This window comes from Paramisgurnus dabryanus, chromosome 9, assembly GCF_030506205.2.
Source record: "Paramisgurnus dabryanus chromosome 9, PD_genome_1.1, whole genome shotgun sequence".
NCBI lineage: Eukaryota > Metazoa > Chordata > Actinopteri > Cypriniformes > Cobitidae > Paramisgurnus > Paramisgurnus dabryanus.
In genome coordinates, this window is record NC_133345.1 from 18,254,323 (window position 1) to 18,326,411 (window position 72,089).

The 72,089-nt window shown below is 39.2% G+C and overlaps 3 protein-coding genes across 4 annotated transcripts; 1 reads left to right on the forward strand and 2 right to left on the reverse strand.

The window, feature by feature from the left end:
- Positions 1 to 1,320: 1,320 nt before the first annotated feature.
- On the reverse strand, positions 1,321 to 26,532 carry chrna5 (cholinergic receptor, nicotinic, alpha 5). 2 transcript variants are annotated; one of them, XM_065265091.2, is made up of 9 exons: positions 26,413 to 26,532; positions 25,994 to 26,101; positions 10,706 to 10,857; positions 10,546 to 10,590; positions 10,092 to 10,201; positions 8,034 to 8,211; positions 7,591 to 7,923; positions 6,737 to 7,108; positions 1,321 to 3,133 (listed from the first exon to the last, which is right to left on the reverse strand). In XM_065265091.2, exons 2-9 carry the CDS (start codon positions 26,064 to 26,066, stop codon positions 2,975 to 2,977), a joined length of 1,422 nt encoding a protein of 473 aa, XP_065121163.1. In that variant the 5' UTR covers positions 26,067 to 26,101; positions 26,413 to 26,532; the 3' UTR covers positions 1,321 to 2,974. The 2 variants fall into 2 exon arrangements, with proteins under 2 accessions (XP_065121163.1, XP_065121164.1); XM_065265092.2 differs by lacking the exon at positions 10,092 to 10,201 and having other exon boundaries at positions 8,034 to 8,078.
- A 384-nt stretch (positions 26,533 to 26,916) lies between these two features.
- Positions 26,917 to 38,566, reverse strand: LOC135746411 (uncharacterized). Its single transcript, XM_065265076.2, has 12 exons — positions 38,438 to 38,566; positions 38,011 to 38,062; positions 37,892 to 37,924; positions 37,500 to 37,799; positions 37,005 to 37,319; positions 36,413 to 36,526; positions 36,301 to 36,325; positions 35,888 to 35,940; positions 29,496 to 29,538; positions 29,188 to 29,222; positions 28,962 to 28,987; positions 26,917 to 28,760 (listed from the first exon to the last, which is right to left on the reverse strand). Exons 2-12 carry the CDS (start codon positions 38,033 to 38,035, stop codon positions 28,680 to 28,682), a joined length of 1,050 nt encoding a protein of 349 aa, XP_065121148.1. The 5' UTR covers positions 38,036 to 38,062; positions 38,438 to 38,566; the 3' UTR covers positions 26,917 to 28,679.
- A 4,287-nt stretch (positions 38,567 to 42,853) lies between these two features.
- On the forward strand, positions 42,854 to 58,970 carry vwa7 (von Willebrand factor A domain containing 7). Its single transcript, XM_065265067.2, has 17 exons — positions 42,854 to 43,327; positions 44,031 to 44,307; positions 45,866 to 46,102; positions 46,456 to 46,552; positions 46,659 to 46,787; positions 47,115 to 47,310; positions 47,582 to 47,757; positions 47,923 to 48,035; positions 49,665 to 49,781; positions 51,302 to 51,508; positions 52,552 to 52,678; positions 53,744 to 53,896; positions 54,149 to 54,241; positions 54,323 to 54,600; positions 54,681 to 54,817; positions 55,647 to 55,812; positions 56,588 to 58,970. The coding sequence occupies exons 2-17, from the start codon at positions 44,080 to 44,082 to the stop codon at positions 57,176 to 57,178; spliced, it is 3,045 nt and encodes a 1,014-aa protein (XP_065121139.1). The 5' UTR covers positions 42,854 to 43,327; positions 44,031 to 44,079; the 3' UTR covers positions 57,179 to 58,970.
- Positions 58,971 to 72,089: the final 13,119 nt, after the last annotated feature.

A 72,089-nucleotide genomic window follows, 5' to 3' on the forward strand; every position in this document is an offset into this window, starting at 1 on the left:
GTCTTTTCGCTTCACCCACAGCCACTGGCTTCCCCTTTCCTCAGCCGCGGAGAAGTTTTTGACTGTCTGCCGGTGGGCAATTCCTCACAGTCCCATCTCCCTGAGTAGCCTGGATGTTGAGGTGGCTATGAACCCTCTGCAACATACTTCCACTGGGCGTACCTTCACTTGCCAGCCTTGTTGTTGCGCATCACAGGTTGGTGGCTGCAATTTCAGCTGGGAAGCAGAGTTACTTGTTCAAGTCTGACAACAGCTTCCAGTCCCGTGCTCTGCCCAGCTGATCAGAGTCTGATCTTATGGTGGTAAGGTTGGCTTGACCCTCACCCTCCCAAACAAATGGTGTTGGCTGCCACTGGGATGATGGGGGAGGAAGGGCATTCACACTTGTTCTTCGACTTTCCAACACTGCAGCAAGACACTTCAGCACATGGTTGTGAGCCAGGTTTAATGGCCCTGGGTAAGGCTGATCTTGCATCCCACTAAGATGTGCTTCAGTGTTGCTAGATATGGGCATAGAGGGCACGTGGGGTCCTCGGCATACCATTGGCTTAGGTTTGTGGGAGATGGCAGGACATTGTTGGCAGCACTGACGGTAAACAGCTTGCCTCCATCTCCCACAGCTCTTTTCAGGAGATCTTCCTCTTCTCCACTCCTTCCCATGCCATCCACTGCACTTGCTTTTCCTGTGCCAAAGCTTAGGCGCACCTTCTTGCTTCCTCCTCCCCACGTACCCCCTGGACAACCATCTTGAGTCTCTGAGATGGAGAGGCCTTGCTCCACACTGGTGTACTGGCCCCTGCACAGTTGCAGCCAACGGGGTCCACTTCCTTCCGGTGGCCAAGATGGGGGCAACAAATGGATCGCTCAAATCGAGTAGCATCATCTCCAATCTGACTTTGGCAGAGCTTATGCTCCTGCGGGTGATCTAATGCCTGATGAGCTTGAGTTCAGCTCCACCGACATCTCAGCTGAAAATTTGGGGTGAAATCTCAACTAATGAAGCCATAGTACACTGAAAAGAATCGGAAGACAAACAAAATGAAGGGTTACAAGACACCTGCTATTGTGTGACTTATCCTAGTGACTCCTCTTTTATTTCCTCCAGCAAATAAAAAATAACATGGCTTGGCAAACAATATTTTTGAATAATATGGTCCTCAGACATTCCAAATAAACTGTTACCTGTACATGTTAAAAATCCTTTGCCTTGTACCAAGCGCTTTCTGATCTATCCCTTATCAGTAACAATTGCAGCCCATTTTAAGCTCAAAATAACATGCTTTTTTGTCATTGAATAATGGCTCAAATACCAGTAATATCCAACCTGATCTCACGAATTTCCGTGGCATAGTCACGGAATTTTGTGCTCATTTTTCCGTGGCATTCTCACGGATCTCCGCATTTTTCCGTGGCCCTGCTACGGACTGTCTTTTTCCGTGGCATTCTCACGGATTGGTTACTCAACTGTTTTGTCCTATTTTCTTACCATTTTCGCTTCGGTTTAGGGTTAGATTTACATGAAATGACATCCCTACCCAAACCCAACTCTAACCCCAACGCCAGGCGACAATTGTTTAAAGTTTAGAAAATATAAAAGAATAAATCAGAAAAAATTATATAAACCAATAGTTAAAGTGACATACTAATGCAAACACCAAATCTAACCCTAAACCGAAGCGAAAATGGTTTGAAAATAGGAAAAAGCAGTTGAGTAACCAATCCGTGAGAATGCCACGGAAAAAGACAGTCCGTAGCAGGGCCACGGAAAAATGCGGAGATCCGTGAGAATGCCACGGAAAAATGAGCACAAAATTCCGTGACTATCCCACGGAACTTTGTGAGATCATGTTGGTAATATCACACGTGCAAACATTAGTAGATCATGTCACAGGTCGGAGCGGACCCAGATGCTGTTGAGTCACGCCCCTTCCTAGTTTCCACCTCGAGGAGGTTCCCAAAGCCACCCCAATGACCAGACACACAAGGTACAAGTAAAATTAAAATAAGCTTTATTTAAATTAGTTAATGGTATTTAGGGAAGGGGATTTAAAAACAGGGGTTCCTTCTAGCCTCCAGGCAGAGGGGACAGGACTCTGGACTGTCCTTCTTGAACCCGTGGCGCCCTCCGCTTCTCCTAGAGGCAGATTTTTTTTGTGTGTTTCACAGGTCTATTTATATTGCCCATCTTCATTACCTCTTCTAATCACAACCTGCCACATTAACTTGCCACACCTGTTGCTCGTCAATATACAATCTGTGTTGTCAGGGAGACCAGGAAGTCAAGGAGTTTGAAAATTTTAGTCCGGGGTGAAAACCGTCTCCGGGCGGAACCAATCTTCTCCACTTTAGTTCCGCCCTATATAGTCACCCTGTGACAATCACATTGCGTGAATTCTCACCATCAGACTTCTCTCATTTGCCTTTCGCAGGGTATCTTTTCTTCTGTCGCTAACCTTGGGGTGCAGCCAGCTACAGACCCCATCAGCACTATCTAGTACCGCCGAGGAGTTTGAAAAGGAACGAACGAATCTGGCTCAAGATCAGGTTTTTTTTTTTAAATAATTGGATGTGTGGCGTAAGTGTGTGTGAAAACAGCCAAAACAGTGTGTCACATGATGAAAGCGTGAGAGTTGGCAGCTCTGGTTTTAAGTGAATAAAAAGTTGGTGATCTTGTATCAGTATATCGTATCCGTGCATAAAAATGACAGTAACCTACCTGCTGTTGTCTGTGATAATAATGGTAATGAAACAAAACAAAAACACAATGAAGCAATTACTCACTCTTGGCGGAAGAGCATTTCAATGGCCTACTTTAATAAAAATGTGTGTATAATTAATTGATACATAAAGTGTGCATTACAGTACATTGAGTTGAAGATTATTGGCATATCGGATAACGTCAAAATCCAAAATTTTTACTCATTTACCCTATTAAAAATCCTAAAATATCATAAATTGTATACATTTATGTGTTTTAACTAGTACTTCCAACATAGTTGGGGACAATAATGTTGGCCCATTTATAGATAACTGGAATGAAAAGCAGAGCAGAACCAAGCACAGAAACCAGGAGGAATGCCCACAGGAAAACACGGTCCAGAACTTGGGCCACAAACTTCCAGTCTTGCACAACCTAAAGAAAGACACATAGATTTTATTAGGACTATATTGTAATCACGTCACGATAATCACAGTTAAGCTTGTCATGTAAATAGTGTTTTAATTGGCCATGCAACATAAATAACCAACCTGGGGCCAGATTTATTAACAACCATTTGACATTAAAAACTACTGTCAAGATTTTACTACGGTTTGTGTCTTAGTTTACTGGTTTTTGTGCCATTATGTAAAACATTAAAAAGCATTTCTTAAACCCTGCACTATTTTGTGCTGTTCTTGGTAGATTGTGTTGGTCGTTATGGAAATTATATTTTTAGTGCCTTCTGTTATTTAACATGCGCCTTGTCAGTAAATCACTTGCAGAATTTTCTACTCCCACCCAATCTAGCCTAATATCTCAGAAAAAGATGTGTTTTTTTTCACGGTGGTGATTTTTAATAAAAGTTTATTTTTAGATTTTACTAATTCATGCAAATTAGCCACCTTGTTAAATAGTTAAGAATTACCATGAGATTGTGTTAAAACTACAGTACTCTAATTTGATTCAATATAAGGATGAATACATACAGTAATTACATATATGAATAGATAATATTCCACATAATAACTGCATTCCACTCCACTCTATTATATTCCACTCCTCTCTGCTCTACTCCATTCCACTCTATTGTGTTCCACTTCTGTTTACTCTACTCCATTCCACACTCTCCACTGTGTTATGTTCCACACCACTTTGCTCTACTTCACTTCACTCTATTGTATTCCACTCTTCTCCACTCTACTCCACTCCTTTCCACTGTACTCCACTGTATAAGTCTACTCTCCTCTCCTCTACTCCACTCTATTATATTCCACTCCAATCTGCTGTACTCTACTCCACTCCATTGTATTCCACCCCGCTCTATAATATTCCATTCCTCTCTACTCTACTCCATTCCAGTCCACTCCACTCTGCTCTACTCCACTTCACTCTGCTCTGCTCTACTTCCCTTAACTTCACTCTGCTCCACTCCACTCTACTCTACTCCAGTGTATTCCTCCACTCTGCTCCACTCCACTGTATCCCTCTACTCTACTCTCCTCTCCTCTACTCCACTTTATTATATTCCACTCCAATCTGCTGTACTCTACTCCACTCCATTGTATTCCACCCCGCTCTATAATATTCCATTCCAGTCTACTCCATTCCAGTCTACTCAACTCCACTCTGCTCTACTCCACTTCACTCAGCTCTGCTCTACTCCACTCTGCTCCACTCCACTCTACTCCAGTGTATTCCTCCACTCTGCTCCACTCCACTGTATCCCTCTACTCTCCTCTCCTCTACTTCACTCTATTGTATTCCACACTACTCTATAATATTCTATTCCTCTCTACTCTACTCCATTCCCCTCTACTCTTTTGTATTCCACTCCACTCTATACACAGGTTTCCTGTTTACAAACATTACAGGGTGCATCCTGGGGGCAGAAAGCCAGATTGGTGAGCTGGTCTGCTACTGCAACAACCTTAAGTATTGAAGCTTTCTTTATTGTTTGTATATAAATAAAACTTGATTTAAGTCGGATCAGTTTTTTTGTCTTTCATTTGCAGTGTAACTGTGATACATGTATGAATTATCATGATAGGTTAGTAACGTAATAGCCACATCTACTAGTATGTTAAACATCAGCACCCAGCACTGGCTCTGTTGGTACAATTAACCACACAACTACTTTTTGGCATCTTGACTTACAGACACTGCAGAGTATTGTAGAGCAGAGTGGAAATGAGTGGAGTAGAGAGGAGTGGAATACAATACATGGATTTCTCTGCGACGTCATCACTGCTTGTGCACGCAACCAAGAGGCAGAAAGAACAGACTCCACTCTGCTATGTTCCACTTCACTCTATTATGTTCCACTCTATTATATTTCACTAATTTCTAGTCTATCCAATTCCATTCCACTCCTCTCTACTGCACTCCACTTTACTCCACTCCTCTCTATATTCCACTACACTCTACATTCTATTCCATTCCACCCTATCTACTCTACTCCAATCAACTCTACTGTATTCCACCCACTCTATTATATTCCACTCCAATCTGCTCTACTTCATTCTAGTTTATGCCACTCCACTCCACTGTAGTATATTCAACCCCACTATATTGTATTCCACTTTACTATACTTTATTCCACTCCACTCTGTTATATTCCATTCCACTCCTCTCTACTATATTCCTCTCAACTCCACTCCACTCTGTTCCCCTCCTGTCTATTATATTCCACAATTTATTAAATTACACTCTACTCCACTACACCCTATTATGTTCCACTCCACTCTATTATATTCCACTCCACCCTATTATATTCCACTCTGCTCCGCTCCGCTTCACTCTGTTATGTTCCACTCTGCTCTACTCCACTCTAGTATGGTGCTTTCCCATTGCATAGTACCCCACAGGTCAGGTCAGCTCACCTTACTCTGGCTTGGTTAGCTTTTCCATCGAGTTTAGTGCGACTTAAAATTGGGAGGAATTATAGGCTGTGCAGCCTACTGCTGTGAAATCATTCAAAAAGCCGGGGCGAGCCATCGTTGGAATGCACTGTTTCCCATACATACATTTATTTGTCAGTCCGCCACAAAGTCAAAATTGACCACCACAAATAGATGTTTGCACATTGCATTTATCACTACCTCTGTCTCACATGACAATTTCTGTACAAACACCCATGGCATCAGTCAATGCTCTCTGCTGAGCCTCATTTAATAAGTTGCAAAAATGCCATGCATACATGGACATGTGCTTAGTGGATGTGCCACCACAAACTGCAAGGAAAACATTGGCATTGGGGTTCTTAGCCTGTGGGTGATTTTCACAGCTAAAAGAGAGTTTGGGAACTAACAACAACACATCGATGACAACAGGTTTGCTCGACACAGCGCAAGCGAGAAGGTAAAGCTAATCTTGCGTTTAGCATGATGCTGATAGTGATGATTCTCTCAGACCAATCAGTGATCTACAGTGTAAATCTACTCCACTCTGTTACTCTCCACTCTGTTATGTTCCACTCCATTCTGCTATGTTCCACTCCACTCTCTTATGTTCCACTCCACTCTGCTATGTTCCTCTTCACTCTATTATGTTCCACTCTGTTATATTCCACTAATTTCTACTCTACTCAATTCCATTCCACTCCTCTTTACTTTACTTTCTGCATTTCACTTTACTCCACTCCTCTCTATTATATTTCACTACACTCTATTCCATTCCACCCTCTCTACTCTATTCCTCTCTACTCCACTCTACTTTACCCCACTCATATCTATTACATTTCACTACCCTCTACTCCATTCCACCCTCTCTACTATACTCCACTTCACTCCACTATTTACTTCCACTTCACTCCACTCTGCTCTACTCCATTACATTTCACTCCACTCTGTTTCATTCCTTTCTACTTAATTCCACTCCCCTCCACACTACTACACAATACTCCACTCCTTTCCACTGCACTCCAGTCTACTTTTTCTCTTTCTCTACTATTACATGTGACATATGCTTTTGTAATTTACAGTGCATGTAAGCTATACATTTCCATATTATGTGTTCCCTTGGAAACATCATTTTTACCTCTCTGACTTCATTTTCCTTCACAACATGAAGAGTAATGTAACGTATAGATTCCAGGGCTGCCCGCAAACTGTGTTCTGCATTAAGAAGAGGGGTTGTTTCATGGCCCAAACCCTTTCCATAACCCAGTCCTTCTCTTTCAGTGCTTTCTGCTCTTAGGCTCCCCACAGCACTGGCATAACGGTCCACATGGCTGCGCATGCAGAGAAGTTTAGGCAGGTGGTGCAAAAAGATCCGGCGGACCCAGGGTGCCATGTTGTGATGAGTAGATGAGGAACGATGGTGGATGTTGATAGCAAAGACAGTAATGACTATGGAAAGTGTCACAAAAATCATGGTAAAGACCAAATACTCTCCAATGAGAGGAATCACCTATGAACAAAAAAGAGAAAATGGTTGAAATGTTTTTATAATATATATATATATATATATATATATATATATATATTCCCTTATAATCCAACCAAACTTAACCTGGAGGACAGCAAATACTGTTTCATACAACAGTTTACACAATACCTAAAAGCTTTTGTTTATCACAGTTATGATGAATACATTTATAGTGTGTGACCACCTATACATTCAAGTACAGGTCATGATTTAAAAAGTTAAAACTAGTCATTGGTTAAAACTGCAGGACGTGGTGATAATCTTGATATGAAGTCGACTAGATCATGAAAAGTAGTATCTGTATGGAATTTGGTTACAAGACAAGGGTTAAAAATACCATGCTCTGTGACAAGTTAACAAGGTACGTTTAAAGATTCAGAATATGTATTTTAAATGTGTTTAAATTATTCTACATTTTTAATTAATGTTGAAATCACAAGCAGTCCTAACTCACACAGTCTCACCTTTGAGGAAGAAGGGATGATTTCCTCTATCACCAGCAAGAAGACAGTAAGTGAGACAAGGACAGATGTACAGAGGGAGATTTTCTCTCCCCCGTTGGATGGAAGATAAAACACCAACACTGTCAAGAAAGACAGGCCAATGCAGGGAATAATAAGGAAGAGTGTGTAGAAGAGAGGAAGTCGTCGGATGATAAAGGAGTAGGTAATGGATGGGTAGAAAAATGTCCCATCGGTTCTCAAGCGTCGGCTGCCGGTGGCCTTCACAATTTCCCACTCGCCATTGTCGAAATAGTCCCGTTTGTCAACGTGCACATCCTCAAGAAGAATGTCCACCTTATAAATCATAATACTCGCAATTAGTGCAGAAATATCTACACACATATGTAATGTTTAGACAGCAAGTGAGCTTCATGTTTCTAATGTGTGAAAATGCCTTACTGTACCTGTGAACCATCATAAGTCCAGGACCCAAACTTCATGGAGCAGTTCTGAAGATCAAAGGGAAAGAAGGTCACATCTATCGTGCAGGCTGATTTGTAGTTGGCTGGAGGAGTCCAGGAGATTCTTCCATCATAACGCACAACTGCTTTTGTCACAGTGGCCTCAAAATTACCATCTGCACTGCGAGTTACAATTATGGTCATTAAGCTGAGATACAGATCTACATCTGTATTTTATATTCCCTGTTTACATCTAGTGTTAACAACCATCTTGGTTGGTCAGACAAGACAAATCATGGTTTACACCTGGTTTACAGTAACAGGCATCTTAAACTTTACTCCTGTGACTACTTTGGATTTGGAGGGACGCGGATTTTAATGTGGTGCTGATAAAGCATAGCCTGGGTGCCAGCCGATCTTAGCCCCGCCCACAACATTTTGAGGACGGGAAGATCGGTCTGGAGTTTCTCCGTTGAGGAGCTACTATGCGAGACCCAAAGCTGGTCGACCAATCAAATTGTCAGGGTGGGCTTTATACGATGATGGACAGATGATCAACACTAACGTAATCAACCACGTCACCAAAGAGCGCATGTGTTGAATCTATTTACAACGAAATGGCTGCCGCTGTAGAATTCAGATGTGTGGATTCTGACATTGAGTCTGTTCTAAAAGATATCGACAGGGCATTGATTTTAAAAGAGGAACAGAGAAACGCGAGCAAGGCATTTGTTGACCGAAAAGATGTTTTTGCCGTCATTTAGCAAATGTTGGTCGTACTTATGGAGGACCAAGTTAAAGAAGCAACTGGAAAGGGTATCACGGCGATGCAACTCGGCGTGCACAACGAGACACAACGACATGCTAGGCTCTGATATTTTTCAAGCAAACATAATGGGTATCGTCTTGGATGAACTTCACCTAAAGTACAAATGGTAAGAGATAGTCTTACTGTATGACTTAGTAAATACTTAATGTTGTGATATAAATGAAATGTTGTAAACATAGGTATTAATGTACGTTCACTAGTATAATCACAACGTTAGTGTCATTGTAGCGAAATAACTAGCAGTTTGGTCAGGCTGCAAAAGACGTAATTTCAACATACGTCACACACTCCGTTACTCTGATTGGTCATAGGTCTATACAATTGAGTGCAGAGGCATTTTTCAGTTGATACACGCCTCATAATCATAGCCCAATGGAGCGGTATCAGACTCAAATTCTGACTAGAATTGCGTATGACAACGTCAGGCTAGATAAAGCACACAAAAACTCTTATTGTTGCTTCTAAATATCATTTGAATTTTAATCTCACTCAGGGTAAGAGCTTTTAAGTTGGGGGTACTGTGTGTATTGTCGTAACCAGCTATGATGTCACTGAGGTCCGAACCACTGTAAATCTTTAATACCCTCCCTAAATTATAATTTGTTTAAACTCTTATAATTCACTTTAGACAGTTTGCTAAATGGTTTAGCGTCTATTGTACGTGAAACACACATGATCTCTCAATACGCAGAACACATATTTTAAAAAAAGGAACCACACACATGATGGGCTACATACATGTTGTGACGAACTTTGCATTGAGCGCTCTCAAAAAAAAGTCACCGGCTGCCACTGTATATTATTAATAACAGGTGTAAATGGGGGTGTAGAAATGAATAAATCCAATGGAATAAGAGATTTTGGACGTTTAAAGATGCCTTCTGTGAAATTTTAATATCAGTTGCTTTTAGTTTTGCCTCATTTAAAGGAACAGTATGTAAGAAATTTATATCAATTAATCATAAAATGGCCCTGATATATCACTAGACATTAAGAAATGATTTTAATTTCAAATACTTATATCACTGACAACAGTGGTCTGGCCAGGATATTGTCATTTAAAAAGTGGAGTTGCAGCCCTCAACTGATGTTTATGTTGTCATTTTGTGTATTGACCACTAGTTGTGTGATTGCAGTACCAGTTTTAGCCACAAGTTTTGTGATTGCAATACCAGTTTTGGCCACAATCCTACATACTGTTCCTTTAACTGCGATTGAAAAGCATTACATACTTGTCATAAAGCACAATGTCAGGAATCCAAATGGAGTCTGAGGGAATTCTGATGGATTTGATTCCTAGGTAATGGTCCGGATTCCACCTAAGCTTCATGTCTGTCCACTCCTGAGTTCAGACAGAAAGATATTTCTCAGCTGAACTGAGTGCCACTCAAATGTATCTATCTACAAGACTGTCTGGAATTCTTAGATCTAAAAGCTTACTGTAATTCTGACCTCATCCCGATACTGTGACACATGCAATTTAATATATAATAACATATATGACATTTTATTTTTAACCTGAGAGGATTTATTTGTGGCTGTGCGTCATCCCTTATTGTAAATAATCACTGCACATTCATGGATTTAGTGAGATTTGACCAGTCACCAGTGTATTTCTTTACTGACTGAGTATTACAGAGAGCCATATAATAAATGTTATTATTAGAATATAATATTTTGCTTTACCTGCTTAATCCACACATTGGTGGTCATCAGCTGGTTCTTCTCATCCTAACAAATGAAACCACAAATGTTATTGATGTGCATCAACATGTCTTGCTACGACTGACCTTACATTCATTTTGGTAAAGGGTCTCAAGAGACCCATATGGTCACTGGTGCTCACCACATCCACCAACTGGGAGATAGCCAGCCCAAATTTAACCTGTACCGTTCCGTTCAGATCCTCCACTGGTCTTACCCATTTCTGGTAGTTGCTGAAGAGTTTTTTAAAAAGTCTGTCCTCTGTCTTGGCATAGGACGACAGCGCAGGTGGCCCTATAACAAAACAAGTAGGTTCAATCAGGAAAAGACTGGACATCAAAATATTACTAATAGTAAGTAGAGAATGCTCATGACTGTAAAGACCTACACAAAGTGTGACACTTCAGATAACAGTTTGTGAGTGTATTGATCCCAAAGTGAAAATCTCAGGCTTAGTCCACACGGACACGGGTATATTTATAACCAGAGTTTTCCCTAAAAAAAATCCCGTCCACACATGCTCGGTTTAAATTAAATATCCATCCACACGATAAAGCAAAAGCACGCTATCAAGCACTGTCAAGAGCATGCCACACCAGCAGGCGGGGATATAACCCAAATTGTGTTCCGCAATATAGTGAGATAACTGAGCATCTATCTGTAAACATGTTAGAAGCCCTGTTAGCACAGTTATTATTAGCAAGATACGTCCGCCATTGCACAGAATCATCAACAAAGCAGTCAGCGGCGCACAATCTTGACGTCAAACACAGTGGATAACGGCGCACACTCTGACGTCGCAAGGCAAAACTCCCGGTTTTACTCTCTACACGACGTGTCCGTGTGGACTAGGCCTCAGTGCCCATGCTCATGCCTCATTTAAAGGATTTTGAGCAACAGAATGAATGGTGTCACTCTTATTCTTTTATGCCATGGGGCTGTTGAATGCTTTATTCTGAGGGGCAATTTACGCTAAAAATACACTATTTTGAATTTAGCTTCTTGGCAAGCATGCTTGATAGTAGAGTGGTGCTGTCACACGGTTTCAGACATGAAATATGAATCGCCCCTATCCTTTGAACTATTTAAAAATTCACATTTTGGACCTTGGGAGTGCATTATTTTCGAATAATTCAACAGCCCTTCATTAATTATTCATTACTTAAAGGTATAGCGGAAGATTTTCCCGAATTATTTAAAAGAACCGCCCCTCGATATTTTTTAAAAAATGCTCCCGAGAGCGAACGCCTGTTAAACGCGTGCACGAGACAGAGAGAGAGCATGCAGGAGCTCAGTTCTTCTCTTCGCTCTGTTTACAAGTTTCTGTCGGCATGTTTACCGTGTCTGTGTGCTTCGTGACTTGTGCCAGGGCTAGCATCGCAAATCATAGCTTACATCAACTTTTACTAGCAGTGATTTTAAATGGATTTCTCCAAATAGCATGACAAAATGTACCTTTCCAGTAGAAACTTCGCGTGGGAAGCCCAACCTGTCCTTTTAGCTCACGCCAGCGTGTGAAATAGTCTCCCATAAACATCTGGTCTTGTTTCTTTATTTATAGTCCTTTCTCTTCTTGTCATACAATTCGTAGCCACTTTTTCTCTTGCGACCCTCAGACATTTTGAAAAAAACAGTGAGAACGCGACCTTCAATGAATAGTTGAAACCGTAGCACAACACACATACACATGAAAGTGCGCATGTGCAGAAAGCGAACGTAGAGGCGAGCACGTACGACGGTTATACGTCAACATATAATCAGAATGATTGACATCTGGGATGACCAATAACAGTGGTGATCCACCCGGAAAACGAAAATCTTCCGCTATACCTTTAATTCATGGTGTTTAGGAATAAAAGCATGTGATTTTCTTGCTTCCTAATGCTCTGTTCACATTACAAGCAACACACAGCGACAATCCCATTCATTTGAATGTAGAGCTATGGATTTCCAATGACAAGACTATTGGCAACCAGATAGGACGTGTCCTGAGACTCAAGGTGAGTTAGCACCATTTTGGCGATTTTAGGGAGCCACTACCAATGGGAGTGAAACGCAAAGTTCACGTCATCCATTTCGTCAGTTACTGCAGTGGATGGTTACTCATTTGTTTACTAAGACAAGAAGAATTAGAAACGCCTCCTAGCAACCTTGAAAGAGACATGCGACACACAGCGTCAATGTTGCTGCAACGTGACTGGGCGGGCCATGTTTGTGATTGATGTATTAAAAAAATAACAATAAAACATTTTGATAAATACTAAAAAAAAATCTAAGATATACAGTATATTTTCATTGTACAATCATTTAGCTTAAAATGTCCTTATATGATGCAAGCCAGATGGTAACCAGGCAACGAAATACTGCCTTTCAAACCTGCCTTATAAATTATTTCTTAATTAATGTAATGTCTACTTGATGAACTCTTATGGAGCCCATTTGACCTTGTATGATTGGATCTTACAAAGCTGTTTATTATTCTGACATCCTATGTGATTAGATTTGCGTCTCTGGACCTCACTAAGAAAAACTCAACATGATTTGCAGGACACATGTTCCATTTCTGCACTGGCAGATGGAGTAACCAGTGGAGATTTATGCATCTCTGGCTGTGAAATTGGCTTAGCATCGCTGGTCGAAGGGATGTTCTTTAAAGTGAAATGTAAGACATTCATGTCAGGAGGGAATCTTTGATTTCTATATAGAGTGTACTGTAGGTTTTTAATATAGGGCCTAAATCTTTGCAGCTTCACGTTATCACCAGTTATTTGCAAACTAATCACTGTTTAAAAGATCATGTTAAAAATGCCAATTTAGGCAGCACATATGCCAGTAAATAAACTGAATGATCCTGTAATTACAGATCCTATCAGCTACTAAATTGTGTTTTTTCAGCATAGGCAATTGTAATTATACAGGCAATGTCCCTACTTATCACAGCTTGCATAAGGGCATACGTTTTTAAGATTAGCCTATCCACATGTTTCTCGAACACGAAAGTAAGTGATGTGACATATTTCCTCTCCGGTCCGAGACGTCCGTTTTAATTGTCAGCCTGTAGAAGGGCGTAGTGGGAGCACATATAAAACATGATATAAACAGTTAATATTTGAGGAGTGAGGAGTGAGGAGAGGAGAGGACGCTGGCGCTGTCTGTTCGCCGCTTCTCCACCTCCGATATTTTAGTGCATTTTAGCGTATTTTAAGTGTATTTTAAGAAATTGTCTTTAGGACTATTTCATGCCTTTTGCAAGTTTTCCTCGGTATACTGCAACAACTTTCTGGCGGGGTGCTTTACCAACGTACCTGCTGCCGCTGCTCCTTGCTGTTACGCTATCAATGTCCGGCGTGATGTTGAAATATACAATTTCCCAACTGCTGAGTCTCAATCGGAACATCGCTCCATCCTGCACCACAGCCTTAAGACAGCTTGGACTTCTGCGCCGACCCCGGTACTGCCACAGAAGTGCTCGAAAAAACTTTGTTTACCTCCTGCATGCTAGATCGACAATCCCCTCCATCTGGTCCTCAGCGGCGCGTGTCGCGCTCCAACTACGTCATCAGAACACTGCCGAGTTTGGACTATATGGCAATCCTACACCGTTTCCTAGCGGTGGGAGAAATACAAAACGTGGAGTGGATCATAGCGTACTGCGGAGCTTACAGAGACTTTCACCATCAGCTCTGTCTACTGCAACTATGGAATTATTTAACACACAATCTCTCACAAATAAATCATTGCTTATCCATGATCATATTCTGGATAGAGGATTAGACTTTATGTGCCTAGTGGAAACTTGGCACAAAACAGGGGATCACTCATCACTAAATGAAGCCTGCCCCCAGGGTTATGTCTATATGGAAAAAGCACGCAGATCTGGACGTGGGGGTGGTTTGGTTGTCATCCATCGGGATGAATTGAAACTCTCTCCTCTGCCATTGCCTGATTTTACCTCAATGGAATGTATGGCCTTCAAATGTAAACCTCCATACTCCATGACAGTGCTTCTTATATACCGTCCCCCCAAACCACACTCCTCATTTCTCCCTGAAATACATGATTTACTCACATCACTCTGTTCCATATCAACCAGAATTGTTATTCTTGGTGATTTCAATATCCATATTGACAAACCCACCTGTCAACTTGCAACAGAGTTCATGAGTCTTCTTGATTGTCTTGGTCTTCAGCAACATGTGACGGTTCCTACACACACCAAGGGCCATATCTTAGATCTTGTCATTACTGATACGGCCCATATGAACAGCCTGGAGGTAAAAGATCTGGGTGTATCCGACCACAAGTTGATCTCTATGGCCCTTACATTTTCACTGCCCATCATCAGACCCAAGCGCCAAATATCTTTTCGGAACTGGAAACAACTAAACCCAATTTCCATCATGGGAGATCTCCAACCTCATATAAATTACCCAGTCAGTGAAACGGTGGAAGGACTAGTGGAACATTACAATACATCTCTGAGTAGTGTTTTTGACCTCCATGCCCCTGTCCGGACACGGGAAGTCAACTTTGAACGCTCTGCCCCATGGTTTACACAGGAACTGCGGCAAATGAAAACTAAGGGACGTATCCTGGAACGCCGCAGTAAACAGACTGGTCTAATTGTGCATAATCTTGCTTTCCGCGACCATCAAAAGGCTTATCTTAAGTCCTTAAAGGATGCACGCTCAATATTTTACTCCAACCTCATCAATAAGAACACTGGAAATTCTAAGCATCTTTTTTCTACAGTAAACAATCTCCTGAAGCCAAAATCATCTTTACCCACTGAAACCACAGTGGAGCGATGCAACAGCTTCATTGATTATTTTAGATCTAAAGTTAATAGCATTCGTTCTTCAATATCTGGCTCCTCCTCATTGTCTCCACCGTCTTTCAACCCACTGTTCGGTGGATTGACAATTCTATCACACTTTACTGAGGTTCAACAGAACCATGTTGAGGAAATCATTAAAAAAATGAAGCCGTCCACCAGCACCTTGGATCCTATCCCGACTGCTTTGCTCAAGTCACTCATTCCCAGTGTCAGCCCTATCATTACAGAGTTTATGAATCTCTCACTCAAGAATGGCGTTGTCCCTCTGGCCCTTAAATCTGCTGTCATCCGTCCAATACTTAAAAAACCATCCCTAGACCCAGAAGTTTTGGGAAATTATAGGCCAATCTCCAACCTTACATTTCTGTCAAAGGTTCTAGAGAAGGAAGTGGCCACTCAGCTTCATAACCATCTAGAACACAATAACTTATATGAGATATTTCAATCAGGCTTTCGCTCGGCTCACAGCACCGAAACAGCACTGCTCAGGGTGACAAATGACCTTCTTATGGCAGCTGATTCCGGATCACCTTCATTGCTCATTCTACTTGACCTAACAGCTGCATTCGACACAGTTGACCATGCCATCCTTCTGGATCGTCTCCAAAATGCAGTTGGACTTACAGGAACAGCACTGCAGTGGTTTAAATCCTACCTTTATGGTAGGACTGAACGTGTTATACTGGGAGACTATGAGTCCAGGAAGCTCCCTGTTACATGTGGTGTTCCGCAGGGGTCGGTTCTAGGACCGATTCTATTTATTCTCTACCTGCTCCCTCTTGGCTCTGTCATCAGCAGACATGGACTGTCATTCCACTGTTACGCCGATGACTTACAACTTTATATTAAAACTGCCCAAAGTCCCTCCACAGTCTTATCACGACTTGACACATGTCTTCTGGAAATAAAGGCATGGATGGAAAGCAACTTCCTCCAACTAAATTCTGGGAAAACTGAGGCATTACTCATTGGCACCCCGCATCAGATCCACTCTTCTCTGGTATCTCAGTTCACCTTGGACGGCCAAACCATCACGTTCTCCTCCTCAGTTACAAACCTAGGGGTTAGGTTTGACCCGCAGCTGACCTTCAACGAACACATTAAATATTTTTGTAAAACTTCCTTCCACCATCTTCGAAATATCTCAAAACTACGTCCTTTCCTAACTCTTTCCGATGCAGAGAAACTTGTACATGCCTTCATTTCCACCAGGTTGGATTATTGTAATGGACTCTTCACTGGGATTTCCGCCAGAAACATGCAGAAGCTACAGTACATCCAAAATAGCGCTGCCAGAGTCCTCTTGAGAGTCCGAAAATATGATCATATCACTCCCATCTTACATTCACTGCACTGGCTACCTGTTTCATTCCGGATTGACTACAAAATTTTACTGCTCACATATAAATGTATCACTGGGCATGCACCACCTTATTTACAAGAACTCATCACCTTGAAACCCTCCCCCCGCACTCTAAGATCATCAGGCCACCTACTTCTTCAGATCCCAAAGACAAATCTTCGTACTATGGGGGACCGAGCATTCTGTTCAGTTGCACCACGGCTTTGGAATCATCTCCCATCTGAGTTGAGAGAAATACAGAGTTTGGCCACTTTCAAGGCTGAACTAAAGACCTTTTTATTCAGAAAGGCTTATTTGTGCTGATTATTTTATTTTATTTTATTTTATTGTTTTTATGGTTTTACTTGCATATCTTTGTGTAATTATTATTGTTGCTGTCCTTGTAGCCCTTTGAGATTCTTCGGAATGAAAAGGGCGTTATAAATAAAATGTATTATTATTATTATTATTTACTACATCTGCCATGTATAAACCAGTGTGAGGATGAAATTAAGAAGTGGCTTGATATATGAAGATATATTCAATCATTTTGTGTTGTTGATCAGAGGTAACGGGTCTTCAATGCACAACTATAAAAGCACATACCAGTATCTTTACAATGGGAAAGTCAGTCGAGAGTTTTTACATGGAATTTACCAAGGCTTTGTGTTTTTCACTTTTCAGGGGATGGTTTAAAATGTCACAACTGTCCCTCTGGTGTGAGCTTTCTTAAACGGCAATTTTCAATGGACTTGTTTATGGCAACACGTCAAGCTTCACGCGGTCCGACACAGTCAGCAGTATCTTTCTCATTCAACACATTGTAAGTTATTTGAACAAACCCTAATAAACAAAATAAACTACTTCATGAATTGAGTATTGTTTTCGTTTTATGAAAATATTATTACATTGCTTCTTACGCAGGTGGAGACATGAGCTTATGAAATTATTTGCTTACTTTTTAAAGTATTTGCTTTTTGATTTAAAACATAACAAAAGTACGCACAAACACATTATGAACTATTATAAACATTAACTAAGCAGGTTATGTCGTATATATTCTGTACTGTAATCGCATTTTTGTAATAATATATAGTAGCAGAATAAATAAATCAGCATATTTTTATCAGCATAATTAGTTGTTTTAAAACAATTATTGTATTTGTTGTTTACAGGTTGTTTTCTACAGTATGAAATGTTTTACTGGATAGATTTGTAAATACAGATCATGAGTGCATGTGCGCCACATACACATTAAGATCTTGTGCATTGGGTTAAAACAAATGTTTTGTTGAGATTTACTGCGTTTGTATTAGCTATTATGGCAACCCCTACCTGCACAAATTATGTCTGACTTTTTGGATTTCATAATAAACATTAAACAGCCAGTAAAAACGGCTCACCGGAAGTAATAAACAAGAAAGCTCAAAGATGGCGGCGCCCGCATTTACATGAAGGAACAGGTGGATACACTGTAAAAAATATCATATTTTTTTACAACAAATTAAGTTTTATTAAATATGACTTTATAACCAACTTATTTTAACTTCATCCTGCATTTCTTTTTACATTGTAGCTTGATTTTATGTTGAGATAATTTTAGTATTTTGGTAAACTATTCCTTAAACAGACAAAAATGTGATGAAGCCTACAGTATATGTTAAATGAAAACATGATTATTTTAAAGTGCACCTATTTCATTGCTAAAAAAACAACGTTACTTTGTGTATTTGGTATAATACAATGTGTTTGCGTGGTTTATGGTTCTAAAAACACATTATTTTCCACACATCTTACATTTTTGTAGCTCCAGATATACTGAATTCTTAAAACACATCAATTTTGTACAAAACTCATCGATTTGGAAAGCTCTGTGTCCCTGATTGGCCAGCTTATCTGTACGTTGTGATTGGCCTGAATACCTCTGACGTCAGTATGAAATGTGACGCTCCTTACCATGTTTGAAAGATTCGCTCACAATGCAATGCTAACAGGAGTTAAATTACATGCTGTGAGTCCAAGCGGGAGGAATTATGTCGGTCTTCAATCCTAGGAAGTAAACTGTTGCCTACAATCCATGTGTTTGTTGTGGTCCAAGAAAATAGATTTACGTTGGACACGATAACTTGCATCATTGTTTACTTTAGGGTTTGTACATTTTGCATATTGTTAACATGTACTAATACACACTTACACACCAAAGGAAATGTAAAATTGTGAATCGGAACCTAAAGATGAAAACTGAACCCCACCCTAAAACAACAATGTGCAGTTAAGTGCATCTGAACATCTGATTTCTCATTGCTATACGATAAAGTACTGTAAAATCATTACTGCTGAATATTGCTATAAAAATCTAATACAGCAAATTGTTATGAAACTGCATGTTCATAAAAACCTTATGCAGTGGAATATACAGTATAATATTACTACATACCGGAAAACTTCAAATAATAGCCGAGTCCCAAATAGACGCCTGTCTCTTTTAGACGCCTGGTGTGACGACAGGTTTGGGTAAATAAACGCCTGTCTCAAATAAAGGCCTGGTCTGTTTTTTAGTTTTGGGTTGTATTTAATCTTCTAAAACCCGTCAGATAGTCTGTTTAAGACAGTTCTATGGTGCAGATTGAACACGCTAAAGTTTTTTTTGCTTACCGGTAGATGTCACGTGACAGACGCAGTCGTTCCGTTACTCATCACTATGACAACACAACAAGCTTCGTCGCCAGGATTGAGGTGATGATGACAGTAGCGAAGTGGAAATCGGGAGAGTCGGGACTTTTCCCGGTGGGCCGGTAGTGTTTTGAGGCCGCTGATAATAGCCGGGCTTTCAGTCTTTTGTCATGCATGCACTCCCGCCACACATTGTATTTCTCGCGCGGAAACACTATATATTATATTTAATATGCTGCAGCGCCCAAAATGTATCTGGCCGCACTGCTCTCTCTCTCTATCAAGCCCGTCTTCCCTAGAGTTCTAGTCGAGCGAGCCAATACAAAAAAAAGAGAAAGAGGCTACACAATAGCCAATCAGAAAATTGCACTGTTGTATCTGGGTAAGATTTCACGCAACAACCAATTAAAAAACATATCCTTGTTTGCTTTATTTATACTGCCAATAATTTAAGACTGTTGTTATTACACGAACTAATTTGTTAAACACATTCAAATTAAAAATAAAACGTAATATGTGGAAACCTCCTGCTGTCATGCTGGAACAATTAAATTAAAAGCCTGTCTCTTATAGACGCCTGTCTCTTTTAGACGCCTGGTGTGATGATAGGTTTGGGAAAATAAAAGCCCGGGCTATTATTTGAAGTTTTACGGTAAACAAGGTTTTCTCATTTGTTTAAGCATAATAATGCCTTTGTGTAGTAGGCTATCTGACATATTTTAGTTGTGACATGCAGGTTATTACTGTAGATACAGGCTCTCCTTATCTAAAAATCAGACAGGATTTTGTCATTTAATTATATGGGCACTACAAGTTAAATGTAATATAGGACAGAATCAATCATTTTAGCCTCACCGAGACTCACAGGAAAGATTTGACTCAGATGCTATAAAACATAGCCGGGGACACTTTTCTCATTTGTGTCCAAATCTGAGATTTATGGCAACTGGCATTTCTCAATTTCTCGTATTAAATTACTGGTAAGACTTAAAATAGTTGTATTGATTTAGTTTATGCCTGTCACAGGTGAAACCAGGTAAGACAGGATGAGGCGAGAATTTACGTCTGGAAATTGTTAAGATAAGAGAGAGGCCTGAGGGGGAAAAGTAAACAGGCATCCATGTTATTAACCAATGCTTTAATATTCACAGGATAAAATATGCAATGTATTTCTTACTTAATCAGTATTAATCATTGAATAATTGATGTAATAAATATAAGATGTTGTCTTTGATAAATGTGTATTAACCAATGAAATGAAGGTTGCATACAGAATAACTTAATGGGGGCATGGCAGCTCAACCTTGAAGAACAGAATCTCCTGTGCTTGTTCTCTGTGTGTGTGTGTGTGTGTGTGTGTGTGTGTGTGTGTGTGTGTGTGTGTGTGTGTGTGTGTGTGTGTGTGTGTGTGTGTGTGTGTGTGTTTTCTTTCCTAACAGATGGTTTTTAATAATGATTAAAGTGTTTCCTTAGAAGTAGTATTGCAGTAAAAGATTTAATATGTGTTTATCTATCTAAAGAAGTTAATGTGTGCCTTATTCATATAACCAATTTTGCGAATAATGAAATGATGTCATGATATTGAAATATGTTTTACATAATAATCACTTTCATCTTACAGCTTATGTTTTTTATAAATGAATGTTTTATTAATGATTTGTTTTTAAGAAAGCATTATAACATGCTATGTGAAGTCAACCATATGTGAAGTGGAGGAGTACTAGAGAGGAACTGCAGGGCTCCCAGGGATGAGAGGAGAACAGTTTGTTTTTTCTTTGTCTATGTGTGTCCATTTTTGCCTACAGGCTAAAATTGGGTGTGGTGAGGGAGTCAGATTCACGAGGAAAAGCAGCCTTTGTGGGTGGAGACTTTAAGAAGAACGACGACGTCTCTTTAAATAAATGTTTTCCCAAATGCTGTGCATTCGTTGCTTGCCGCTTGTGGCCTTGAAACGATCCAGCGCGCTGTTAAACTTTTTCATATCTGATCAATAAATATTTGAACTTAGATATTTGTATCTTGTGCCTTTCCTCTAAATTATGAACATGCAATGGACGCCTTAAAGTCCAACAATATTTAGATTTTAATAACATTTTGCCCCTAATGACAGTTACCATACTTATAAAGCCTGATGTTCTGTGACTTGTCAGCAGTCCAGAGCCAACCACAGACAGTAATCCGGTTTCAGCTTGTTTGCATATGGATCAATATATCTGTGGTTCTGCTCCTTCTCAATCAATATAAGACTAATTAACTAATTAATTATTTATCAGGTCACACTGTGACAACTGCCACAATTAAGTATAATAAATGTTGGGGAACATGTGTAACCACTCCAGACACAATCTGATTTGTGCCATACTGAAAGATATTATAAATCTTAAAGCAAATAAAGATATACTGTGTGGTTTTAAAATTAACTTATTACAATAAATTCATTTAGCTTCTACTGTATTTCATTTGTAGTAGAATCAGATGTTAGACGTTAAGTCATGAACATCTGTAGCCTGGCTCCGCCCTCCTACTTGCTTCCGTTTAAAGGCGTTCTAAGCGAATCTGCGAGACATTAGTTTTTGTTGACGTTTGAATTGTTTTCAAACAGACGGAGCGTAGCTAACTCCTCCCCTCCCTTCCGTGCTTTCATGAACGCACCCAACCCCTACCCCCAAATCCTTCTTGTCGTTTACTGGCTGAAACACATTGTTATGGTTTCTGTTTGTAGGTTTGGCCACTATGTTGTTATTGCCGTTTGTGAATCCGGGGCTGTCTACAGAGATCGCGTTTTTTTACAGTTTGATCAGCGGACAGGCAGCAAGCAGATAGTGAGGAGATGTTTCCTGTATGTAACAAAAAATGTTTTATGGTCTAAAACAAGTCAATTCGCTTAGAGCACCTTTAATTATCATTTCGCTTCAGTACTACGTCAGGGACTGCTGTGTAGAGTTTCGTTTTCTCCTGCAAAAATCTGCAGGTCCAATCAGCGAACAGAAGGAGGTGGCTAAGAACGATGATTTTGAGGTCGTGCGTCAGTGTGAGTTGAAGTTCAGTAATGGCAGCGGAGAAAGACGTGAGAAAAGCTATTTGGTCAGTTGTTGCAAAACTGCCGAATATACAGAAGTTAAATCCGGAGCAAGAACAATATTTTCTACGTTTTCTTGGTCTGATTATTTGAACTTGTTGTTTCCGGAAGGGTTTCGGCGCATGATATGCGTCACGACCACACGTTAGCGATTGGCTATGGCAGATCCTGAGTGACTCTGGGCAGATCCAATAGTTTAAAACTTCAACAGAGGACCCTCCTTAACGGAAGTAACGCTTTGCAATGGACCGTGGCCAGACTCTCTGTACAAATTAAATGAATTTACGACAGTCTGGTTGGACCAGACTAGAACATCTGACCTGTTATCATTTATAATTAAACAGAACATTGTTTTTGTAATATATGCTTAACTGAAAGAAGCAACAAACAAAAGAATAAAATTAGCTTACAAATGTTTAAAGTTATTTCAACTTTATTTTTATAATTTTTAACTCCTCACTAGTCAAGAAAATTGTACATCAGTACAGTAAATCTGATGGTTTTCCTTTGAATTACCTCTCTGATTTATTCAGCTCCAGTTAGTGTTATTAGTGTATTATTCTTATATGTAAGTTGTTTAACACAAAATAATCTGCTAAAAAAACAAAAACATGCTTTTTCAGCCCCCACTGACTCTCTTATTGTAAACTAAGAGAATCCAATAGTGTGATCATATCTGCCTCTCTATGTCACAGAAAGCCATTATCACAAAAGAGGCCTGCTAGATAGAGTAATCCAATAAAGAAAGAGAGAGAGACACAAAGAGAGAGAGAGAGACAGCAAGAGAGACCCTTACAAAAGCAGGTCATATATCAGCAAAAAAAAAAAATATTACAAATAAAATTGCATGCATGCAAGAGGCTATAAGGACCTACAGTAGCCTACCCATGCAGGGGAGGGTCCAATGTAATGTCTGAAATGCAATTATTATAAAAAAATGTGACAAATCCAGCCATAGGATTATATTGTTTTTGTCCCTTCTTTTACCCAACCATGATCTGAAAATAACCCAGCATTTAATTAGTGATGCTGTTTGGGGTCAGGATTATTAAAGAAATTTTATACCACAACCTTTAAGGTTATTAAAACAGCATACAATAGCACTTTTAGAAGACATGCTATAATGTGCCCATATGAAGATAATTTTATTTATATTACTATCAATTGTAGTATTAGAGTTTGGTGAATAGAGGTAAAACCTAATTGAAGCAATATCCTAATAGGCAGTTTTTCCTTAATTCATCTGCAATACTGAATTTTTATGTTTATATCGAAATGTATACATTTTTAAAATTTAAATGGTAACACTTTACAGTAAGCTTGTATTTGTTAACAAGTAGTTAATGCTTTAGTTAACATAAAATTTTAACGAACAATACTTTTACATCATTTATTAATCTTAGTTCATGTTTATTTTGGCATTTACTAATACTTTAATAAAATCAAGCGTTGTAACGGTTAAAGGTCCCATATTGTAAAATCTGAAATGTTGTGGCTTTTTTCATGATAACTGAGGTCTAATACCATATAAGTTTCAAAACAGTCATTTAAGAGTCAAATTCACACAGCCTGCTTGCAGTAGCTGAGAGTTCAAATGGTTTGTTTGTACTTCCGTAAAGTTGCCATGTCACCAAAAAACAGTCACCACCTTCAGTCTCCACCCCAAGATCTGCCCCACCCCCTTTTTGCCAAACAAACCCCTAAGGAATAGCACACCATGTGAGATAATGTTGTTCAATTGATGGATGTCAGGAAAGTAAATCATTGCACAGGCTTCTGAAAAACATTAATATAAATCATAAACGAAAACAATACTCAATACATAGAGTAGTTTAATATATTTATTATTGTTTATTTAAATAACTAACATGATGTTGAATGATACTGCTGACTGTGTTTAAACTGCTGTTTAAAAAACCCTCACACCAGAGGGACAGTTGTGACATTTTAAACCAGACCCAGAAAAGTTAAAAACACGAAGTCTTGGTAAATTCCTTGTACAAACACTCAACTGACTTTCCCATTGTAAAGATACTAGTATGTCTCTGCTTTTATATTTGCGCATTGAAGACCCGTCACCTCCGATCAACAACACAAAATGATTGAATATATCTTCATATATCAAGACACTTCTTTATTTCATCCTCACACTGGTTCATACATGGCAGGTGTAGTAAATATTAACTGTTAATATCATGTTTTATGCATGCTTGCTCCCACTACACTGCTTTTTACCTATTGAAATGGAAGTCTCGGACCGGAAAGGAAATACATCACATCACTTACTTCCGCATTTGAGAAACAGATGGATTATGCAACGCTAACGTGTTGCTAACTGGATGCTTACATGTTGTAACAACTATCACAAGTTTTTTATAGAATATCTGTAGGAAAAGACGTTGTTTGTTTTCTTAAGTTACAGCCACAGTTACAGTTGATGTCTGTTTGTTTATTGAGTTAAACGTGGTAAGGTTAAAATCTCTGTGTCTGTTGGTTTACTAAACTAACATGTAGTCTACAGAAACTAACACATAGTGTACTTCCATGGGTAACGTTATTTCAACTGCGTTTTTTACTCATAAAACAACAGGCCTCATGAATATTACTTATTACAGGCCGAAACTACCTGTTTTTAGAAGAGCTCCTGAAAGAGGAGCTGTAAAAATATATAGAGATTGTTTTTGGCACTTAAACTGCAAATCTATATTCTTAAGAACATAATAATCTCAAATATAACCCTAAAAATCCTTGAAATATGGGACCTTTAACATGCATCATGAACTTAAATGAATAAGTGTATCGACATGAACTAACATTAACATTTATTAATACATGCTGAAAACTATATTGCTCATTGTTTGTTTATGTTAGTTAATGGATTTACTAATACAGCCTTATGGTAAAGTGTTACCATTTAAATAATATATACTAATTTTTTTTTTTTTGCTTTGATGAGAATGAGTATTTGTTGTTTACAGAAATGAGAATTGTTTAAATGTTATGAAAGAAAGAAAATAAGATTCACCAAGACTCTTTCCACAACAAACGTTGGCCTTTAAAGGGACAATTCACCCATTTGCATTAAGCTTTGTATAGTTAGAAACCCAGTCATGTTTTGAATGGTCATGCATCATTCCCTCTGTTTCCCCTGTGACGGGAGAAATATGGATTTCAGTGTTGCACTTCCTTCTTTCAATGATGTAAAAATCATCATTTTGCATCATTGCAAGAAGGAAGTCCTCTATCTTTGCAGAGGGGGTGAGACTACAAACACCCCTTTTCTCTGTCAAACAGGCACCAAATTCTAAATTTATGTTACATTTCGACTATAAATATGATCCACTTTTAATAAAGATGAATGTTTCCACGGGTGAAATGCTCCTTTAAGCTAAATCAGTTCACGTCTCGTTTGCCTTTTTCTTGTGCTGTGTGAGACCTGGACATGTTACTGACAAGTTTCTGTAAGATTCAGTCAGAAAGAAAGGTCAGAGAAGCTCACCTATAGAAGAGCAGTGGACAGGACAGAAGACAAGCAGCAGTAGAGATCTGACAGTGATGTGAGCTGTTACCATGATAGCATCAAGAGAATCACACTCACAAAGAAGACCTGCAAGCAGCCATAAGCAAGTATGCCCTTTATTATCCCCCAGTAAATTTAGAGCTACTGAATACTTACACGTATGTGATCTATACACTATATGCACTGAAGATATTGAACATGTTCATACAGGTACTGCATCTTTCATATATATTTACATGCAAGCCACAGCTGTGTAAAAATAACACCACGTTCTACATCATGCTCGTGTGAATGAACAACACATATCTATCTACCTGTCTGTTGTACTTATACACACATTTCTCTGTATGCTTTCATCTTCTCTCTCTCACTCTCTCTCTCGTATTTTTTGTTCCTACCTGATTATGGATGTGAAGAGACTGGATCTTCCATTTGGATGCTGTATACCAAACAGCATGTGTGCGGCTGCTTACACACACACATACACACACACACCCTCCGTCTCGCTCCAGAAGAAAAGCCCTCACCCACCCCCTTGCATTTTCCCGCACAGAAGAAAGAACCAATCACAATGATGGATTATCCATTATTCTTGTAAGAGCTGCCCCTCCCAGTTTAAAACTCACATCAGTTCTCATAACAATGAGATACACATATGCACAAGCTTTCATAGTATAAAGTCTGAATTGTGTGTCAAAGGCTATCACAAAATGTATGTACATTATGTATAGTGGTAAGGATTTGGAATAAATGTTAACAAATAAAAAAATACTGTTGAATTATTTTATTATTTGAAATAAACAACAACAATGGCCATGCGAAAGTTTTTTTTATAAAACAAATATATATATATATATATATATATATATATATATATATATATATATAATATATAGCACCTGACCATCCAAGAATTTCACAAAGCTGTCTAACAGAGAAAAAGAAATTACATAAAAATACAACATTCAATTTAAGTTTTATAGGTCCGCCTATATGCAATACAATTATTTACAGTAAAACACTTTACAATCATGTCAACACAGAATATCAAAGCATAGATAAAAATTTCACAACTAAGGTATCTTAAGTAAGGGATAATGTATAGGCAGCAGGTTGTTATTGCAGAAATAATCCCAGACAGTGTGATCAGGACTGAACGCGAAGAGGAGGAGCTTATTTGCAATAACAACCAGCTGCTGTAAATTATCCCGCTTATTACACTGCAAAAAAATTATTTTCAAGAAAAAAAAATCTTAGTATTTTTGTTTTGTTTTCAGTAAAAATATCTAAAAAGTAAGATTCTTTTTCTTGATGAGCAAAACGACCCAAGAAAATAAGTCTAGTTTTTAGACCAAAAATATCAAATTTAAGGGATTTTGTTCATAAACCAAGCAAAAAAATCTGCCAATGGGGTAAGCAAAGAGAAAAAGTGTATTGATGCTTATGTGACTACGTCGCCTGGCTCAGATAGCTGTCAATCACAGCTGTCAATCATGATGTCACACCACCGGATTTATAGCATAAAAAACAAACTAAAAACAAACTTATTTAAAAAAGAAAACACTTGAATTTACATCAGCGTGATAAAAACTACATTAAATGACAGAAACCAGCTTCGGAAACAAGATATTTGAAGTGTAATTAAATTGTTTAGTTAGTCCCATTGAATAACATGGGGGAAATGGGGTTTACTATGACCTATACTAGGACCAGTCACTGGGGGGCGATCGAGACGTTTTGGCCTTACATTTCAGGGCATTCATATATATTCTCACCTGAACTTATCTTAAAACTACACTTTGTGACCAAGAAACAGTATTGAGAAACGGCTATTCCATCTATTGAGTTGTTAAAACGGGTTGAAAGGGTTACCTTTCATTCTGAGCTTCAAATCCGTGGTGGAAGAAAGCATTTTCCCAACAAAAAGGTTTTTAAAATCACTCTGTTGTTGTTTTTTAGTTTTCTTTTTTTCAAACGTGTGCCGTCGAACTGTTGTATAAAAGTAATATCGCTCTCAGAGATGTGTGATATAGCTCTGTATCATCACTGCTGTGATTGCCTCTGGCCTAATGATGATATAGAGCCATGTCACACTCCTACTCAAGCGATAGTGCTTAATTAAACTGTAGTGGTGTTGGGTTTATGTGTTTTAATCGCAAAATGTTCGTCTTGTTCTTGTGTTCATAAGCTGCAGTGAAAAGCACAAAGCAGGGGTATGTTATTTTGACTACAGTGTTTTGTGGTTACACCTATTTCATGAGCAGATACACGTTTGCTGGACGTGCACCATGCATTCTGGTCCATTTCTATTCTCGTTTCACTTCCTACCTGACACATAATTTTCTGTGAAGGTGGTTAAATATGCATCGGCTGCAGCGTATAAGGGTCAGTGGCAAAAATAAAACTATTATTTTTAATAGTATGTACTTTCCAAACACTGAAGGCAAATCTTTACATTGTGAGCCACGTCTAAAAGAAGGACATCAGATCAGGTTATTCATATAAATCTATGAGGAGCTCAGATGCAAAAGCATCTAAACTCCACCTCTGTCAAAAATGAGATTATTAACCGAATGCTTTTAACATGTATTATATGTTCATCAAATACTCAGACCATTAAAAAAAAAATGTTATGGCTGAATCCAACCAACGCTACCTCAGAAATTCACACATCACAGACGAATTTTACAATGCTTTGTTGCCTTTTAGTAGACACGGCATAGTTTTCTTCAATATCCCGATGTTCCTGTTAAAGAAATTCAGATTTTACAGATAATTGTCTCATCAGACATACTGTAGACAGGCATATGAAGATGATTTTTCATACATTCTGGGGTTGGGGGAGCAAAATGTACAAACGTACTTAAACTAAATGTACAAACACAACTGAATATACTGTATATACAGTTTTTTATATTATTATTATTCAATGTTCATGATAACATACCTGATAAATATGCAGGTCGTCTTCCTCTGTGGGAAAAAATACAATTTAAAATATGAAGATATTCTCAAGGTATCATTTAGGACCCACACTGGCTAAAACTATAAAATCTCTGGACACCCTTTAATAACCCCCAAAATCATTTTTAATGCACTTCAATATACATAAAAAAAATTCTCAAAGTCTTTAGATTATGATGGGGAAGCAGAACTTGTGAACAAAGACTTACCGGTATCAGAGAAGTCATCCCACTCAGAGAAGTGACTGTGCACATTTACATCATTCATGAGGAATCAGTCCATGTAATAAGGAACAAAGAAAAGAAACATCATATAAGAACATAATGAGGAAGAAAAACTGCAAGTAAAACCTTAGACAGTCAGAGCAATATTGTACAAAATAAGAAAAACTTTAACAATAAATTTGTGTTTTTACAAATTATATTGACAATTACAGCCACATGATGAAATGGTAGATGATTTTTAGAAGGAAAAACAAAATACAAAGCTTTGATTTATTGATGATTTATGGGCGTACCAGATGCTTTCTATTGCACAAGCAGCTTCAGCTTCACCTGTTTCTGTTATAGATGTAAAAAAAAGAGTAAAAAGAGTGTAATTAAACCTCAGAAAAATAAAGCTACCAACATCAGCAATATGTTGTATAATGTATTATGTTTTGTTGAATTAAAATTTGAAGTTTTGGATTGTTTATGGCATACATTTTTTTGTAGGGGCTATAAAACCATTGCTATAAAGAACCTTTCACATCTGAAGAACATTTTTTTAAATTATAAAAATGTAAGAAAAAAATATCTTCTAAGAACCTTTGACTGAATGCAGGGGCCTCATAAGGGTGATTGAGTAGGGCTCTGGTAGCCTGACTACGTCAGACTTCGTACTTCTGCTCAATTTCATTTCGCCTCTGTATTCACAGTCTGAGATACATTCCATTGTAATCATTTTCCTCTGGCTCCACAACGGCCGGCCCATCAACGGGCAGGCTGAGAGCCGTGACGTAGACGCTAAGCGCCGAATGTTAGATTGTACGTTTACAGCGGACATGGAGACACAGAATGCTATTCAGTCTGTTCTGAAGAATATGTGACCAGTCATGGAAAGTAGGGACACAAGTCGGATCTGGTGCATTTTGAGTTATTCTGCACATATTCTGAAAGTTTCAGTTTCTAAGCTTTCCAACGATGTGTAACACATGGAAATCAGATAAGATTTGGAGAAGTTGTGGCCATTTGAATATAACACATTCAAGAAAGAGAATGCTGAGAAATTTGAGAAAGAAGAGTTAACACTTTTCCCTTTTCCCTGCCTGGAGAGACAATAGGGCTCATTTACAAAAATAAACATGACTTTTTAACTTTGATTTGATCAAAAGTCGAATCCAAACTGTTTAAGATGTTTGAATCATCCAATGACCATTTTTCCACAAATGCGTCTAATCCGTAAAATATATATATATATATATATATATAGTCTATTGTTTACATCAGATATCTCATGAACGTCTGGTAATAGAATATAATATACAATCTGAGGACTATTTACATCGTAACATGTAAGGGTATATGAGATTACACTCCGGTCATTTATGTTCCGTTAAACACATGAACCCGCCTTCAAAGTTTGTATTTAAAATAGTGAGTTAAATATGAGTGGCACAGCAAAGGGTCTGAATACAGTATGACAATGTGCTATTTCAGCTTTTCTTTTTTAACAAATTTGCAAAAAATTCTACATGTCTGTTTTTTCTGTCCAGATGGGGTGCTGAGTGTACATTAATGAGAAATAAAATAACTTTTTTTGATTTTAGCAAATGACTGCAATGAAACAAAGAGTGAAAAATGTAAAGGGGTTTGAATACTTTTCATACCCACTGTACGTGTAGCAGCAGTTTAACATACTACACGTGTGACACTCGTGGATTTAACATATGAGCAGGTGAAAATAATCTCCAAAGCTGCTCTAAGAGTTAATTTCATGAGTTTATTTTGACGCATGCTTAGAACCCCAAGGCGACATCTTGTGTATATATCTATGCAAAATGTTAAACCTCTGTAGCATTAGTGTAGTAATTTCTATAGAAAAAGAAATTACAACAACATCATTTTTGTTATGCATTGTTTGTTTTGGCTGTTTAAAATTATGTAAACATAGGGTAATGGCTAAAAAGGTTTTGAAAGGTAGTCACACATCTGTGCTATAATGTGTTAAATTCAGGGCACCAAATGAAATGACACTATAAAAACAACATTATACAAGACAATATTACACAAACAATATGTAGACAGTCATCACCCATCACCATTAGTGCTATAATTGATATAATAGGAACGCTTTCATGTATTAAAACCAAACTTTGTACATGAACTTGGAAGTCCAATGTGAGGAAGCACAAGATAAAAAACTAAATCGGCGGCACCAGAGCAAGCACACTTTCGCAGTTCCTCTGGAAATGCATTTTCTACTACCTCTTTTACTGTGTGTTCTTACACTATGCACATCATGTAACTGATGGTAGAATAAATGGTAGAATAATTATCAGACATTCATTTCATGGCTCTGGGTTAGGGATGTTAAAATTTCACCGATCTTCGATTAATTGTCGATAAGAATTAAATCGATAAAACTTAACGATTGTCGACAAAGCAAGCACGTGTGTGTGGCGCCTGCGCAAAGCACATACAGCCAGTGAAAAAATTAAACAAGCGCGAAGAAGTTAAACTAGCCATGATCACAACGATGCTCGATGCCAAACACACACCTGGGCTTTTTAACCTCATTCAAGACTAGGCTGGCTGCTAACGCAACGAAATGTCATCCGCAGTGGATCTGAGAGGGTCCGATGCCTAAAATGCAAACACGGTTACTGAAAGCAAAGACCCTCTTCATGGAAGCCTACAGGATTAGCATAGCAACAATGCTATACACAGGAAACGAGACCAGAAGCCGTTTTTAATAAACAGAATAAAATGTAAAACTTAAATTCTGGCAAGAAACTGTTAAATGTAAGCTGTAACTGACTGTCGTTACACTCTGAACGCCCGCAACATATATCATTGTTCATCATTATTGACTGGCTGAGGCGCTACACGCTAAACACTGTTGTGGGGTTTCTAATGGAAGGTTGAAATCTTCATAATATAAGCATCTTTGCTGAAAGTTCACCGCAGGTCTAAAGCTGAGGTGACGACGGGAAAAGTGCCCTTCGTGTGTTTCTTGGATATAATTACAAAATAACACTTGATGATAATGAAACTTTTATTTTGTCATGGACGCATGGACTTTCATCCGACTGTGCGGAGTGCCCGTTATGAGGCGGAGTTTACTGTGTCTATTAGTCATTATATTTCATAACGAAATTAAATTGATAATTTGTATCAAAACAAAAACTACATTGACTTATTTTACAATCCCACTAACATGTTATTTAAACAAAATAAAATCTTTTAATTCGCGTGAGGAAGCTGGCATTTTTACACACTTTTATGTCATTGGCTTTATGGCACTGCTGTAATGGCTTATGGCACTATTACTGTTAACGATTATTCGATTGATTGATCGGTAATTTAAATGATCATCGAATATGGGAAATTGCATAATTTGACATCCCTACTCTGGGTAATTTCAATCCTGTATTCATGCTTGTAAAGGTACCCACACCACAGGAAGAAAAGGCTTTAGATGCATGAGGCAGCAGTAGGGCCAGAGAAGGTGTAGACATGAAAGCAAATGATTCCTTACAGCCAAAGGACAGTAAAAGTAATGTGCAGACAGTGCTAGAGAAAGAAAGAAATAATTTTAGTTCTCAGTTTGTAGCTGTTGATCCAGAATTAGGGGCATAGCCCCAGAGGTTGATAAATCTGTAGTGGGAATCCATCATTCTTAAACTAGCAAATTCAGAAGAAACTGCTGGCTCATTATGACCCCCTTTTAAATGAGCACAAGCAAAAAAGACAAGTTCATGGTTAATTCATTACTTAAGTCGTGAGTTACAAAATGAGTTTATAGATCTGTGTGGTAAAAGAGTGAAAGACACTTTCCTAACAGGGGATGCAATATATTTTTCAGTAATATGCGACTCAACACCAGACATATCTCATACAGAACAAAATGTGCTGTTGATTATTAGATATGTTTATCAAGAGAAAGAGAGCGGCATCTGGGAAATAACTGAGAGATTTATTCAGTTCAAGGATTTTCATAACAAGACATGCCGGGGAATTTCCACAATGATTGAGGATGAGGTACTGGAAGAAAAGTATTTACCACTTAAGGACCGTAGGGGACATGGATACGATAATGGCGCCAAAATGTCAGGAAAGTTAAATGACTACAAGCTGAAATTCTCAAAGCTAATGCACTAGCTTTATATTCACCATGTGCATCCCATACACTTTATCTGGTGGGCATACACACAGCTGTCTCTTGTGCTGAGGTCTCCAGCTTATTCGGCTCAGTCAACAGGTTCTATAATCTGTTCAGTGCTAGTCCAGAGCGATGAGCAATCCTAAAGGAAAAAAAATATTCTCGCTTCATCGTCTGTCTGACACTCGTTGGAGTGCTCGCATAGCTGCTGTCCATTTTGTTGCAAATCACTTACCCATGATAATTGATGCACTAGACTCCATTTTGGTGTCATGTAATATGACAAATGAAGCCAGGTCAGAAACCCTTGGGTCTGAAGAATTATTCAAGACCTCTGATACAGTTGTTATTCTGACTATATGGGTGAAAGTTCTAAAGTGCATTGAAAATAGAAATTTGATTTTTCGAGCAGGAAATGTTTTTCTTGAAGATGAAACTAACAACATCAGGGTTTTACAAGAAGAGATGCTTGTTGCTCACTGAAGCCTCCCCTGTAGCAGAGGCAAATGATATCCCTGCACAGTCTCGGAAAGAAAATAAAAGAAAGCGAAAAAGGAAGTGTATGCCTGACGAAGACCGTGCTGAGAATACAGTTGAACAATGTGTTTTCATTGCAGTGGATGCAAATTTAGATAACATGCAGAAGTCTTACAGCAAAGTACAATAAAGACCTCAATGCTGAGTGGAAAATAAAATATAGTACTATAAAACTATATACAGTGCCACATTTTCAAAAAGTCTGCCTCCTCTTGAGCTCCTTATGCCATCTACAAGATGCATCTTCAGAGTATTTTTGGACAGGTCTGTATTGCATTAAGGATATTCTGCACACTGCCTGTGACTGTTGCTGCAGGTGAGTGGGCTTTTAACAATGATCCAGGAGAGACCAAATAGTCTTGCACTTCTGTCGATTGTTAGCAAGTTAGCAAAAAATTGGACTTTAAAGATCTCATCAGTGAATTCACAAAGAAGAAGAACCGCCAATGGACTTAAGGACAGTGACCATGTCTATACATGTCAATATCAGTATCCAATTGTTTTTTTGTTTTTTTTACTTTTAGATTTAGCCAGACCTGCTTTTGAGGCAAAGAGCTATTTTTCCTTAATCTTGGACTTTTTCTTTGTTTGGAAATACTGCAATGTTTTACACCACAAAGGATGCCATGTTAAAGATGCAATTTGTTTAATCTGCACCACTAGAGGGCGCACAATCAAAACAATAACAATGACATAGATTAATGACGCTCTGAAGGATTTGTTGACTTTAACTCAACCACTGATGGCTATAAATCAGACAGGAACGAGAAATCATGTTAACAGATGAGGTAAAGTAATCAAGTTCTATAAATGTTGCGTTTGATGACATTGTTTTATTTCATTATGTAAGTTTCGGTTCTCGCTATTCCGCTGATCGACGTGTAGGCGTGGTTTTCTGGGAGAAGTGCCCATAAAAATAAATGATACGCATGGCTTACCCCTGAAACGTCAGCTGGACCCGTATTTGAAAAAACTTTCAGAAGCTTGAACTCTGGCCAAGAGCTTTCAGCACAGAAATACTCTGTAACACTGAAGACCCTTTTAATAACCTATACTACATTGTTTGGAGTGTAGCATGCATACAGTACATGTAGGTGAAAGTGGCTACGAATGGTTAAATGTATGCAATGAACAAAGGATTGACTCATATATGCCGATATATGCAAAAGCAGGCTTACTAAAGATCTTTGCACACTGCATCCGAAAACTTTTGTCTGTAATAAACAATTTCAGATCAGATTTTCTGCGTTTTTTGCATCCGTAGCAAGCATTTTGAGAGGTGTTTTGACATCAGGGCCACCTTACAAGCAAACGCTAATATTAAGATTATCTTCTGACAATTTGCTCCACATCGTCCCGCAGTACACAAAGTGAGGAAAAATATTAAAGAGAGATAAAGACAGATATAATGTGCTGTAAATGTCACGTATATGTTATAGCCCACCCGCAAAATGTCTCCCCCGCATTTAACTCATCCCAGTGTAGTGAACGCACACATACACACAAACACCCAGAGCAGTGGTCAGCAACAGCAGACCCCAGAGGGAGGAACTGAGAAAGCTGCCTTGCTTAAGTTAGCTAAAAACTTATTCATCTATTCACAGTGAATATTGATTGTATTGTTGTGCAAAATTTTTAAGGAATTAATATGCAGTGTAAACAGTGTGCAAGGTTTGTGTCCGGGATAGGATAGGACCAACCCACTTTTTAAGACCAATGAAAATGGACCCACCCAATTATTCTCTAAGCGCATTTGTCTGTTCACTTATCAAAGCACTGTTAGTCAAAACACTGTTAGCCATTCCACTAGAGCAGGGATCCCCAAACTTTGCTTTTTTACACCGCATACCCGTTTTAGCTTTTAAAAAATGAGGACCCACCCACTTTTTATTTGCTTCTGACGCCCATGATTCTGGTTGAAATAATTGCAGAAGCTAAAAAATTACAGTAAGGTTAGTGGTTTAGGAAAAGCTGCGTGATAAATATTAAATAAGACCATCTTACAAATACCTTCATGGCATACTCGGACTACTTCTCTAGGCTCCTTCTCGTTCTCCAGACATCTGTTTATGACATATACAGTATATCAGTGATTTTCATTAAAATAAAATGTTCAATGAGGCTTATTGATAGAGCATTGTGTTAGCAGCGCAAAAGGTCATGGGTTTAATTCTCAGAGAACACACATACTTTAAAAACAACATGATCTTATGAGAATCTGTGTATTATTACTTAAAGTGTGGTTTTAAATATTAAATGGTTAAAGGAAAATTATACAGCAATCTTTATGGTATGAAAGATTTTTTAAAATGCTTTAGGTTTGTAGCCGTAAAAACGTAATAATGCTTTGATTAAATGTTGCAAATATGTCTACATTGTACGCAGTGTACATTAAAATTAAAATAATAAATGTACAAACAGACCTTTTATTAAGGCATCCAAGAAGTCCTATTAAAGAGAAAATATAGTGTTGGTCATCAGAACTCTTCTACAAAGCAAAATAATGTTACAGGAAAGTGTTTAAAGCTACTGTACCTTGCTTTTGGATCATTGCCAAAATTCCCAGTAACAGAATGGTGAACAATAATACGATTAAACACACTATGAATATTTTGACCTCTCCAGTGCTACTGTACACCACAGGTGCAGCTGTCAAAAATAAAACACACAATCAGAAAATAAACAAACAAAGACTACACGAAAAATCTTAGTTTGTGAAGTGATCTTAAATGGGACATTTCACAAGATTTTTTGAAGATATAAAATAAATCTTTGATGTCTCAGAGTTTGTATGTGAGTTCTAGCTCAAAATATCAATAAAATATACTTTATTATAGAATGTCATCTTCTGACATTACAAGGGGAGCTACATTTCAATGAGCTATTTTTTCACATGTTTGCAGAGAATGGTTTACCAAAACTGAGTTACTAGTTTGTTCTAGATTCCCTTTCTTCTATTTTGGTATTGTTTTGTATCTACATTTCTATACATCAATTAAATATATAAATATAACTAAATCTAGTGGTACTTAATAGTAACTTAACACATAAACTATTTAAAATCAAGCTTTACTCATTTTAGAATATGGTGTCTGATTTTGTTTTGTTTGTCCTCTTCTATTTTTACCTGTTATGTGAAGGATGACTTCATTTTTTCCAGAGACCCACTTTTCCGGATGAAAGAGTGTGTTCATCATCACAACACAACTGTATGTTCCAGCGTCATCCTTCCTGACTTTTCTAAGCGTGAATGTTGCCATTGTCTCCTTTGGGTCCAAAATACTGACTACAAAGACATTCGTTCCATTTTTTATTAAAATTGCTAAAATCAACTGTCTGGTCTGGGTTCTGTTTAAAAACTTTGATGGTGTACAGGTGAACTCAGCATCACTTCCCTCTTGTACTTCAGACTCAAGTAAACGGATCTCAGCAGTCTTAAAGTCTGGGTAAAAATAAAGATCATTTAGCTCAACATTTAACGTTTAAACATAGCATGAAACTGTTATGTCATGTTTCATAGATTACTTACTGCACAAAGGTAATTTATGTTATGTGCTATTAAGGGTCTTAATAGTGTAATAGTGAAGAAACAAAATTAACAAATATAAGTGTCATATCTCACCGGTCACATTTATGAAGATGTTGTTTTCGCCATATCCCATCACTTCAGTTGTTTTCAAATGATCTTCTGAGAACACACAGCTATAATTTCCTGTCTTTTTCTTTTCTATATGCTGTATTCTAAAGACTGTGTCTTCGAGATTGCATTGTTTTTTCATATCTATAGCTTTCCCGTTTTGACACAGATATAAATAAACAATCTTTTTTGTATAACCAAACGTGCTGCAAGTAACCTCAAGGTCATCACCTTCTGGAATCTCTCTGGATATACCATAAATCTTTGCCTTATGGATGTTTTGACCTATTGGTTAGAAAAATATACATTCAAAATCTGCAAAAGTCCCATATGTACAGAGTCATTTGCTATTGTACATTTAATGTATTCAAACGTACCTTGAGTCTGAAGGAACAGCTTCAGTGAGATGCCTGAAAATATTAATAATCATCATTATTATCAAACACCTCAATCATTATATACTTTAGGATTATTTAGGAGTTTCAGTAACACTTACACACGAGCAGAAACACAGCGACCATCTCAGTTTCTGGGGAAGTTTTGTTTGACTGTAACAGCACAGATTCAGTTTTAAGAATTTAAATTGTTTTTACAGCTTCATTGCTCTGAACAAAGTGATTCAGTGATCACAGTAAAGCATCTACAGTATAAGAGTAACACTGTGAAGGCGGAAACACTGCAGCACGCTTCAGTATTATTATCACTTTGAATTTATTGTTATATTAAGCCTGGACAATATAAATTCATTTGGTAACACTTGCCTATAGTAAGTAGCGCTTAAGTAAGTAGCAAAATCATCATATCTAAGTAAATATAGTTCAGTAAGTTACTGTAAGTGTGCATACTGTAAAGTGCAATCAGGCATTATTTTATTCCTTCAGTGTTGAACTGTTTAAAAAAGAGTTTAAGTCTGCCATACTCACATATGCAGAGAAACTGGATGTCTGAACTTGAATAGTTTAACCTCCAGTCTAACAAACTGTTCAATGTCAATCAGCTTGGGTTAGTCAAGCACACTGGTTTCAAACTTTCTCTTCTAAAAAAGGTTCATGTAGTTATTAAACACTTCCTCTTTTGTTTTTAGTGTGCTATATCAAGTCATTACGTATGTAGTGACGCCTGGCCCCTTGTTGCTATCCATGGTGCTCTCTGTTTCTGTATTTTTTCCAGTTTGTTGGCTTATGCTATGCACACAGACAGACACACACACACACACACACACACACACACACACACACACACACACACAACACACACACACACACACACACACACACACACACACACACACACACACACACACACACACACACACACACATTCTGGTTTCCATGTTTTGTGGGGACATTCTATAGACGTAATGCATTTTATAATGTTCAAACTGTATATTCTATTCCCTTCCCCACACCCTAACCTCAACCATCACAGAAAACTTTCTGCTACTTCACATCTTCAAGAAACATCATTTTGTTTGATTTATAAGCTTGTTTTCTCATGGGGACCTCAAAATGACAATTGGCCCCCACAACGTGATAATTACCAGGTACACACACATATAAATATTCAACTCAGGCTCACTCACCATAATTACCCTAAAATATGTTTCATTGACACATGGTGGGTTGCACCATGAGTTTAAAGCTTATCTATGGTTTGTTGATCTCAGTTTAATTTTAATCCGAGTTGTGTTGCACCACTTAAGTTTAAACACAGATTAACAAATTTTAGATTAAAACTTTAACCTGTATTAAACCTCATTTGCAATTTATTTTGTCCGCCATGATGAATTTTCTGGTGTAATTAAACAGCAAAAATGTTGACGTTGCCATTCAAAAGGAAATAAACAGTTTATGCAGGTAAAAGTAAAGTATTTTTTATTATAAATCACTACCTCTATACATTGGTAATCTAGAGGGCTGATTTAAATAAAAATATTTGGCGATCTATTAAAGCAATCTATTGTATTGATTAAAGGTGCAATGTGGCAAGAAATATTGCGAAGTTCAGATATTGTGATATAGTGAACAAGATCTGGCGACGAATTTGTCATGAAGCGCCGCCATGTGTCTGTTCATTCACTGCCCTTCAGTTTCTGACTGGAGCGCCTGACAGAGGAAATGTGCTTACACGCATTGGTAGCTGTCACCGTTGCTGTTAATAATCTTTTTGAGCAGTCAAACTCACTCTGTTGAGACGTTATAATAAATCCATCTTTGAATAGCACCATCACGCTTGCGGTGTTTGTTTCTGATGATTTAGCCACACATTAAATTGTAAAAAAAATTCAAACATCCTCATATGCAAGTTTAAAATTAATCCCTAACTGAGATTTAAAACAGTTTAAAGTAATGGATCAACAGGATTAAAGATAATCTAGTTTTACTGTCAAATTTAAACCTGGATAAAAATGACTATTTAAACATAACCCTGATTATTTTTAACAGCTTTAAAGTTTGGTACATGAGAATTGTTAAATAAGCTTTGATTTAAAACAGATTTAGACCTAATCCTTGTTGGTGTAACCCACCCATTGTCTCTTTCGATAGAATGTCCATTAAAGGCATTGGTTTTTGTCCGTATGTGGTGTACGCAATACCTGCCCTTCATAAATGCCGCGGCTGAAAACAATCGTCATTAGAATAACACTCCCATATAAATTTAAGTCTCCGCCTCCCCTTGCCCTCATTTTATGCCATGGACACATGGAAGACGGCAAAGAGGAGAAACCAGGGAAGTGGAAAGAAACAAAATGTTTATAGTTGGGAGTTTAAAGAGTGGGACTAAAGACACATTAATAATTGCATGACAATTTGTAATATTCTCATTATTATTATTATTATTATTTTTATTATTAATGACACTGTTATTTAGAAGAAGAATGTCTCTTATTATTATTATTTACTGTTATTTATGTGTGCTTAATGGTTCGGTTAAGTTTTTTAAAATAACATTTTAAAATGGTGACTTTTCTAGTGTGTTGTTCTGTATTTACATTAGCTATATGTTAGATCCAGTTTGATACAGAGATCCGGATATAATTCAAATTAACAATTTGTTTCCACGACATCTACATGTTTTACTAGGCTAATTCATAATTTGAAGTAATAATAATTGTTATAGTAATTACGAAATATTATAATAATTCGTTTCAAGAAACAAACTGTTGAACATTAGGAACGAATTCTAAATTGATGGCCATACTTTAGACTAAATAAGAAAAAGAATTGTTAATTTGGGTCCATAATGTAGCATAAAAGATAATTCGTGGCCATGATTTTGTCCGCATGTCCTCATGATCGGATTCACGGCTTCATTCAACACAAGCATCTTACCTTACCTATTCATGTCTTTATTTATCATCGAATGGTATAACTAACTAGCTTACCTTTTGATGCATTACCGTAGCACATCCTTGTGCTTTCTGGCAATGTGGCTTCAGATTCCAGTATGAATATATATATATTTGGCTACTCTTACAGTCTCTCCGCACTCCCTTTCTTCTCCCTGCTCAATTAACTTTTATTTTTACTTTACATTTATGTATAGCCTAAGGCTTGAATAAGATAACTTATTGCTAGACGTTTTCACAGATTCTCGGACTAGCAAATTACCGGAGGGCGTTCTGGGTTGAGCGAGCGGTGCTGAGCGTATTGAGCGAGCAAAGCGGAATTTTCGGTAAGGCGCTCGCTCTGATGGTATTACCGCACCGTTTGTTTGTTTGTTTTGTTTGTTTTTATTTGGATCCCCATTGGCTTCAGCATAAGCTAAAAGCTATTCTTCCTGGGGTCCTATAAACTTTTCGCGTGACAATACATTTACTACATCACATTATTACATTTACACATTACACACATCACTTCACATTACTCACATTTAAAATATTTGGCACAACAAAAATAAAAATGAAAATAAAACTCAGAGTAGATCTAAATCAAAAATAAAATAACAAGTGACCTCTACGGTCTACCAGAATCTCTCCAATTAATATTAAATATTGAATTGTTTTTGAAGATAATATTTCTTAGATGATATTTTAAACCCATGATAAGTATTTTGTTGTTTCATAGCAGTTGGTAGAGAATTCCATTCACACGTAGCTCTGTACCTAACTGAACGTCGAATTGATGTCGGTCTTCACTATAGGCAAAATAAAGCTACCCTCTATCACATGCCTTGTTGAATAATATTGCATATCAGTACTAAAGGATAATTTTGTATATAAGGTAACCGGTGTTATGTTCATTATAACTTTATATAAAAAACACATAAGTGAATACACAAATCTGTTTTTAACTTTAAACCATAAAAGGCTTTCATGCATTTTATCAACATTTGATCTAAACCCACAAGATCAAATGCTGCTTTATTTTGAATCACTTGTAATTTTTTTATATTAGTTGTTGAAATACTAGACCAAACCACAGAGCAGTAATCAACACGTTCAACGCTCTCCTGCTACGCTCCGCTCACATGCTCTGCCCTGAAACGTCAGGTAAAGCGCACAGGCTCGCAACTGAAGTAATATGCCTACAAATCAAATGCTATGGTAAAGTCACACAAATTAAACATTAGTCCATGTTGCACAAAAACACTGAAGTTTAAAATTATCATGTTTTTTTTTTTTACAGTGGATCAAAATATATCATAACTTTTAGTTTGTCAGTGCGTTTTCTGGAACTAACTCAAAACGTGCTTACATGTACACCACCTCCTGAGCTGGCGTAGGATTTGAGCGTGCCGTACGCCAACGTCCATATTGATAAATCTCAAAGTCACCGTGGTTTTGTGCGTACGCCAGGTGTACGCTGGAAATTTGGTGTACGCACTTTTGATAAATGAGGGCCAATCTCTTTGTTTCTGGTGTGTGTGTGCACATTGTGGGAAGATGACTTGCTCAAAGGCACCTCAGTTGCAACCGGCTGGCTGTGAGACTCTAACCGGCAACCTTTGGGTTTCAAACCCAGCTCACTAACCATTAGGGTATTACTACCCCACAAAACAGTGACAGCTAGGAACCATTTTTTACAGTTCTCATGCTTTTTGCTTGTCCAGTTGTGTGGTAAGATAAAACAGATCATACCATATAAGGAAGATGTATGTCAGTTGATTTTACTTTTTGGTGATCAATCCACTTGTTTCTTGATGTAAATGTGGGCGCCGCCATCTTTGAGCTTTCCTGTTTATGACTTCAATACCCAATATTGAACACATATAACACAATAACATACTTTATTTATTTAGCACCCCTAAAGCAAAAGTCTGCAGTTTAATGCAAGTAAGACGGGTTGGTTAGCAACATGCCTGAAGTCTTTGAGCGGTGATGTCACAATAGAAGCACTGGGGGAAGTGAGTATGGTGTGTATGTAGGGGGCAAGGGGGACGCCGTGGCCCTTAATATATTCAGCACTATTGTGTGTAGTCAATGCAGTGTGTTAAAATGGGGCAATTGTCAGGAGAAAAAGGAGAAAGGGGGGTAAAGGAGAAAGAAGACAAGAAGGGAAACACATGCAATAGCGAGGTCATGATATACTGCCTAGTGGACTTTTATCATCATTCTCAATTCAGCAGGTTGCAAACATGTTTCTCTCCGAGCCGGAGAGGCACCTCCAGAAATACTCACAACCACAGGAGTATTAAGATGTGTTTTTCTGAAGACTGCATGAAATGTGGTGAAGAGACGCGTCACATATGACATATCTGGCTGTGGGTAAAAACCACACCAGACGCTCACTGCTGATTGGAGTTTGGACCTGTCAAATAAAAAACACACAGTGAGAAACGCTAGACTGAAACTAAGGAAATAATTTAAAGAGGTAAGAGTTAAAAATAATTTTCTATGTCTTAATTGTGTTTCTAGTATGTGTAGTAGTGGGGTGAACACTATACTAGTGATAGAAATGATATATGAAGTAATCGGAAATTGATGGTTTCATACTTCAATGCTTGTAAACAGTTGAATCAAGCTTCACCCAAGCCTGACATGAAATAACAAACCATTATGGTTGTTAATAAAAATTTCTTTGTTTTGGTCAATCATATCCACACTCTTAGAAAGCATATGTACATTTTGTACACATCATTTTGTGTTATGCTTTTAACACATGATGTGGAATTTTAACACAAAATGTGTTGTTTCAATAATAACAAAGAGATGTGTGGATTATACACACTAAATGCGTTGTCCCTAAACTAACACTTATGTGTTGTTTTTAACACATCCAAAGGCAAACTTAATCTTCTGTATAACACTTTACACTTTATCATTATTATAATTTCTGAAATTGTCTGCACAAAAAAATATGATATAATGTAAGGTTATTACATTGTGCTGCCACTGCTTTATTTAAAATGTCTAAAATAAATGTCTGCATATTTTTTAGCATTGGCTAAAACTCTGGTACCACTAATAGGCAAAGCAAATTTCACATGTATCACGAGACAGTTCACCACATCCTGTACATAACATAATTTCATAATAAAGTCTTAATAAAGCACCTCCGTCTCACACATCTACAGGTGTGATGCATCTTTCTATGAACACTCCAGGTGTTTGGATCGGTGTGTAATGATGTGTGAAGGTGCGAACATCAGGGCAAAGACCCAACTGTGTGCATTGGTCCTGCTCATCTGCTTCATGCCAATCTGTCAAGCCTTCCTGCCCAACTTCTGGTCTCGTGTACTGACAATGTCCTGGGACTCATACACACATCAGTACATGACTGAGCAGGCTGTACTTAACATCACTATAGAAACCCTAACCAAAATAATGGAAGATGTGGATAGTGAAGAGCTGGTAGGTATCATACTCACTAATGTTCCTGTGTAGACCATTGTGTTAGCAGCACAAAGATCAAGGGTTTAAGCACATACTGATAAAATGTATACCTTGTAAAGCGGGGTAAGACAATTTGGATAAAATTGGTGTGTTACCAGTGCAAATGTTGTGGGTTTGATTCTCAAGGAAACATGCACACTGACTGAAATCTTAACTCAGATTAATTTTGCTAGCTTAGCCAGCAATATTGTGTTGGTTCACCAGCATGCTTTAAGTAGATCCTTTGATAACATTTGAAAAGACATATAAATATGATTAAGCAACTGAAAATAAACTTCATTCATACATTTATAGATACATAGTGAGAAAAATTATCATATATATTTGTTCACTCTTGTCTACATAATCTCCCATGCATTTAAATCCTTTTTAATTTTAAAAAGATGAAGAAAGTAAAATAGAAAATTAAAGAAAAAGCAAAATTAAAGAGAGAGAAAGCTAAAAAAGTTAAATATTACACTTAAAGGAAATTAAAAGAAAAAAAGAGAAAAAGCAAACAAAAAGAGAGCAGGTGAGTCAACAGCAAAAATGTAAGTATGAACTATATATGCAATATTTTAATTCTTTTATTTCTCTTATTTTTTTAATACTTTTATTCTTGTTTTATTCTTTTTCACACATTTAAACAGTTTTTATTAAAATCACATTTATTTTCTTTTAATTGATATTTTAAATTCATGTATCTTTGATTTTTTGTTTTCTCATTTCTATGTAAAGCACTTTGAATGACCTGTGTATGAAATGTGCTATACAAATAAACTTGCCTTGCCTTGCCTATATTGATAGTAGTTTTAGAAATAACAGAGGTAATAATAATGACGATGACAAATCAGTAGTGAGTCCATAAACCAAAATATGCATATATGTGCAACCCCGTATCACGAAATTATAGTCACGTAAATTTGTGAGTCTTTTAATGTGACACTGACACGTTTTTCTGCCTTTTTGCGTGAACATGTCACGCATTTCTGTTTTGGTGTCACTGTCACGTATTTGTTACTCAACTTTTTGTCCTATTTTCGAAATCATTGTCGCTTTGGTTTAGGGTTCGATTTGGTGTTTCCGTTAGGATGTCACTTTAAATATTGGTTTATACTATTTTTTCAGTTGTATTTTTTGTATTTTCTAATTTCTAAACCATTGTCACCTGGCGTTAGGGTTACAGTTGGGTTTGGGTAAGGATGTAATTTTATGGAAATCTAACCCTAAACCGAAGCGACAATGGTAAAAAAATAGGAGACAGCAGATGAGTACCAAATACGTGACAGTGACATGTAAACAGAAATGCGTGACATGTTCACGCAAACAGGTGGAAAAACATGTCAGTGTCATGGAAAAGACTCACTAATTTACATGACTATAGGTACTATATATAAAGCAATATCAGTATTTATATCAGCATATTTATTGAGAAATAATCAAAAAAACATAATACAAAATTGATCTATGACTCCCAGCATGCATTGCTGCATGAGTTAATAAAAAAGAGATATTTGCTCTCATTTGTTTGTTGTAGTATACTGGGCTCGGTCGGGGATTTTGGCATGCTGTGGGTGACGTGGCAAGTGCCAACGCAGCCATGGACTTCCTGAGCGCCACGCGGTCTGATCCAATCTATCACTTTGACTCTGAGCGTGTTACAGGAGCCACAGAGATGCTGCGGGAGTTCTGGAGTCAAACGGTGCTGCTAACCAAATCAAAAGAGTACCAGGGTGCCAGACAACGCCTGGGCCAGCTCTTCCACTCACTACAGGTAGAACAACTAGAAAACATATTTGGATGCTTTTTACACTTTAATTACACAGTTTTATAGACATATGAGTCCAGATATTTGTAGCATTCATGGATTTCTAAATATTGTAGTTATAATACCCTTACGAAAAATTAACCATGGTTTTACTACAGTTAAAACCAAAAAAGAACATGGTGGGCTACTGCAATAAAGCCACATTTACGAAAATTAACCATGGTTTTATTATAGTAAAAATGTAGGAACTATGTTTTTTTGGTGTATTGATTAAATCAGCAAAACCATGGTTTTACTACACTAACCATGGTTAATTTTCGTAAGGCAATCAACTTATGTAATACAAAATGTGTGTGTAGGACTTCTACAGTCATAGTAATTGGGTGGAGATGGGTCAGCAGGCAATATACCTCCACCTGCTACATCCCAAAGAGCCTGCAGTACCTGTGGCCTCAGGTAAATCCCTCTCCTAATCTACCACACTAAATCACACTTCCATCTGCTCAAAAAACTGTATTTTAATTTGGTTGCCCTTTACAGTAGACGTATTTGTTGTTTTCAGAGGACATTCCTACCTGTGCAGAGTGCTACAGGTATAGCTGTTATAACAATTTTCTGGAGCAAATGATTCAGCAGACAAAGCCACTATTGACTACTGGATACTTCAGCAGCTTCCCGGTTAAACCACCAGGTATATTTCAAGTTTTGAATATCACAATAAATGAAGACGACTGGGTGTATGGTAATAAGAATTTAATTGAACTTTATGTCACCATTCAAAAATATATTATATCCTAAAATGTATTATATATATCCTAAAAACAAGCTTCATGTGCCTCATGTAAAATTGTCATTCTTTCCTTTAGATTTTGGGGTGATCTGTAATTGTTGGTAACATTTACTAGTTTGTGCAGGTCACTTTGGATAACCCTCTCTATTAAATGTTTAGATTTGGTTATGATTGTAGTGAATATTTTGTGAGATATATGAAAAGTAAAAGGGCATCTCATTAAAAAAGGCAAGTGTAGCCACGGTGGGATTCTGGACAGCAGTCGTCACCAAGGAGCTGCAGGAGGAATCAACAAAGACAGCACATCTCCTCTTTTCTCCCCTCATCACTACCTCCATAAAGAGGCTGCTCATCTTGCTACCACGGCAACCCTTAGAGTGCTCCAAGACCTCAGAGATGAGGTTGGGCCCAAAAGCTTCCTCAGGTCAGAGGTCAATTCAATTTCCCTATGCAGCAATTGTTTACAGTGATCTGTTTTACTTTAGGCACCACAGTGAAAGAGAAGAAAGTATGGTGGGGTGGATCACATGTTGTCTTTTTGTTATGAATGAATGCAGAAGAGAAGCTAACAGAATGACTAAAAATAACACATTTTCTTTTTAATGTAAAGTCTGTAAAATATTTGCGATTAAACGTAAGAATAAATCAATTCATTCAATTCATTCAATTAAATGATCCACATGTTGGATCTGTAGGCTCTTCAGTGTCCAGCAGCCTCCAGCTTTGGTCTTTGTCATGGACACCACCGGCAGCATGTTTGAAGAGATCACAGCTGCCCGTCTCCGTGCGCTCTCCATCATACAGGCCCGTAAAAAGAGTCGCAGAACCAGTCTGCCCGGCACCTTCATTCTGGTACCCTTCCATGACCCTGGTTAGACTTGATGTATCTATTCAATTAAGCTTCTGTGTTTTTATAAATGTAAATGCTAAAAGGCTTGAGACTTTATTTACTGTTCATTTTCAGCATGTTTTACACTTTTGGAGCAAAAATAGGTAAAAAAAAATTACAGTTTCATAAATGTCTGTTGTATCTCAGGTTTTGGTCCGGTACGGGAAACGGATGATCCTCATGAGTTTATGCTATACATGGAGGATCTGATAGCTCTTGGTGGTGAAGATGAACCGGAAATGTGTCTCTCTGCCCTTCAGGTAACTATGGCAGATGCATGGAGATGCATACAAAGATCAGTCATAAGCAGTAGTAGCTGCATGCACACTACCAGCAACTTTGTCGATGTGTGTCGCCAGTCTCTTTCAATAAAGTTGGAGGCTTTCCTATTTCTTGATGTCCTAGGAACACTTACTGTTAGGGATGTAACGGTATCAAAAATTCACGGTACGGTAGTATTTCGGTAGGATGCCCACGGTACGGTAATTATTGAAACATTTACAGGAAGGACAAAACATATGAAGATTTGGAAAAACTGCCATAAGTGTTCATTAAACAAGACTGAACATTACAATGTACAAAGTGTAGCATAGTGTAGTGTTTACAATTTTCATAAAAGCACAAAAATAATTAGACCATGTAATAAAATAAAAAATAAAGTTTCAGTTTAGTTTGTCAACTTTAAACAACTCCCAATCAGTCAGGTTTTAAGAATTGAGTCACTCCCTCAATTGACCTAGTTTTTATTATTATTAATAATGCTAATGCTTGATACTCCTATGAAAGCAACAGTTGTGATTGCAGAATCAAGAAAAGATGATGGGTTTTAAGCGGGTCAATTCCTGAAAATAAAAACAACCCAGTAAAAATGAAAATAGCAGCTTACTTATTGTAGCTGGACCTAGAGCTGAGGTCAGCTCACTCAATGCAGGGGCTCATTTCCCAATCGGAAGTCTGCAGCCTCCATAGGTCGCATTTGGAGGCTGCATACGTCATGAAGAACGTCTTATTTTAGAATATTAACATTTTTCAAGTTGACAATTATTCTTATTCATTCGTATATTGTTGTAACATGGTTATGACTTGCGAATGTAATACTCATTTTACTTAAATACACCAGGCGTGTAATGACGTATGCAGCCTGCATATGCGACCTAAGGAGGCTGCTTTCTAATTGAGAAACGGCACACACTCTCCTCATTCATGGATTTACTCACACTCGTTTTTTGTATGTCCATCACATTTTGTCCTTTCTCATTTCTTGTCACAGCGAACGCGAACTTTTTCCACACATCAGATTTAAAATCCGCGTTTCTTTTGCTTCTGCCATTGTTGCTCCACTTGTAGAGAGGCATCAGACAGAGTGGCACGCATGGGATTATGGGAATTGTAGTTCCCGCGTCCATCCACTCGCTGCACTTGGGTGGAAAAAAACTACACGTGTTGCCCGGAAGACCCAATGTTTTACCGAATCACGTGACCACGGTTGCACCGCGAAAATTTTATACCGCAATACCACGAAATTTATAATACCGTTACATCCCTACTTACTGTATAAACAAATGAGTTTGGTTACTCATATTGGTAGTCGCTCCCGAAAGTCGCTCATCATTTGCAAAAAGTAAGGCTTGTCACCTTCGTTGCCCTCTGGACACTCTCCATCTGGTTGCCAATGCTCATTGTCCCTTGTGTCACTGGAAGCAAAGCTTGTGTAAAGGGATGATATTATAAGTTCAGGCAGTGGAGGAAGAATTGGTCTTACCCAGTGATGTTTAGCAGCATTCATGTCATAATGAAGTTGTTTTAATGAAGTTAATACATGAAAGTTTAAATGAAATCTTTTAGGTACAGTTACTGTATTTTCTAATGTGTGTTTGTCTCCTGGTCAGCTGGCTTTGACCCATTGCCCTCCACTCTCAGAGATTTTCGTATTTACAGACGCCTCCCCTAAAGATCCTCATCTGCATGGGGCAGTTCAGGCTCTCATACTGGAGAAGCAGACAAAGGTAATACACATGCACAATTCATACACACAGGGATGTTTCAGTAATGACATGTGGCACTTCAGCTATTTTACCTTTAATTCAATAGTTCGCCTGCGCATTCAGATCTTAATGATTAACGGTAAACAAACTTGGCTTGCTGTCCTCGAAGGGAGCTCTACGGCTGAGCTCTGAACATTCAGAGAGAGCTAACCTGAGGCCGGGGCTCGAGCCCCAAGTTCAACCCCCACTTGCAACAGAAATGCACAGAGGAAGAAAGAGAGCAGTGAAGGAGGAGATGGGGAGGAGGTGGGATGCCGGAAAAACTGCAGCTGGACCCGGAGGCTGGAAGGCTGCCTTATATACGCCCATAATGATGATTGACAGACCTGAATGTTTAGGCTCCTCTCGAAACTACGTTTAGAACTACAAAACATGTGTTATTGACAAAACCACCTTTAAAAAACACACAAGCTCTGTTTACACGCACATGGTTATTTCGAAAAAAACTGAGACATTTCCCTTTGTTCGCGCACTTCGTTTACATGCAAACAGAGAACTCGCCTCTGAAACAGATTCTTTCTAAAAACTCCGGCCAGAGTGGAGATTTTGAAAATATTCGGTTGCACGGTTGCATGTAAACTGAGAAAACTGGCAGCCAACATCACAGTATGCGCCAGAGCTCGCGCCTACATCAAAAGTGCGACCTTGTTCAAAAGAGGAACAGGAAGTGATTCGTTGCTGTTTTCGGGATTCTGATTGGCTAAGGGCGCACTCACATTATCCAAACCAAACCATCCCCAGTGCGATTGTCACCCCTCCCTACTCCCCCAGGTGCACGCACTCACACTGTACTTTTTATCGATCCGAGTCCGGGCGCGCTTTCGTCATTAAGATGCGATTGTTTTGAAAAAAGCACGAAGTAAAGCTCTCTCTTAACACTGGAACCCACCGTAATGATAAGTAATGATGTAATGATGTGTTTTTTATACGGAGTCGTTTGGTGCGAGATTACAGACAGCCCTCTCACATGTCATCATATTGATCTGTCACGTGTGCAGTTCGGACATTCACGTAACCACGCAGCTCACATCAAAAGGTTTTTATGGAGGCAGTTGAAGGTGAGTGGTCGCGCAACTGACGTCTTCACCTTTTGAATTGCGCTCAAGCGCGATTGCGCTCACACCACAGCCTTCCGCGCCTGAGCCCTAGCGATCACACTAATCAAACAAACCAGGCTTTGGGGGTAAAATGTCCCCGAGCGCGGTTTGGTTTGAATAGTGTGAGTGCGCCCTTACATGGGCTTGACCTTCTCGTTACACCATATATACATGGGTACGTGTCAATGAACACTTTTCTGAAAACTGACGTGTGCATGAAGTTATTTTTGAAACCGGAGAGGTTGAAATGTCCATTTATGAAAATAGCCGCCCACGTGTAAACGTAGTCTTAGAATAGAACTCCTATTCACAAATGTCCGTCTGCAAAAATTTCCCACACACTGTTTTATTTGTTTTGTTAAGTTGTTCAGTTTTTTGTCCTAGGTGAATTTTCTGCTCACTGAAGATCCAAGTCTCAAAGGAAGAGGAAGATTGTTGAGAAAGAGGAAGAAGAGAGAAACTCTGTCTCCAGATAGATTCTCTCTGTATTCTTCTCTGTCGTCTGTGTCTGGAGGAATGACCATCTTCACTACAAAAAAAGACATTCACAAAGTGTCGGCCATTGTAGAAGACACGACCACTTCCAGTAAGGTACAATAAATCAAGAGGCCCAGCAGACTAAAGCATCTGTCTCCTTTAAGATTTAATGCAGTCCTGTTGCTATTCTAGATTTTCACTCGCTGTTGTCAATGTACTTATGTTAAAGAGCCAATATTCCATTGCTACAAATCTGATTATTTGGTGTATTTGGTATAATGCAATGTGTTTGACTGGTTTATGGTAAAAAAAAAAAAACGATTTGTAACGGTTTAATGGTTATAGCCATAACAATGTCATTGTCACAGCTTGAAAACCCCTGTCCATCATCAACCAATTTAATCAATAACGTGACACAAACTCATTCATTCACATCTGCTCCCATGTGTTTGTGATGACAGTGATTCACTGACTGAATTTAAATCCAAAACACGTTTAGGGAAATCTAGTTGTACTGACACATGTTTACTTTGTTTACATATTTTCTATTAATTTTCCATGAAATGATGTGATCTGATGAGTTTAAAGCTCCTTTCTACTCTGTTTGTTTCTTCAGCCATTGCTGTGAGCGCAGGTGTTGTGCAGCTACACTCCTGGGTCATAAAGTTTACCTGATTTCTCAAACATACACAGACAAATGACTTGCATTGTGATCCAGTGCATTGTGTTTGGTCGAATACCTCAAGTGCGTAAACGGAAATGTGACGCTCCTTACCATGTTTGGAAGGTCAGCTCCCAAAGCAATAGTGAAAGGAGATAATATTGTCTTTACTACTGTACCTTATCAATACGAGTCTGAATCTGACCCAGAAAACACAGACGAAGCAAAAGTTACACCCTATATCTTTGTTTATACATTAGGGCTATGTTATGCAAATGCTCCCTGCATTATGACGTCCAACTGCAGGGGTGTGTTTGAACGAGGCATTCTGGATCAGGCTTCACTTTTAAAAAAAGATCTCTTTGGGCTTGCAACTTTAATATTTGCAACTTTACAGACCTTCTATATGCAAGACATCTTTTAACACTCTAATGACAAAGGAAACATGAAATCGGGTCATATGACTCCTAAAAAATGTATTTCTCTCTCTGAATAGGTGACGCTGCTTCATGTAGACAGTGGGTTAGATTCATCGAAATCCTTTAGATTGGACAAAGCTGTGATGAATGTGAAGCTGCACATCACAGGCCAGATCATACACTGTCAGCTCATAAGCCCATCAGGTACACTCACACAACCACAAACCTTTTATAGAGTTGGGGTGGATATCTATCTAATATAGGCAATATATATAAACAATACCCACCTTTAGTATATAGACAGAATTTTATTGAATTGTTGTGTTTAAACTAATTTTTCTAATGCTGCATTTACACCAACTGCGTTTCAGGCATCAAAATCACGTCTACTGTGCCTAGTTTGCCGCTTGAACAGTTTGAATGCATTTGCACGTCTAGAGGCAAAATCCGCTTTTGTGGGAGGGACAAGTGCTATGCGGTTGTCTGTTTGCAGGATGGCTAATGTTGATTGTGCATTTATCAAGAGAGTTACCGGTTTGTATTTAGTCACCTTACTATAAGGGGACAAATAAATGGCGCGGGTCGATAAACGGCACGTGACTCAAAAGTGAAATGTGTATTTACAACTTACCAGGTTGCCCAATGTCCTCAAGGACTCTCTTTCAAGCGAGGTCCTTTTTATTTTGGTCTCTATAGAAATAAGAACTTGTGTCATATAGCTCAGGTGACTGCTCACAGACAATATCAAGCCTTCATGCTGAATGAGTGACTCACAGCAGCAAGCAGGCTCCTGATTGGTTAACGAGTTCAAAAGTTCAAATCTTTCAACTCGGGCGTCAGCCGCAAATTTGCGTCATTGCAATTGGCGGCATTCGCGCAAACTAGACCCCTGAATGAGGCAAAAGGAATTGCGTCTACCGCGCTGCGCCAAACGCCTCATGCGCGCCGCGAGACCTCCAGACGCGCGTCAACGCGTCTTCACATTGACTTAACATTGAAATAACTTGCGCTTGACGCCTCTACCGCGGCTGGTGTAAATGCAGCATAACAGGTGTTACAACAAACCCTCTGTTTGTTCCAATGAACCCCACCTATGGGGTCAGAAAAAAGGTACACGAAAGTACAAAAGTTGTCACTGGAGCGGTACCTTTTTAAAAAGTACACTTTTGTACCTAAAATGTAAACATTGGTACCTCTAAGGAACATGTTGGTACCTTAGCGGTACATAATGATTTCTCCAAAGCACATATCTGTCTATCTATCTATCAGGTTCTAGTCAGTTGGTTCCTGGCTCCGATGGCCCGCTGGTAGTGCTGGACTCATCACAGGGTCTGTACAGAATAAGCCTGTTGACTCCACTAGAAATAGGTATATGGCAGGTTGTGACCAGAGCCATTGGACCAGTTACTTTCAATGTCCTAGGTAAAGACCCAGTGTTTTCCTGTTAATCTAAGCACCATAACTAAAAAGCATTATGTCAAAAAAAGTTAATAATAATTAAAAATAAAACGCATGACTCCAGGATCAGGTTGGATTCTCCATCAGAAAAAATGAATGTGTTTAGTTTTAATTCTCTAACTACTCATTATTTTCCCTTCTGCTATTGAAACAGCTTATGTTGCAAATATAAAAGTGTGCTTCAGATGGTTAAACACTGTAAACTGTGTTTCCTAGGTGACAGCAGCTTGGACTTTTTGTACTATTTTGCAAAAGAGGCAAATGAGACGCATCCAGGGTTAAGGAAAATAGATGGCAGTCCAATAGCAGGTCTGTCTGAAACCTTTCTGCTTTTGATAGACCAATTCACAACCAAGTGAAAACACTTTTAACCACCACATTTCTTCACAGACACCCCAGTGTTTCTAGTGGTTGCAGTGATAGGCCTCTCATCCAATGAAGATGCCTCATTCAGTCACATGACCCTATTAGGACCCAATGGGGAGAGCGTGCTGAATGTGTTGCTAAACTCTTCATCTTCTTCTTGGTCTGGGGAGGAGCTAGTGGGCTACATAGACTCTGTACCCAGAATGCAGTTCAGTTTGTGTCTCTCTGGAAAGGACGGAAAGGGGAACCTTCTCGAAAGAGTTTCAACAGAGATGATTCAACCCACACACGTACAGATGCAGGTATGAATACAGAAAATTCTGAGAGTAATGTGTTTAAAAAATGTGAAAGGGCTAAATTTAAAAGTTGTCCTTGCGGGCAGGTCCTTTCTGCTCCACACCTTGTACCAGGTCACAGTTCTACTGTGTTGTTTGAGGTATTTAACCATGGCCCAAGCCGTCAGTTCATTCTTTCAGCTGAAGATGACTATGGATACCTTTCACACCATGAAAAACACAGGTGAGAAATTCAGAAAAAGAAAAAATAAATAACTTGCATAACATCATAACAAAAGCTATAATCTTTGGTCCATAAATATTATTCAATGTGAATCAGTGAATAAGAATTAATTATCAGTTCCAATCAGATGATGTATATACTTTATGAAAAGCTAAGATACAAAAGCCTTTAAGTACGTCTGACATGTTTTCTTGTAAATTTGTAGTTTTTAATCTCTTAACTCTTTCACCGCCAGCGTTTTTTAAAAAAGTTGCCAGCCAGCGCCAGCGTTTTTCACGATTTTCACCAAAGTTTAATGCCTTCCAGAAAATGTTCTTCTTTAAATATATAAACATACAACATACCAAATGAAAAACAGACCCTCTGCTTTCAAACAAAAAACCCCGTTTCATGCTACCTTCAATGGTTCTTTTGTTATCAGCTTTTGAATATGGGTAGGTTTCTGCAAAAACACCACATTTTGAGCAAAAAGCAGACAGACTTTCCATAGAGATCCCATTCAGAGCGATATTTAAAACAGACACGGACATGCAGCCGCTTGCCATAAGGCAATACTTCCGGGTTTAAGAAGGTGGATAATAGCGGTATTGCGGAAAGACGGAAAATCTCGTCATTGGCAGGGAAGCGTTTTCTCTTGATTGACGAGATATCTCGTCAATGGCGGCGAAAGAGTTAATGGATTCTGCCAACAAACCAGTGTTTCTGAATGGCCTGAGGTCGCAATTAAGCGGAATTAAAGCGAAAATATTTGATGAATGTCTAATACGCGCAGAAAGCTTTGGCATCTGAGCCCTTATATGTTCCTGACCATTATTTTATTCTCTATTAGAAATCGGTTGTTTATTGCTGAAAGGAGCTCTGTGAAGAGGGAGATTGAACTGAGTACACCTCACAAAGCTCAGATAGGAAGATCCATCACTTTGACCCTTACTGTCAAGGCAGAAGATTCACAAGACTCAAACTATGCTGTGGTGCATCTGACCATCATACCTCAGGTGAAAACAATACACTACTGTTCGAAAATTCTCAAACACTTATTCTTCCTTGATCTTTTTCCACACATTTTATAATCATGTTAAATTCATAAAAACTATAAAAAAACACAAATATAACTATGGGAATTATGTTCAAAATTAGCATCCAAAATGTTTGTAATGAGTATACTGTGTTTTTTCCCTCTCACCCTTATACTCACTCCCAACCCCATAAGCACCAACACACTCATACATTATGCATTTTTATGTAATTGAGAGCATTCTGAGTGACTGCGTATGTGTTATCAAGTCAGTTTATTATAAGCAAGAAAAGATTTTAATAGCTAATGGCATTTACAGCTGGGTAGACTGGTTGGATTTTTAGACCTGTTTAATGTAAAAGGGGTCATATTATGATAATTTTTAAAGATATAAGATAAGTTGTTGGTGTCCCCAGAGTGCTTATGTGAAGTTTTAGTTAAAAATGCCCCCTTGATCCCTTACTTTTTATTTGTACAATATTTAATTCACAAAACTTTTTAGTTTTCTGATGAAAGCATTTATTATGCTTAAAGTTATAGTTTTGTCTACAACAGAAATTATTATATTTTCGCATACACATATTCGCATAGAAATATTACATATTTTTGGAGATTAAAAGAAAACATTTCCGCTGTGCTTTAAAACCTTTGAACAGTGTAGATCACAGGGACATAGATTATCTTACTGTACCTGTACACAAGAAGCAATTGTATTAAAAGTAAAAATATTCATGAATGCAAACATTTCTTTACAGGAACAAGACACAAGCCCTCCAGTATGTTCTGCTCTGCGTGTGGAGTCTGTCTGCCCTTCACTGTGCTCTCTGGGCAGCTGGAAAGTCTCACTGGTAGCCAAAGACAGGGGTCATTCTGGACTGGCATATGCACAGCTGGCACAAGGAGAAGGTGTCCTCACCCTGTCTCATGTGACTACCACACAGCTTCATGAAGAAAGCACAGGAGTCGCTCAGCTCCCTTTGTTACAGTCTCAAACGCACACCTCTGAATCTGTGGAGTTTAACAACAGTCAGCCTTCAGGTACAGAAGATGAACATGAATCTCAAAGATCGAAGAGCATCCGGGTAATGAGTAGAGAAGCACCTGTAAATATCAGTGAATGGTCAAAGGGGAAGCTCATAATGATGTTTTATTCCTCAAGCTGCTGTTTTCCTCAAGCAGAGCTGGTGTTGTGGGACAGAGCAGGAAATATGAGACGATGCCATCTCATAGCCAGTCAACAGAGGGCGCTAAGAGAAAACAGTGCACCCAGTGGGACATCTCAGCCGCTGGTTGTTCTTATGTTCTGGGTTCACTTGACATTATGTGTTTTTCATGAGCTCAGTTGAAATCCTTCAGTTGCTGTTCATACATATGGCTGGAAATGAGGATACTTGGGGAGCTAAATCCAGGAAAGTGAATTTCAGAATGTAGAGGATCTTTTTTCCACATAATAGCCTACAAACGCTATGCTAATTTCATGAAAAATATTGTGGGATTTTCTGCCTCTACCCAGTGAATCTCATTTTTACCCATTACAACGTGGGTAACAAAATAAATCGTACTACTTTTTATTATATAGTATAAGTCACTGTAAAACTAGTATAAGTCAGATCACTCAGGGTTGGTTCATTCTGTGAATTGCTAGATCATCAAATGATAATTTGACTCATAATGACTCCATAGTTTTCAGGTTTTTACATGGATAACATGCTTTTGAAAACTGACTGCACTGTTTTAACAATTTGAATGTATGTTTTTTTTTCATATACAGTGGTGTGGAAAAGTGTTGGCCGCCTTCGTGATTGTTTATTTTTTGCATGTTTGTCACACTTTAAAGGAAAACGACACAGTTTTTCAATATTTTACTATGTTCTTACCTCAGCTTAGATTAATTAATACATACCTATCTTTTTTTCAATGCGTGCACTTTTAATCTTTGTACAGCGCTTCTTGAATGTGTTAGCATTTAGCCTAACGCTCCAAACTAAAGTTTTATTTTGTGCCACCATACATACCTACTCATGTAAGTAATCATGTAACAGTCTTTAAATAGAGAAAACATGGAAGTGTTTGGTAGCTTCTAAATTCATCCCTGGTTGGAGCCATGGGAATGGATGAATAGGCAACAGTTTTTTACAAGTAGCCTACTCGCGGATGTGCGGGGCTTCCATGACAAAATACGGAATGCATCAGGTTTTTACTGCTCATTTTCATGACACGGCAATCATTTTAGTTCACCATGCGCTCAGTTAATGAAAGAGCGGGAGAATTTCTAGCCTACATTAACACCAAAAACATTATAGATGAGAATTAAGGTCTTAAGGGCGATTTATAGTCGTGCGTATGTCCTACGGTGTAGCCGCGGCGGCGTAGGTTCCTCGTCGGTTTTCATTTATACTTTTGCGTCGCCATCCGCGTCGAAGTGCAAACACACGCGAAACCACTGGTTGGCAGTAATCACGCGTGTAACCACAGTAGCAGCAGAAGTCATCACAGAAGAAGAAGCTAAGCAAGTTAACCCACAAACGAAGAAGAAATAGAAACTTGTTGTGTATAATTTGAGAAGACCAGCAATGATGGAAGTAAATAAACAGCGACTTATGTTGCAGTTTGAGTTAAATCACTCCTCAACTTGGCTCATCTTTGTTTTCACCGTCTCAAACGGAAATACCTATGACGCAGTTTTTTTTACCTGACGGGAGGGGTTCTGGTGGACCAATCACAGCGCTTTCGGTCCGCGTAGAGCCGACGCGCTGTTAGAAATTTTGTGAGGTGCGCGTCAGGCTACGCAGAGCTACGCACAGGCTACGGATAGGACCTACGCACGACTATAAATCCCCCTTTAGACAGGTGCCCAATTAAGGAAAACTGGATAGAAGACGAGAAACGTGTAAAGGATACAAGTATATATATTGACATGCCACTCGTCTCATTACAATATGCTATCTGGATGTACGTAGGCTATCTTATGCCTAGAATTACCCTGCTAAAAACAGAATTGCTGGTCACCAGCATAAGGTATGTTTTGCATGCTGGGACCAGCTTGGGATACTGGTCTAGCATTAGGTGATGGTTGCTGGTGTGCTGGCCGACCGGCCTGGTTTATTCACTTTTTAATAAAGAAAAACATTCTGGATATTTCCATCAAATACATGGCTTTCTTTTTTTGTTTGTTAATGTCCATTATTTTTTCTGTGATGTAACAGCCAGACTTTGAGGCCCTTCCAATTCCTCCTTTGGAATATTTTTATGCTCTAGCCATTCACGGAAGGTGGCTGAAAAACAAAAAACAAATATAACCATCACATACGTATCTTAGTGTCCAAAAAAATAATTAAATGCAGCTTACTTATTTTTAAATTAACAAAAGACCATTCATAACCATTTTTACTTCTGTAGTGTGACAGTTCTGAGCTCCGTTTGTTTGAATGGAGAAAGATAAATTAGATATTATGCTGACTAGAAACGTGACTCTGTTCACACCCAATTTTGCAAACCACATGACTTAAGTGCAATTAAAAAATTTGAAAGGCGTAGATGCCATCCCTACTCTCCACAAAATTTCATGCTGACTGACAAAATTGTGTACAGTATTTCCTGGCTACAGTGACATACCTTTTACTATTTTCACTTTTTTTTTTTTTGGAGTCAGGGGCTGTCGACTGGATTTTGTGGTGGGACACTCCTTGCCTGTAATGTCGCTTTTCCATTGCATAGTACCCCACGGTTTAGTTTAGTTTGGGTCGGGTCAGCTCACCTCACTTTGGCGTGGTTAGCTTTTCCATCGAGTTTAGTATCACTTCGGAGTGGGAGGGATTATAGGCGTGTTGTTATATTTACGCTGCCGACTGCTGTGACATCATACACGTGAGAGGGTTGTTGTACATTCCCATACATTCATTTATTTCTCAGTCTGCCACAAAATTAAAATTGGCCACCACAAATAGATGTTTGCACATCATGTTTATAACTACCTCTGTCTCACATGACAGTTTCTGTTCAAACACCCAACCCGTGGCGTCAGTCGACGGCGCTCCGGTGAGCCTCATTCAAGTTGCATTTAAGCATATATAATGTGGACGTGCACGTCGCGAATGTGCCGCCACAAACTGCAAGTCTGGAAAAAACTGTTATGGTGTCCCGGATTCTCAACCTGTGGATGTTTTTCATCGCTAAAAGGGTGTTTGGAAACTTATTGCAGAACACAGATAACAACATGTTTGCTTGAGACAGCGCAAGCTAGCAGTAAGCTAAAGCTAATATTTACATTATAGCGATGACGCTTCTCTCAGACCAATCAGTGACCTACAGTGTTTTCGTTTCACGTTTGGTATCAGCTCGGGTCGCTTGGAACCCCAACCGAGGTGGTACGAAAAAAAGGATCGGGTACCACGTACTGCACCCAATGGAAAAGCTCCCAAAAGTAAGCTGACCCGACCCAAACTAAACCAAACCGTGGGGTACTATGCAATGGAAAAGCGCCATAAGACTGCGCTCCCCAAGGGTTTTGGTTCCCCAGACTGCCACTGCCAGCTCTATAATGAATAAAGACTCCCTGGTGCTGCTTCTGATTGTCTCCCAGACTTCCTTTCTTAAGTGTATATTCACACCCAAGACAATCAGAGAACACCAAAAAATAAGTAAAGAAAACTTAAAATGGACACAGCATTGAACTATACATGTGTTCATGCAAGGCAATAAAAGTTTGCAGCACATCTTGATATATTCAGGTGCATTTTAATCATTTTCAAGCATTTTTCCTATTTAGATGTTCTGTAAGTTTGAAAACAATTACTTAATTTTTCATTACCATCAACAAAATATTAGCTAGTGGGCTAGTAACACATTAGAAACTGCCCAATCGTGAGACTACATGTCACTTAACTGTTTAACCAGTAAAGTTATTCTGTCCCAAGTACTGCTAAGAAATCTGTGCATGGAATGATGTGTAATCATACCAAACCAAACTGTAATAATAGAATGCTTTTGTGTTCTTTGGTCTTTTGTAGGGGTGTCCTCGACTAAGGATTTACATATTCGAATCAGAATTTTCGAATCTTTCCATAGTCGACCGATAGTCGAATCATCTATGTTTGTGTGCATGGGTTGGGACCAGGTACAAATTGGTAACTTTTATTTTCTTTCACAAGCAGCACACATAAACAACTGTATGATAAAGTGACCAAAACTGTCTTTCAAGTAATAAACGAAGACAAAACTGAGGATGCATTTATATATATATATTTTTAAGGTAAAATGTAAGGCAACATTTGTTTTAATTATTCCTCATAACATTTTAAAGCCACGATCTACAGAACATCACACAAAAATACATTTGATAACTAAACCTAAAAAAATAACAAAGGTGATCCTGCCTTGGAAACTCCGGCTACAATTAAGTGTTTTTATTTAATTTGGAGATAGCGCGTCAAAGCAGTCATGACCAAAAAAACCCGACAAATGAGAAATGACAAATAATTTGTGATTGTGACTGTAAATGATAAAAACTAATCTTTATATACAATTCATTAAACTTTTATTTATAACAAGAAAAACACTGAAATTAATGATTTTATAGACACTACGCGTTATTATTTAGCACAGAAATACCTGCTTGCTTGCTTTGACTTTGATCATCTCTGTATTCACTTTAGATACAGAAAGACTGGATGATATTATTTATTTCAGGAATCTCTTTGCTATCATTTGAAAGTGAACACCGACTGACCATAATATTAAATCACAAGAAAGACATTCGTGTCAGGCAGAAATAGGTTCGGTGCAGATACTAATTTCCGTTTCATCACCGAAATAAAAAAACGGCTTACCTGTTTTGTAGTTTAACTTTAAGATAGACAATATAACCACTCTGTTTTAAATACATTTTAAAAACTTATACTCGTCGAAAAACATCCGTTTTTTAATGTTTAGTTTGATGAACTCCTAAATATGAGACGCATGCAGAGCACCTAGCCCGTTCGGCTAAATTACATGCGCAAGCATGGCCAGCACGCAATAGCGCAACATCGATACAACGAAAAGCTATCCAAAATTTACATACTTATATTAGATCGGAATTTACGTTTATAATAAATACAATTTTTTAATAAAATAAGGTCAGAAGTAACAAAGTGAAGAACAAATATGCAAAATGCCTCAAGTGCACGGAAACAAAACACAAGCCAAATAGTTAAATCAGATAACCCAAAGTGATTTATAAATAAAATAAAATATAGAAATTATTAAAAGAACGAAAGTCATAGTTTAATTTGCCAGCTTTGTCTTTTAAATGTCAAAACAAAGAGGCAAGGCTTTATTAACATAGAGACCTCTTATGGATGTAAAGCCCGGTCACAGGGGTTGTTGGATTTATTAACGCATTTAAAAAATATTTATTGAAAGCTGCTACTTCACATATTATTTGCAGCATTATCATAATATGCAGTATATTAATATATTGTGAGAAAGCGGTTATATGTGAAATCAGATAATGTGTGCACCCATACGGCCAAAATTGAATGATCCTCATTTCATAACACATCTGCGACGATTCGACTATGAGATTGGTAGCCGAATCAGGCTTCTCCTATCGATGCATCGAATCTTCGACTATTCGGGGTCACCCCTAGCCTGCACCACAAGTTGGCCTTAAAATTAAACAAAACCTTTGACATCAAGCAAGTCCTATAGTCATACAGCTATTTTTTTCACTAAACTAAAGTGTATAGTCATCAGACTAGCTAGATGTAATCATAGTCATGGCCTAAGTTGCATGCACCAATATGGTTAGAGCACCACAGAATTTGTAAGCCGAGTTTTGCCACTGCAAGCACCATACACATTTTCTTCAGTTTCAAGTTGTCCATGCTCCTTGAGCTTGAAGCTGAACAACTGAGAAGATACATAGAAGAACAACAGTTAGGGGTTAGTCATGGTGAGTTCTAAAAAGGTGTGTTCTTAGTTGTTTCTTAAGGGTTGTGGCTCAGGACAGCTCAGGTGAAGGGTGACAGTCCATTCCACCAGAGAGGAGCCCATTCAGCTAATACAACTCCACATAAACATTTCTAACATGCACAATATTCAACATAGTACAAAAAGTATAAAAATTATTTGATGTAAATATATACCACAAGCCATCCATCATCATTTGCATTTTAACAGAACATTTTGTTTTGCATGTAGTTATTCTTTCTGAACTGTTAAATTAAACCTCTGAAGGAAGTTCAAGTTGAAACTGAACCGTATAGGAAAATGTAGTTAAATCTTCTTGTGAACTTTAAAGTTTAAACTAACAGAGCATTGTCACGTAACATCAAAGGTAAAAATAAAAAATCCACCAACACAGATTAAGCACAAGCAAAATAAATGAAGATAATAAATTATTTAACTTAAAGAATATGTGACCCTGCCAGTAAAAAAGTATTTTTTTTAGATTTACTATTTTTTACAAAAAATTATCCTACATAAAATACATTCTGTGAAAATATAACGTATGATATCTTTAACCCCTTAAATTCATATGTCAGGTCTTTTGTGACCGGGAGCATCACCAGCTTTTTGAGAAAAAAACACAAAAATATATAATATCAGTTTTATCATTTATTCACAGATAATTATTTCATATATATATACCTACAAAACCCCCCAACCATCAAGTAAACTAGGCACCAGGGTGACTGTTAAACTATCCCAAACTGCCCTTAAAGAGTGATGAATTGGCTTTTTTATTGTTTTATTGATGTCTGATGTTTGCGTGGTTTTTACATTCAAAACCATCAAAAGCAATAAGTAATATGCTATTTTGTACCCTGATTTTGAGGCTGGCTCGAAAACCGCTCTGTTTTGATGGACGGGCCGCATTGAAGACCTGGAAGTTGACGTCCACTACTATGATTGGATTTCTTTCAACTCCCTCATTACATGTGGGGAATTGTTTTGAAAACCTTAGAATTGGAAAAATGGCAGCTGAACACATAATGTTTGAGCCACAAATGGTTCTAGGGTGCTAGAGATGACATAAAAGACAATGTGTTATGAAACACGAGAGGAAGCAAATGCAAGTTAAGAGGTTTATTGCAAACAGAGTAAATTGGTGGATGCAGACAGCTGAGCGGGTGACACAGGCAGTAGAGGTGGCCAGCGTGGAAACGTAAAACTCCGGTTTGTGATAATCCAAATCCAAAATCCAGAACACGAACACGAGAGCAGGAACACAGGAACACACAGCACGAGACCTCACTGACATCCACAACGATCTGACAGAGAACATGAGAAACGGGTGAGTATATATAAGAGAGTCAATGAGCTGCAGCTGGGGCGAGTGATGATCATCAGGTGCGCTGGAGGTAAGTGCCAAACACGCCCACACACACACACATCTACACAACACAGCCATGTGAATCAGGAAGGAAACAATGTATTCATAAACCGTGACAGTACCCCTCCCCCTAGGAACGCCGCCTGGCGTTCCCAGACTCCTTTACCTGTCGATTGAATTCCTCGATAAGGGAGTGATCCAATATGTCCCGAGCAGGAACCCAACTTCTCTCCTCCGGACTGTAACCTTCCCAATCCACCAAGTACTGAAATCCGCGTCCCCTCCGCCTAGAGTCCAGAATGCGATTTACCGAATACGTGGTCACCCCATCTACGAGACGAGGCGGGGGGGGGACCGGGGCAAGCGGATTAAGGCGTGACAAAAACACAGGTTTAATTTTGGAAATATGAAAGGCGGGATGTACTCTCCTGTACGCAGGAGGAAGACTAAGGCGGACAGTCACTGGATTAATGATTTTAGTGACCTTGAACGGGCCAATGAATTTGGGAGCTAACTTATTAGATACGGATCGGAGAGGAATATTCTTGGTAGAAAGCCACACTCTTTGACCAACGACGTATCTCGGAGGCCTAGACCGGTGGCGATCGGCTTTGGCCTTGGTGCGCTCCCGCACCTGGAGTAAAACCTCACGGGTTCTAGTCCAGGTGCGACGACACCTCTGAACAAATGCGTGAGCAGAGGGGACCGTGACTTCGGATTCCAGACTGGGAAAAACAGGTGGTTGGTAACCTACACTACACTGAAACGGCGATAGGCCCGTAGATGATACCGGTAAAGAATTGTGGGCGTACTCCACCATAGAGAGCTGTTGACTCCAGGATGAAGGATTCTTGGAAACCAGACATCGCAACACTCTCTCCAGATCTTGGTTGGCTCTTTCGGTTTGACCATTGGTCTGGGGATGAAACCCGGAGGAAAGACTAACAGTCGCCCCTAGTAGCTTACAAAACTCACGCCAAAATTTGGACACGAACTGGGGACCCCTGTCGGAAACCACGTCTGTCGGGAGGCCATGTAAGCGAAAGACGTGGTTTACAACAATCAAAGCTGTCTCCTTGGCTGACGGTAATTTGGGCAAGGGAATGAAATGAGTCGCCTTCGAGAATCGGTCCACCACGGTCAAAACAACCGTGTTGCCCTGGGAGGGCGGGAGGGCGGTAACAAAATCTAGAGTGATATGGGACCAGGGTCTCGAAGGGACAGGCAGCGGTTGAAGTAACCCATCAGGAGGACGATTGAAAGTCTTACCACTGGCACAAACCGAACAAGCCAAAACAAAACTGTGAATGTCCCGAGCCATACGTGGCCACCAGAATCGTTGCTTGACCAAAAATCTGGTTCGACTTACTCCGGGATGACAGGCAATATTGGAACAATGACCCCACTGAATAACATTGGACCTTAACCTCTCCGGCACAAATAAGCGGTTCGGTGGACACCCGACCGGAGGCGTTACCCCTTCTAGAGCCGCTTTGACTCTCGATTCGACCTCCCGTACGAGTGTGGAGATAACTATCCTCTCCGGTAAAATACACTCGGGAGTAGACAGGCGTTCGGAACGATCAAAAATGCGTGACAAAGAATCGGGTTTGATGTTTTTGGAACCCGGACGATACGAGAGAGAAAATTCAAAGCGACCGAAAAAAAGTGCCCACCGAGCCTGCCTGGAGTTCAGTCTTTTAGCCGTTCTAACATATTCCAAGTTCTTATGATCGGTCCAAACAAAAAAAGGTACCCCGGAACCCTCTAACCAGTGGCGCCATTCTTCCAATGCTAACTTGACTGCCAGCAACTCTCTATTACCAATATCGTAATTACGTTCCGCGGGGGACAATCGATGTGAAAAAAAGGCGCAAGGGTGCATCTTGTCATCTGAGGAAGAGCGTTGGGATAACACTGCTCCTACCCCCACCTCTGACGCATCGACCTCGACCACGAACTGACGTGAAGGATCAGGGGCAATGAGAATAGGGGCTGAAACAAAGCAACCTTTCAGTTTGGCAAACGCAGCTTCAGCTGCGTCTGACCACCTGAACGTAGTTCGTGGAGAGGTCAAGGCGATCAGAGGTGCGGCTAGTTGGCTGAAATTGCGAATAAAACGCCGGTAAAAATTGGCGAACCCCAGAAACCTTTGCAGGGCCTTACGGGAATCTGGGCTTGGCCAATCTACCACAGCCTTAACCCTTCCAGGATCCATACGCACTCCCTCAGTAGAGATGATGTACCCCAGAAATGGTACGGACTGTGCATGAAACTCGCATTTCTCCGCCTTGACAAAAAGCCCATTCTCTAGCAACCTCTGAAGCACTCGTCTGACGTGTTGCACATGTTCCTGGAGAGATGAAGAAAAAATCAATATGTCATCCAGGTAGACATATATGAACTGGTCAACCATATCTCGCAACACATCATTGACGAGTGCCTGGAAAACTGCTGGCGAATTTGATAATCCGAAAGGCATCACCAAATATTCAAAATGGCCTCTAGGGGTGTTAAAAGCAGTTTTCCATTCATCCCCCTCCCTTATGCGGACCAAATGATAAGCATTACGTAAGTCTAATTTTGTGAAAACGGATGCTCCCTGCAACCTCTCGAAAGCTGAAGACATCAACGGCAAAGGATAAGTATTCTTAACCGTGATGTTGTTCAACCCTCGGTAGTCAATACAAGGTCGCAGAGTACCATCCTTCTTCCCCACAAAAAAGAACCCCGCCCCCGCCGGAAAAGAGGAAGGGCGGATGAACCCGTTTGCTAGAGAATCAGAAATGTATTTCTCCATAGCCTCCCTTTCGGGAATCGAAAGCGAATATAACTTGCCTTTAGGCGGAGACTTACCTGACATTAACTCAATAGCACATTCATAGGGACGATGCGGAGGGAGAGAAGCAGCACGAGACTTACTGAACACTTCCTTCAGGTCGTGGTACTCTGCGGGCACGATAGATAAATCCACTGCCTCCTCCTGAAACACAGACAAGGGCACAGACGAACAGGCAGAAACAAGACAAGACTCTTGACACTTTACACTCCAAGCACACACTGAGTTGGTTTGCCAGTCTATTTTGGGGTTGTGTAATGTTAACCAAGGATGTCCGAGTACAACAGGTGCCAGGGGTGAGTCCAGGATGTAGAATGAAATGATTTCAGTGTGATTGCCAGACGTGACGAGTGTAATGTTCTCAGTGACAGAAACGATGGTGGGAAGGTCTTGTCCGTTGAGTGCATGAACAGATATCTGGTGCGAAAGTGGCTTGAGAGGGATCTTGTGTTTAACAGCGAATGAATGGTCCATAAAATTACCTTCGGCACCCGAATCCACCAACGCCTGGCAATCGTGATGATATGCTGGCCACCTCAGTCTCACCGGGAGGAGCGTAGATGTAGATGAGGACTTTTCGTCTGAGACCCCGCCCGATAGTAGCCTCAAACTTACTACCGGGCTGGGCCTTTTACTGGACAGTTGTAAGCAAAGTGACCAGTCCCGCCGCAATACAAACAAAGGCCCTGGGACCTCCGCCGCTCCTTCTCCTCCCGGGAGAGTCGGGCTCGACCCACCTGCATGGGCTCGGGATCGTTGACAGGGCTGACCGCGTCTCCACCAGTGACTCCAAACCCCTCCGTTCTGCTGATGCCGGAGCTGGGTGTGATTCTGCGGTTCATTCGGGACAGCCGGGAATCGACTCTCAAAGCCAGTTCAATGAGTCCATTGAGTGTAGTGGGTAACTCCATGGTGTAAATCTCCCTATGGACGCGGTCAGCCAACCCATGCAGGAACATATCCCACTGCGCCTCCTCATTCCATTGACACTCGGCAGCAAGCGTTCTGAACTCAATTGAATAATCAGAAACGGACCTTTCTCCTTGCTTCAACTCCGCCAGTAGACGAGCCGCTTCCCTACCGGCGAGAGCTCGATCAAAGACTCGCTTCATCTCTGCCGAAAGTGTCTGGAATGAGGCGCAGCATGGATCTTGATTCTCCCACACCGCCGTTCCCCAGAGCGCCGCCCTACCCGTCAAAAGGGTTAAAACAAACGCCACCTTGGTTTGTTCATTGTTGAAGGTTCTAGGTTGCAAAGAGAAATGCATAGAGCAACGTGTTAGAAACGCTCTACAAAAATTCGGCCCACCAGCGTATGATTCAGGAACAGGTAGGCGGGGCTCCGAGGACGTGTTGTTATCCGGTGGTATGGGTTGAACGGGCGGTGTGGGCGGCACAGTGGGCATCTGCAGTTGTTGAAATTGTTGGGTGAGCTCCGATACCTGTGCCACCAACGCTTGAACAGCGTGACCCGTCTCACAGAGATTGCGTTCTTGGGATTCCATACGTCGGTTGCTGCGATCAAAGAATTCCTCCATGGATGTAATATTGGAACTCGCTGCTTCCATCAGTTGGTCAGATCGTTCTGTTATGAAACACAAGAGGAAGCAAATGCAAGTTAAGAGGTTTATTGCAAACAGAGTAAATTGGTGGATGCAGACAGCTGAGCGGGTGACACAGGCAGTAGAGGTGGCCAGCGTGGAAACGTAAAACTCCGGTTTGTGATAATCCAAATCCAAAATCCAGAACACGAACACGAGAGCAGGAACACAGGAACACACAGCACGAGACCTCACTGACATCCACAACGATCTGACAGAGAACATGAGAAACTGGTGAGTATATATAAGAAAGTCAATGAGCTGCAGCTGGGGCGAGTTATGATCATCAGGTGCGCTGGAGGTAAGTGCCAAACACGCCCACACACACACACACACACACACACACACACACACACACACACACATCTACACAACACAGCCATGTGAATCAGGAAGGAAACAATGGATTCATAAACCGTGACACAATGCGTATGGTGAAGTAGCAACAAATCTTCAAACGCAACCTGACTAAATTACCATGAGCAACACAGTAAGCATGCATCAGAATCTAAATTGCAGCTGGTAAGTCTTTATCTGTCACAGGGGACGAAACGAAATGAGACTAGAGGGCAGATGCAATTTCAGCTAAATCCATTTAATAAAGGTAAGACAAACAGTAAAGTACATAAACACGAGAAAACTCTGGAGTAACAACATGTAACGTCTCACAGCGATCGACAAACAATGAATGAACAGGTGGTGTTTAAATGCAAGACAAGAATCAGTCACAGAACAGAAACAATGAGTAACCATAGTAGCAAACAAGGGGGCGGAGACACTAATCAACACAGAGACAAGGGCATACATGAACACAAGTCAAACACAGATTGCACAGAGACGCAACGTTACATAGCCCCCCTCAAAGGGGCGGCTTGCAAACACCCCACCAGAAAACGCAAAGTACATAAGTCCAGGTGGGTGGTGGAATGGAGGTGGAACTGGGGGAGGGATGGTGGGCCAGGACCATGAAAGTCCGGAAACTGGAGCCATGGCAGAGCCGCGAGCGGAGGCTGGGACCAAGGCGGAGCCGCGGATGGATCCAGAGACCAGGGCAGCTTGGGAAGCCAGGGTGGTGCCTCAGGCAGATCCAGAGACAAGGTAGCGTAGGAGGCCAGGGTGGTGCCTCAGGCAGATCCAGAGACAAGGTAGTGTGGAAGGCCAGGGTGGTGCCTCAGGCAGAACCAGAGACCAAGGTAGCGTGGGAAGCCAGGGTGGTGCCTCAGGCAGATCCAGAGACCAGTGCGAAACTGGCAGCCAGGGTGGCGCTGGAGACAGCAGCGATTCAGGTGGCACTGGTAACTATGGTGGTGCTGGTGGCGCTCTGGACCTGTAGATAAGGACAGGGCAGAGAGAGGCTGGTGAAGCCAGAAAAATAAAACACATGTCAGACAACACAGAGGAACTAGTTAGTTCAGGCATATATAACTCTGGCTAAGCAGGGAGTTCATGGAGCCCGGGATCAGCCACCTTGGGGCAGGCAGAGAGTTCATAAGCCATCTTAGGACAGGCAAAAAGTTCAGAGTCGGCCATCTTGTGAATGGCAAAATGTTAATGGGAATCATGCACAGCTTTTTCTCAGGATACACAAGGGAATGTGGAATAATCACAGGGAATAGGATCGGCTCTTGGTCATACCAAGCGATCTCTAATAAAGCAATAGTGACATGTAGTAACTTACTAAAATAGTTAAACCATAGTTAGTTTAGTAAAACCATGGTTTTGCTGATAGTAATCAATACACCAAAAAACCATGGTTACTACGCTTTTACCACAATATAACCATGGTTATTTTTCGTAAGGGTGATTCGGACGGGATTAAAAACACACAGGAGAAGCACAATCTTCTCAGAGGTCCCTCTGTCAAACTAATCCCATCCGAATAGGGCTATAGTATCTGACTCTGAATTTCCTGTTCTTTTTGGTTACAAAAAAACTCTGGATGTCAACCTTTCTCATAGTATTCTACATAATAAAATTAACAATTACAGGTTTGCAACGTGCTGTACAAAGTAAAAAGACGCTCTACACAACAATTACACTTTTGTTTCCAAAGGCTTAACAATAAAAATATAATTTAATCGGGTGTGCCTCATAAGTCTTGAAAAGTGAAGCCTCCGGCTCTTTGATCGCCCCCTGGTGGCTGGCTGCAGTACAAGTCATACACCCCACCCTCTTCATTCAAACAAATGGGACTCTGCTCTAAATAAAAAAATGTTTACACTTCCAATAAGTTTCCGAAAGATGGTTTTGGTCCTTTCAAGTAGTTGTTATCAGGCTGATATATGTTTAAGTCTTTATTATTGTGGTAAGTTTCATTTTAGCTTGTAATTTGATGCAATAGAAGCGGGGCATGACGTTATGATTGGCGTGGTTGAATTGGTCGCGCGGGAGTTTGGGCGGAAGTTTGATACCGCGGCTCCGCCTCTGGCTCCACGAACGATACCTTCTGCACATGCCTTGGCTCCAAACTGACTTTTTTACGTAACATGGCGGCGACCGTGGTCGGACATTTTTGGCTTCAATTCATTACAATGGTAGGAGGCAACGTTGCGTCGTCCATCTTTTTTTACAGTCTATAAATTTAATGGTAGATTAAAGCATCAAGTGCGAGTGATTTCAATGTTAAGGCGTTTAGCGGTGCGGTAGATGTGATTCTGCCTCATTTGTCCATCTAGTTTGCACGGATGGTGCAAATTGAGCATTGCCGCAGCAAACGCGCAAGTTGAAAAATGTGAACTTTGGTGAAAAAACGTGCCGCGTTAACCAATCAGGAACTTGCTCTAGTAGTGATGTGATTACAGGTAGCGAGCGGAGTGTCAGAAGCCCCTCCACCAATTACGCGAATTTCCGCGTGAATGTCTCGATGACTAGAATTTCATGCGTGAACGAAATATGTAAACTCAAGCTGTTCAAGCGGCAAACTAGGCGCGGTACACACGAATTTGACGCCTCAAACGCTGCTGGTGTGAGCCCACGGTTAAACTTTCGCAAAGAGTGAATAACAACAGTCCTTTGATAGTCCTTTTTAAGTTTAAATCACATTTATTTTCTTTAATTGTTATTTTAAATTCTCATATATCTTTGTTTTTATTGTGATTTTATCGTGTATCTCTTATTTTTACATTTTCTTTTTTATATATTGTTTTCTCATTTCTGTGTAAAGCACTTGCTATACAAATAAACTTGCCTTGCCTTGCCTACTTTATTTCTGATAACAAGCTAAATATATGACGAGCAGATTTACTTATTTCAAATCATAGCTAAAGAAATCAAAAACTGCACTGAGCTTACATTACTGCACTGTAAAAAATACTTTGCTGCCTTAAATTTTTTGTTAAATCAACTCAGATTTACAAGTCATGTCAGAGATGAGTTGTCACAACTTATAAAATATAGTTGAGAAAAGTCAACTTAATTTTATAATTTATAACAACTCATCTGTAGTTATTCACCTTATTCTGCCCCGCCCATTTTTTATTGTTCGCTCTTCCGCATTTTGT

Coding starts and splice junctions, on each gene's coding strand:
- LOC135746411 (XM_065265076.2), bottom strand. CDS start 38,035: ATGGTCGCTGTGTTTCTGCTCGTGT. Junction 36,326..36,412: donor GGCAATGATCCAAAAGCAAG/GTACAGTAGCTT, acceptor TCTCTTTAATAG/GACTTCTTGGATGCCTTAAT. Junction 29,223..29,495: donor TGTGCAATAGAAAGCATCTG/GTACGCCCATAA, acceptor AAATGTGCACAG/TCACTTCTCTGAGTGGGATG.
- vwa7 (XM_065265067.2), top strand. CDS start 44,080: ATGATGTGTGAAGGTGCGAACATCAGGGCAAAGACCCAACTGTGTGCA. Junction 46,103..46,455: donor AGCTCTTCCACTCACTACAG/GTAGAACAACTA, acceptor ATGTGTGTGTAG/GACTTCTACAGTCATAGTAA. Junction 46,553..46,658: donor TGCAGTACCTGTGGCCTCAG/GTAAATCCCTCT, acceptor TGTTGTTTTCAG/AGGACATTCCTACCTGTGCA.
- chrna5 (XM_065265091.2), bottom strand. CDS start 26,066: ATGGTAACAGCTCACATCACTGTCAGATCTCTACTGCTGCTTGTCTTC. Junction 10,202..10,545: donor CCAATGTGTGGATTAAGCAG/GTAAAGCAAAAT, acceptor GTCTGAACTCAG/GAGTGGACAGACATGAAGCT. Junction 3,134..6,736: donor AGGAAAATGAAGTCAGAGAG/GTAAAAATGATG, acceptor GTCTTTCTTTAG/GTTGTGCAAGACTGGAAGTT.